The sequence below is a fragment of the Pongo abelii genome, chromosome 20, assembly GCF_028885655.2.
Source record: "Pongo abelii isolate AG06213 chromosome 20, NHGRI_mPonAbe1-v2.0_pri, whole genome shotgun sequence".
NCBI classification, from domain to species: Eukaryota; Metazoa; Chordata; class Mammalia; order Primates; family Hominidae; genus Pongo; species Pongo abelii.
The window spans coordinates 15,337,024-15,407,210 of record NC_072005.2 but is presented as its reverse complement, the minus strand read 5'-3'; the positions used below and the strand labels follow the sequence as shown (position 1 = coordinate 15,407,210).

The following is a 70,187-nucleotide window of genomic DNA, read 5'->3' as shown; positions in this document are numbered from 1 at the left end:
CACCCCCGCCTGCAAAATTATACTGAACAGAGTGGTTTGAGGCCCCTGAAGTGGCTAAGTGGCTTTTTTTTGGGGGGGGACAGGGTGTCACTCTGTCACCAGGCTGGAGTGCAGTGGTGCAATCTTGGGTCACTGCAACCTCCACCTTCCGGGTTCAAGTGATTCTCCTGCCTCAGCCTCCCGAGTAGCTGGGTCTACAGTCGTGTGCCACCACGCCCGGCTAATTTTTTGTATTTTTAGTAGAGACGGGGTTTCACCATGTTAGCCAGGATGGTCTCGATTTCCTGACCTCATGATCCGCCTGCCTTGGCCTCCCAAAGTGCTGGGATTACAGGCGTGAGCCACCTCTCCCGGCCCTGAAGTGGCTCTTCTGGGCTGGGCTTCCCAGCTCCTTCAGCCCCTTCCTGAGTCACCAAACCATCCCATGTCACCTGCTTTGTGCTCACCCCATGCTGGAGGATGCTGGGACCCTCAAGAAGCCTCATCCTCTGTCTAACCCCCAAGGAGCCCTCAGTCTTTTGTATGTTTGTTTGTTTTTTGTTTTTGTTTTGAGACAGGGTCTCAGTCTGTCACCCAGGCTGGAGTGCAGGGGCACAATCTCAGCTCACTGCAACCTCCACCTCCCAGGCTCAAGCGATCCTCCCACCTCAGTCTTCCGAATTGCTGGGACTACAGGTATGCACCAGCATGCCCAGCTAATTTTTGTGTTTTTTGTAGACACAGGGTTTTACCATGTTACCCAGGCTGGTCTGAAATGCCTGTCCTCAGGTGGCCCGCCCGCCTCGTCCTCCTAAAGTGTTGGGATGACAGGCGTGAGCCACTGTGCCCAGCCAGCCCTTAGTCTTTAAATAGGGGACAAACCGGGGTACAGACACCCCCAACCCCTTGTGAACAAGGCTGGGCCATGGAGAAAAAGGGCACCGGGAGAGCGGGGGTGTCGGGGAGAGAGCAGCGCAGACTGAGGGGCAGGGAGGACTTCCCGGAGTGGTATCCCCGAAGAATGGATAGGAGGTAACCAGAAATAGAAATAAGGGGCCAGGCACAGTGGCTCAGGCCTGGAATCCCAGCACTTTGGGAGGCCAAGAGCAGGAGGATCGCTCAAGCTCAGGAGTTTGAGACCAGCCTGGGCAACATAGCGAGACTCTCATCACTACAAAAAATACAAAAATTAGCAGGGTGTGGTGGCGAGCACCTGTAATTCCAACTACTTGGGAGGCCAAGGTGGGACGATCACTTAAGCCTGGGAGGTCAAGGCTGCAATGAGCTGTGATCATGCCACTGCACTCCAGCCTGGACTATAGAACGAGACCCTGTCTCTATTAAAAATAAGTAAATAAAGTAAATAAATAAATAGAAAGAAAGAAAGAAAGAAAGAAAGAGAGCAGGCCAGGCATGGTGGCTCACGCCTGTAATCCCAGCACTTTGGGAGGCCGAGGCAGGCGGATCACTTGAGGTCAGGAGTTCGAGACCAGCCTGGCCAACATGGTGAAACCCCATCTCTACTAAAAATACAAAAATTAGGCGGGCGTGGTGGCCCGCCCCTATAATTCCATGGGAGGCTGAGGCCGGAGAATCACTTGAACCCGGGAGGTGGAGGCTGCAGTGAGCCAAGATCACACCACTGCACTCCAGCCTGAGTGACAAGAGCGAAACTCCGTCTCAAAAAAAAAAAAAAAAAAGAAAAGACAAAAAGAAAGAGAGCGGCATGGGCAAAGGGGTGGCCTGTGTGAGAACTGTGTGAGAAACAGCAGAACATTCCCTCTAGCTGGAAGAAAATGCATTTTTGAAGAGGTCACACTGGCTGTGAGTTCCTGCTTGGGGAGGAAGCAAAAGGATGTTTCTGTGCAGCTGGGTGTCTCAGGCAGAGGGAAGCACCCAGGCAAAGACCATGGCAGAGCAAGGCCTGCTGGGTGCATCTGGGGTTTGACATGGTGTGACGATGGTTTTTTGTTTGTTTTTGCTGGGGGTTTGGTGGGGAGGATTAGGAAGGAGAGGGTCAGTCCCGGCCCAAGGGGCCCGAAAGCAGGACTGAGGGTCTTGGATTTCCTTCCTGGGTGGTGGGCATGACGCAGGACTAGATCTGTGCCTGTCCCCATGGGCCTGTTGACTCAGCACAGTCGCCGTAAGTCAGTGTGTGCCCCTTCTTAGGCAACTTTTGTTATTCCTCTGCCCAACCCCTACCCCGCCCCTGTACTCCATGTGGCCGGAAGTCACTGAGACCCAGGTTCATTTATTTTCTTTCTCTTCCTTTTTTTTTGGAAACAAGGTCACTCTGTTGCCCAGGCTGCAGTGCAGTGGTGCGACCATGACTCCCTGCAGTCTGGAACTCCTAGGCTCAGGTGATCCTCCTGCCTCAGACGCCCACATAGCTGGAACTACAGGTGTACAGGGTCTCACTATGTTACCCAGGCTGGTCTCGAACTCTAGGCTCAGGTGATCCTCCCACCTCAGATGCCCACATAGCTGGAACTACAGGTGTACAGGGTCTCACTATGTTACCCAGGCTGGTCTCGAACTCTAGGCTCAAGTGATCCTCCTGCCTCAGCCTCCTGAGTAGCTGGGACAACAGGTGCACACCACCACACCCAGCTAATTATTTCTTTTCTTTTTTTTTTTTTTTTTGTAGAGACAGAGTCTCACTATGTGGCCCAGTCTGGTCTCAAACTCTGAGCTCAAGTGATCCTTCTGCCTCAGCCTCCCAAAGTTCTGAGATTACAGGTGTGCTACACTGTGCCCAGCCAGTTTTTTTATTTTTCTTTTGAGACAGTCTTGCTCCAAGGCTGGAGTGCAGTGTCATGATCATAGTTCACTGCAGCCTGGAACTCCTGGGCTCAAGCGATGCTCCTGCCTCAGTCTCCCGAGTAGCTGGGACTATAGGCGTGCACCGCTATGCCTGGCTTGAGACTTAGCTTCAAACCTCAACTTTTCTTCCAGAAAGGCTGCAGTGAGTCACTGTCTTTTTTTTTTTGAGACAGAGTTTCACTATTGTTGCCCAGGCTGGAGTGCAGTGGTGCAATCTCGGCTCACTGCAACCTCTGCCTTCCAGGTTCAAGCAATTCTCCTGCATCAGCCTCCTGAGTAGCTGGGATTACAGCCACCCGCCACCATGCCCGGCTAGGTTTTGTATTTTTAGTAGAGACGGGGCTTCACCATGTTAGCCAGGCTGGTCTCAAACTCCTGACCTCAGGTGATCCACCCACCTCAGCCTCCCAAAGTGCTGGAATTCCAGGCGTGAGCCACCGTGCCTGGCCTGTCTTCTCTAAGTTATACAGCTGTACCTATAAGATGGAAATGATCGAACATCTTCACCTCCTGCCCTCTGAGAAGCCAGGGCAAGACCAGGGGTTGTCAGTGATGCTAGCCGCTGGTCCATCATTCAACTTTCTTTCTTATTTTTATTTATTTTTATTTTTTTTGAGACAGAGTCTCGCTTTGTCACCCAGGCTGGAATGCAGTGGCACGATCTTGGCTCACTGCAAGCTGTATCTCCTGGGTTCACACCATTCTCCTGCCTCAACCTCCCGAGTAGCTGGGACTACAGGCGCCCATCACCACGCCTGGCTAATTTTTTGTATTTTTTAATAGAGACAGGGCTTCACCGTGTTAGCCAGGATAGTCTCGATCTCCTGACCTCATGATCCGCCCGCCTCGGCCTCCCAAAGTACTGGGATTACAGATGTGAGCCACCGCGCCCAGCCCCTCAGCCTCTTAAGTAGCTGAGACTACCAGTGTGTGCCCATGCCCAGATAATTTTTGTGTGTGTGTGTGTGACGGAGTCTCACTCTGTCTCCCAGGCTGGAGTGCAGTGGCACAATCTCGGCTCACTGCAACTTCCGCCTCCCGGGTTCAAGCAATTCTCTTGCCTCAGCCTCCGAGTAGCTGGGACTACAGGCACGTGCCACCATGCCTGGCTAATTTTTTGTATTTTTTAGTAGAGACAGGGTTTCACCGTGTTAGCCAGGATGGTCTCGATCTCCTGATCTTGTGATCCTCCCGCCTTGGCCTCCCAAATGGTGGAATTACAGGGGTGAGCCACCGCACCCGGCAATTTTAAAATTTTTTATAGAGATGGGATTTCACTATGTTGCCCAGGCTTATCTGGAACTCCTGAGCTCAAGCAATTCTCCTGCGTCTGCCTCCTAAAGTGTGATTATAGGCGTGAGCCACCATGCCTGGCTGTCTCTCTTTGACAATCCTTCTCTGTCTCCTTTGCTTCCTTCTCTTTCAGCCTTTAAAAATCATCCACCCAGCCGGGCGTGGTGGCTCACGCCTGTAATCCAGCACTTTGGGAGGCTGAGGCGGGCAGATCACAAGGTCAGGAGTTTGAGACCAGCCTGGCCAGTATGGTGAAACCCTGTCCCTACTAAAAATACACAAAGTTATCCGGGAATGGTGGCGCACCTGTAACCCCAGCTATGCAAGAGGCTGAGGGAGGAGAATCTCTTGAACCCGGGAGGCAGAGGTTGCAGTGAGCTGAGATTGCGCCACTGCACTCCAGCCTAGGTGACAGAACAAGAGTCCGTCAAAAAAAAAAAAAAAATCCATCTGGCCAGGCACAGTGGCTCATGCCTGTAATCCCAGCATTTTGGGAGGCCGAGGCGGGTGGGTCACAAGGTCAGGAGGTCGAGACCAGCCTGGCCAAGATGGTGAAACCCTCGTTTCTACTAAAATACAAAAATTAGTCAGGCATGGTGGTGAGCGCCTGTAATCCCAGCTACTTGAGAGCTGAGGCAGAGAATTGCTTGAATCCAGGAGGTGGAGGTTGCAGTGAGCTGAGATCACACCGCTGCACTCCAGCCTGGGTGACAGAGTGCGACTCCGTCTCAAAAAAAAAAAAAAAAAAAATCATCCATCCAAAGTATTAATGGAACACTAGATAAGTAATGTGTGGTATAGCCATTCAATGAAATATTACTTAGTCATAAAAATGAAGGAAGGCCGGGCACAGTGGCTCATGCCTGTAATCCCAGCACTCTGGGAGGCTGAGACCAGCCTGGCCAACATGGTGAGGCTCTATTAAAAACATAAAATTTTTGTATTTTTACAAAATAACTAGAATTATTAACTACTAAAAATACAAAAATTAGCTGGATGTGGTGGCAAGTACCTGTAGTCACAGCTATTCAGGAGGCTGAGGCAGGAGAATCACTTGAACCTGGGAGATGGAGGTTGCAGTCAGCTGAGATCGTGCCACTGCATTCCAGCCTGGGTGCAACAGAGTGAGACCCTGTCTCGAATAATAATAATAATAATAATAATAAATAATAAAATTAAATTAAAAGGAAGGAAGCTCGGATCCATGCTACAACACAGAACAACCCCAAAAACATGATGTTGAGAAGCCAGACACAAAAGGCTACACAGTGTATGATTCCATTGACACGAAATGCCCAGAATGGATAAATTCATAGAGACAGAAAGTGGATTAGTGGGTTCGAGGGCCTGGAGGAGGGAGAATGGGGAGGTTTCCGTTTGCAGGGATGGAAATGATCTGTAACTAGAGGTGATGGTCACACAGTATGAACACACTTTAAAATGGTCAATGTTTAATTTTACGTTATGTGAATTTTACCTCAATTAAAACAAAAAGCACCAGAGAAGGCCAGGAGTTGTGGGGCATGTCTGTAGTCCCAGCTACTCGGGAGGTTGAGGCAGGAGCGTCACTTGGGCCCAGGAGTTCGAGGCTGCAGTGAGCTATGATTGTGCCACTGGAACCCTGCCCGGGAAACAGAGCAAGACACTGCCTCAAAAAAAAAAGAAAACAACAACAACAACAACAACAACAAAAACAAACAAAAAAAGTAAAAAACAATGTTTAGGAGAAATAATCAAAAGATGCTAAAATCTATGGGGGAAAGCTTAATGGGCACTAGGATATTCACACGGTCTCAATGTATCTCCCTATAGGATAACTGTTCTGTGATGCTAGCCCCTGGTCAGTCATTCAACTTTCATCCCCCTTACAAAGGGGGAGGATGGAAAGGGAGGAAAATGGCACCCTTATAGCAGGGAAACTTGACCAACTTTGCCCCGGTGATGACAGCTGAACATCACCAATGCTGGGAACTAACGTCAGGAACCTCCTGATACGATGCACCCAGGAGGACCCAGCATTGCTTCTGTGGTTTCTGCTGAAGATGCACAGCCTGAACCTGATCACGAGGAAATGGCAGGCCAGCCATTCCTGCACAACTGCAGGCCATTCTGCACAACTGACCTCAGCTCTCCAAAAATGTCAGTGTCATGAAAGACAAAGAAAGGCTGAGGAACCAATTCAGATTAAAGGAGACCAAGAGATATAAGGATTAGAATTAGCCAGGTGTGGTGGCTAGCTACTTGGGAGGCTGAGGCAGGAGAATCCTAGCTACTTGGGAGGCTGAGGCAGGAGAATCAGTTGAACCTGGAAGGTGGAGGTTACAGTGAGTCAAGATCATGCCACTGCACTCCAGCCTGGGTGACAGAGCGAGACTCTGTCTCAAAACAAAAAGATTAGATGCAACTCATGATGCAGCATTAGATCCTGGGCCAGCAAAGAAACATTGCAATAAAGGATTTAATTTTTTTTTCTTTACTTTTCTTTTCTTTTTTTTCTTGAGACTGAATCATGCTCTTTCGCCTAGTCTGGAGTGCAGTGTCATGATCTCGGCTCACTGCAACCTCCGCCTCCTGGGTTCAAGCGATTCTCGTGCCTCAGCCTCCCGAGTAGCTGGGATTACAGGCACTCTCCACCACGCCCAGTTAATTTTTGTATTTTTAGTAGAAAAGGGGTTTCACCATGTTGGCCAGGCTGGTCTTGAACTCCTGACCTCAGGTGATCCGCTGGCCTCAGCTTCCCAAAGTGCTGGAATTACAGGTGTGAGCCACCGCGCCCAGCCACTAATTTTTTTTCCCCCTACAGGGTCTTGCTCTGTTATCCAGACTGGAGTGGAGTAGGATGATCACAGCTCACGGCAGCCTCGACCTCCTGGGCTCAAGCAACACTCTCACCTCAGCCTCCTGAGTAGCTGCGACTACAGGTACGCACCACCATATGCTGCTAATTTTTTCTAGTTTTGTAGAGTCAGGGGTCTTACTATGTTGCCCAGGCTAGCCTTGAACTCTTGGCCTCAACCAATCCTCCCTCCTTGGCCCCTCAAAGTGTTGGGATTACAGGTGTGAGCCACTGTACCTGGCCCAATAAAGGATATTATTTGGGCAACTAGCAAACTTTGAATACAGACTGGGGCAAAAACTGTAGTATGTTTATGTAAGAGGATGCCCTTGTTCTCAGGAAACACACAGCAAAGTATTTGAAGGCAAAGGAACATCATATCTACAACTTACTCTCAAATCATTTAGCCAAAAAATGCATATATGCATATGTGTATAACGTATATGTACACATATATGTCAAATGTGGCAAAATGTGGGTGGTTGGTGAATCTGGACAAAGGGCTTATACAAGTTGTTCATGCTATTCTGTAACTCTCAGTTGTTTTTGTTTTTGTTTTGAAGTGGGTTCTTGCTCTGTTGCCCAGGCTGAAGTGCAGTGACATCCAGGCTCAAGTGATCCTCCCACTTCAGCCTCCCAAGTAGCTGGGACTACAGGCGCTCACCACTACACCCTCTTAATTTTCTTTTAATTTTTTATAGAGTTGGAGGTCTTGCTATGTTGCCCAGACTGATTTTGAACTCCTGGCCTCAAACGATCCTCCTGCCTCAGCCTCCCAAAGTGCTGGGATTACAGACATGAGCCACCATGCCCGGCATGCAACTTTGTGTGTTCTAAATTATTTTTGTCTTTTTTTTTTCCTTTTTGTGGAGAACAGGGTCTCGCTATATTGCCCAGGCAGGTCTCGAACTCCTGGGCTCAAGCTATCCTCCCGCCTCTTACCTCCCTGAGAGCTGGGATTACAGGCGTGAGCCACCACGCCCGGCTTAAATTATTTTCAAATAAAAAGTTAAAAAAATTGTGGCCAGGCATGGTGGCTCACGCCTGTAATTCCAGCACTTTGGGAGGCTGAGGTGGGTAGATCACTTGAGGTCAGGAGTTCGAGACCAGCCTGGACAACATGGTGAAACCCTGTCTCTACCAAAAACACAAAAATTAGCTGGGCATGGTGGTGTGGGCCTGTAGTTCCACCTACTTGGGGTGGTGGGGGGAGACAGGCAGGAGAATCGCTTGAACTCAGGAATGGAGGTTCTAGTGAGCCGAGATGGCACCACTGCACTCCAGCCTGGGCCACAGAGCGAGACTTGGTCTTAAAAAAAAAAGTCCGGAAGCGGTGGCTCATGCCTGTAATCCCAGCACTTTGGGAGGCTGAGGCGGGCGGATCACCTGAGGTCGGGAGTTCGAGACCAGCCTGACCAACATGGAGGAACTCTGTCTCTACTGAAAATACAAAATTAGCCAGGCATGGTGGCACATGCCTGTAATCCCAGTTACTCGGGAAGCTGAGGCAGGAGAATCGCTTGAACCCAGGAGGCAGAGGTTGTGGTGAGCCGAGATTGCACCATTATACTCCAGCCTGGGCAACAATTGCAAAACTCTATCTCAAAAAAAAAAAATTGGCCGGGCGTGGTGGCTCATGCCTGTAATCCCAGCACTTTGGGAGGCAGAGGAGGGTAGATCACCTGAGTTCAGGAGTTTGAGACTAGCCTAGCCTAGCCTACATGGTGAAACCCTGTCTCTACTAAAAATACAAAGCCAGGCATGGTGGTGTGTGCCTGTAATCCCAGCTACTTGGGAGGCTGAGGCAGGAGAATCAATTGAACCCGGGAGGCAGAGGTTGCAGTGAGTCGAGATCGCACGCCACTGCACTCCAGTCTGGGTGACAGAGGGAGACTTTGTCTCAAAAAAAAAATTGTCTGAAGATTTCTGGGATACCCATGTGACTATCTCCTACCAGAATGGTTCTCCCATGCTCAGCCCTACCTGCCTTGTAGGTGACCCCCTCAAACCCAGCACCTCTCCTCCACCCAATCCATTCCTTCTTCCAGCATCCTTATCACCAAGCCAGATACCAAGGAGTAAGCATGGCTCCTTTCTCCTCTTAACCTCTGGCCTGTACACGTTCCCTTCCAACTCTGCCCCTTCCTCTTGGCATGGGCCAGTCCCTCTGCTGGGATGACTTCCCTCTAGCTCACCTTTCAGGGCCAAGCCCCACTGCACGTCCTCTTGGACGCCCTCCAGGGTGCACCCCCAGTCCATAGAACAGAGCGTGATATAGGGCTGGAGCCTTAGCCATACTTGCTGAATACATGAATGAACACATAAATAACCCTCCCAGGCAAAGTCCTCACCCACCACCGGTGTACCCCAGGCCCTTCCCAGATTCCATGCCTTTCTCTGGCCCAGCCCTGAGCCCTCCACACTGGGTGTGTGTGCGTCTAGCTTTTTCTTCCCCAGACTGGAAGTTCCTCCAGGGCTGGGCTCCAGGCCTCTCAGGGTCCCCTTTCTTTCCACAGGAACAGAGGGAGCTGCAGGAAGGCTGTGCAGCATGACTGATTTGGGAAAAGGCAATTGATCAAGGCTGGGCGTGGTGGCTCACACCTGTAATCCCAGCACTTTGGGAGGCTGAGGCGGGCGGATCACTTGAAGTCAGGAGTTCGAGACCAGCCTGGCCAACATGCTGAAACCCCGACTCTACTGAAAATACAAAAATTAGCTGAGCGTGGTGGTGCACGCCTGTAGTCCCAGCTATTCGAGAGGAGCCACCGCGCCCGGTCCGACTTTTAGGTTTGTGAATGTTTTAGATCAGAGTCCTGGGGAAGCTTGGTGCATGGGCTTGCATTTGTGCGTCCGTGGCTGTGGGTCCATGAGCCTCTCAGGACGTGACTGGCCTCAGTTTCCAGGGTTTCTGGGAGGCTGTGTTTTTTGTCCCGGCTCCAGAGGTGTCCGGCTCTGGGTGTGTACTGGGGGATGGGGATGGGGTGCGTGGGCGTTCACGAGGTTGGGTGTGCCCGCCACTCCGGGTTCTGCCCGCGTCTCACTGCATGCTCGGCCTGGGTTTCCGAGGGTCCGCGCGTCCCAGGCTGTGCGGGTGGAGGGTGGGCAGGGACCCCGGGAGGTCGGGAGGGGGGCGGGGGCGCGCTGGGCCGGCCCCGGGGCGGGGCGAGCCTTCGAGGGCTGGGGGCGGGGCGGCCCGGCCGCCTCACTTCGGCGAAGTTGGCGGCGCGGAGGCTGGCCCGGGACGCGCCCGGAGCCCAGGGAAGGAGGGAGGAGGGGAGGGTCGCGGCCGGCCGCCATGGGGCCGGGGGCCCGTGGCCGCCGCCGCCGCCGTTGCCCGATGTCGCCGCCACCGCCACCGCCACCCGTGCGGGCGCTGCCCCTGCTGCTGCTGCTAGCGGGGCCGGGGGCTGCAGGTGAGGGGCCGGGACCTGGCGGATGGGACGAGGGCGGCAGAGGGGGAGTGCAAGAACCCCCAAGGCCGGGGCTGGGGGCGGTTCATGGGAGACAGGAACCAGGGTCTGGGAAGGGGCGCAGGAGCTCCGGACTTCATGCCAGTCCTGGAGGACGCAGAGATTCAGAATGGGGAGGACCCCAGAGGCCCAAGGAACAGGGACCCTTGAGCGATCAGAGCTGAAGATGAAGGGACCCAGGAGTCCGAGACTGGGAGCTCGAGGTGCGGGGATCAGGGACTCGAGGTGGGGGGGGCGTACAGAGTTCGGGACTCGTTCCCATCCAACTCACGCCTGGAGTCCTGGGTAGGTTATGACTGGGGGCCCAGGTACTTCTAGGCCGGGGACCTCTCGCACAAAAGCCCCCCCACCCCGCCCCCGACACCCCGGGCGGGCCGGGCCAGGCGGGGGGTGGGGAGGGGGCGCGAAGTTCTGGGAGCTCTGAACTCGGAGAAAACTTCCCAGGCCGGCGCGCAGCAAGACCCGGAGCCGGATTCGGAGCCGGAGCCTCGGCGGCGCGCGCGCCCCCTCCCCCGCCCGCAGCCCCGCTCCCTCCTCTGGTCGCGGGGACCCGGAGGCCCTGGGACCCCGCCCCTGCGCGGGGAGGGGAAGGGGCGAGGGCCCACGTGCTCCCCTTCGGCTCCAGCGCCCCCTCCCCGCGGCCAGAGCCCCTCCCCAGCCGGCCAGGGGCCCCCCGCCCCTCCTCCTCTCTTCCCTCCCCTCCCCCGCTCGGGACAATGGCCGCGCCGTCTAGACACCCCCTCCCCCCGGCCGGCCTCGCGCTTTCTTTGCCAGACAAAGCGGGACCCGCTGCTGGGCCGGGGAGGGGGCTGCGGGGGCACCCCCCTCACCGCTACGGGAGGCCTGGTGGGCGGGGGAGGGGCGCGGGCCAAGGCCCCTCGCCAGGGGTCCCAGACGCCACTGTGGGGCTTGGCGCTGGGCGGGGTGGGGGTTTCGGGAGTGAACGTCTTCCCCAGCCCAGCCCCGGGGCCCGGACGGGGCAGGACCAGGCAGGAGCCGCCGCCTCCGCTGGACCAGCGGCGCACACACATGGCCTGTGACATACTCGCTGGCACACACAGCTCTAGGTCACGTAACAGAGATGCAAACCTGCACACACACAGCACACTCGCAGACATGCACACCTGGCTCAGGAAAGACACACCCAGCTGCACGCACACAGCTCACACATTGACATACATACACACACAAATATGATCACACAGGTGTGGCACACACGCTGCCTGCACACACTCAGACAGCACATAGATGAAGACTCCAGGACATGCTTACACCCAGCTCACACATGCAGATGGACAGACACAGCCAACCCATACACAGACACACCGGTGCACACACAGGTCACACCAACACACAGCTGTACACCCATTTACACGGTTCACATACACAGACGCACAACACACACAACCCGCATACAGACAGCACACACATCTGTGCATTCCCGTATGGGTGTGCAGCTCATACACACACAGGCACACCCACAGATAGACTCACATGTAGCTGCACTGGGACACAATAGATGCATGCCCAAATCCACATACAGACTGACACACAAGCCCGTGCACGCACGCACATGTGGCTCACATTGCCTACAGCTCAGCATGGCCCATAGCCCATGTTATGGGACCCACAGTGTGAGCTCACGAACACCCACAGGTCCTGGTGTGGGTGATAGTGTCCAATCAGCTTGTCCTGTGAGGAAGGGGCCTATATCATGTAGGCGCATGCTAAGGTTCAGCTCGACAGATTCTGTAACTCACCCTCTTGTTTTCCATTTCTTTCTGTCCTTCTCTCTCTCTCTTTTTTTGAGACAGAGTCTCACTCTGTCACCAGGCTGGAGTGCAGTGGCGCAATCTCGGCTCACGGCAACCTCCGCTTCCCGGGTTCAAGCGATTCTCCTGCCTCAGCCTCCCTAGTAGCTGGGACTACAGGCGTGCGCCACCACACCCAGCTAATTTTTTTTTTTTTTTTTTTTGAGAAGGAGTTTGGCTCTTGTTGCCCAGGGTGGAGTGCAATGGCGTGATCTCGGCTCACTGGAATCTCCGGCTCCTGGGTTCAAGCGATTCTCCTGCCTCAGCCTCCTGAGTAGCTAGGATTACAGGCACCCGCCACCATGCCCAGCTAATTTTTGTATTTTTAGTACAGACTGGGTTTCACTATGTTGGCCAGGCTGGTCTCGAACTCCTGACCTCAGGTCATCCACCTGCCTCGACCTCCCAAAGTGCTGGAATTACAGGCATGAGCCACCGTGCCTGGCCGCTTTCTTTTTCTTTCTGTCCTTCTCTGTCTTCTCCTGGTCTATCTGCTTCTAGTTCATTCTTACGTGTCTTTGTGTTTTTCTCGATCTTCCTTCCTCTCTCCATCACCCTCTCTCTGACAAGAGCACGCATGGACACACGCACTGTGTCCCCACACCTGATCACATGCACACAGTTCTCCACTAGCTCAGACCCAGCCACACCCTGGACCCTTCTGGTAGGACAGTTAGACTATGCCACACCCTAGAGGGACACAGCCCTTAGGGATGGCGATGTTGGACAGGGCAGCACATGCCTTATGCCAGTTGCCCCTCCCTTCAACACACACCCTACTCCAGCAACGCCCAGCACTGGCTGCTTCTGGAGATGCTGTGCTCACTCGTGGGTACATGCCTTGGTCCCTCTCCCAAGAGCACCACGCAGGCCTGCCTGGCAGGAGTAGATGCCCATCAGGGAAAGGAAGACCCGTGGCCCTAGGACCCCCTGCCCCTTCCCCTTCTATTACCCCTGAACCTGGGCATGAAGCCCCAGACCTCCCTGTAACACTCAGCACCCTTACTTCCTGTCTCAGCACACCCCATTCTGCACATCTTAGCTCTGGCAGCTTCCCGAGCCCCCACATCTGGCACAAGACAGCCCCTCCTCCTGCCCGCCCCTGCTTTGTGGTTCCCAGGGCTTGAGCTGGCAGGGACAGCTGCAGCCTCAACAGCTGGGGCTGGGGCGGGGGGGCCGTGGGAACTGTGGATGGGGGGACTCCCTGCACCCGCAGAGACGCCCCCAGCCCCATGCAGCTGTTGACTGGTGGAGGGAGGGAGGGGGTTTGTCACTTGGGACCTGGGGTTCCTGGGCACCTGGCTGATCCTCCACCTTCCTTCACCCCCACACAGCCCCTCCTTGCCTGGACGGAAGCCCGTGTGCAAATGGAGGTCGTTGCACCCAGCTGCCCTCCCGGGAGGCTGCCTGCCTGTGAGTGCCTGGCTCAGAGCCACCAGTGGGCCCTGTGTGTGGGGGCGGAGGGGGGGGCGATTTGTCTTCTCCCTCTGCCTCTGTGTTCACCATGGATGTCTCTACCACTTCCTACATGTGTGTGGCTTGGGCAACCTCTCGTGTTTCCCCATTGGAAACTGAGCAGGGGCTCTGCACTCTTCTTGGCATGGGTTCAAGTCCCATATCATGTTGCTGACCGGCTAGGAATTAAACTCTTTACATCTCAGTGTCATGGTCTGCAAAATGGGCCCAGTAATCCCAGCTTCACAGTTCTTGGCCACCTGAGGTCACATGTAAAGCCCCCCATGAGGCAGGTATTATTCAATCCACAAACTATCAGGGACCAATGGCAGTGGCTCACACCCTCCACACCCCTCCCATCTCTCAACATTTAGTGGTGGGGGACATAGGAGGCCTATAATACAGTCCCACACTGCCACTTACTTGCAGTGTGACTTTGGGCTAGTCACTTTCCCTCTCTGATCATCATTGCACCTGTGAAATAGGGAATGCTTCACTCTGGCGACTGTGAAGGGACTTAACAATTTAGTTGTTAGATATCACAAGGAAAGGCAAGGGGTTGCGGGGAGCAGAGCAGAGGCTGGGAAGGAGCTGAGCAGAGACAGAAAGAGCTCAGTTTGAATTCTGGGGTCTGGGACACCTTGAGCATTCAAGCTTTTTGAGCCTCAGTTATTGCATCTGGAAAATGGGGCAATAATAACTCCTGTATGCACGCAACATACATTAAGTGCTCAGAATATAGTATGTGCTCAACATAGACATTATTATAAATAATAATGGTAAGGAGGCAGGAAACAGGTGCTCTAAGGAGAAGTCTCTCAAGGTTATGAGGAAATGCTTGGCTCCTTTCATGCTATCATTAATAACAGCAGTTCACGCAGTAGCCATTAATTGACTCATTAATGTATTCATTTATTCAGCATCATGTGTGCCAAGTACTGGGTCAGGCCCAAGCTGGGTGGGTCTGGGGTGATTTTAGACCAAGAAGAGCCGCTTTGAAGTTACACCTACATTTACTTTGGCTGGATCTCCCACTCGGGCTCACCTTTGTGGAGGGCTGAGCCTGACTGAGAGGGTTTCCTGGGGCTGGGGGGTCTGCGAAGGTGGGGCGGGATGGGCAAGAGTGTGACCTTACCTGGAGCCACACACCTGGGAGGGCGAGCGGTGGGGCCGGGCGCCTGCGCAGTGGAGCTCCGCGCCTGGAATACTGCCGACAGGTGAATGCGCCCGCGGCTGCCCCGCCCTTCGACAGGTGAATCACCGGCGCGCGCGGCACCCGGAGCCCGGATCGCCCGGAGTGGAGCGGGCTCAGTCCTCCGAGCTGGGCTGTGGGAACCACTCCCTACACGCCCTCCACCCCCCACGAGTCTCTTTCATGGTCTCAAATACTCAAGTCCTTTCAAGGATGCCCCAAGCTGTCACCCCACCCATGGATCCCCCAAGACCCCCCCACCGGCCGCAGACGTTTCCACAGACCTCGTCCCCATCTCCTAGTCCTCGCCTCACCCGCCGTGCCCCCCCTAACTAGGTCTGCGCTCCCCCCTCCGTCTCCCCCAAAGCTTAGGCCGTGGGGCGGGGCGCGGGCTGGGGCTGGAACCGGCCCGACCGGTCGGCGGGGGCGCGGGACGCAGAGCGTGGGAACCCGCCCGGGGCGTTGGGAGGGGGCCCGCGCGGGTCGCGCCCTGCCTGGCGGTGGGACCTGCTATCCTCGATGCCCAGAGCAGCGCGCCCCCTCCCGACGCGCGGTCGGGGCCGCAGTGGTCGCCCTGCGGGCCTTGGAGGAGGGGGCGGGAGCTGTGCCCTCCCCTCCCAACGCCACACGCACCCCTGCTTGTTCGGCCGTGCCCCGACCTGTTTCGCTGGGGGCCGGGGTGGGGGGGATCTTGCGGGTGACGCTAAGGACTGAGTCAGCCGCTTGTTGAGTTCAGTCTCAGGCGTCTGGGACAAGCTGGAGGGAGGACAACTGCGCCAGGGGCAGGGGGGAGGGTAGAGAGGGGTGGGGGTTGGCAGCGTCGGGGGGCGGAGCTTGGACTCTCTGGCTTCTCTAAGCCCCTCCCTCTGACGCCGCTAGTGCCCCTTGGAGATTTCCAGTCTTAAGACCAACCCCTCCCAGTTCCAATTCCTCACACTCCTTGGTGGGCTTGGGGAGGGGGCTGCAGGTTGAAGGACCACCCCCCCAAGATGAGGGTACCAACAGTGGTGTCAGTACCCCAACCCTCCACCCTCCCATCCCTTCATAGGAGGCTGTATAAGTCCCAGGGAAGGGACTTGAGGGTTTGTGGGAGCCCTGCTGTCTGTCCCTGTGAGTGAGAGTTGCTCATTTCCGCGTGGGATGCTGTGGGTTGGTATCTTGAGTGCTGGCCAGGCCATGGCGTCCAGTTGGTGTGTCCCTCTGTGTGTGTAGCTGTGGTTTCTGGGCCTGTCTGTGTGTGCCTGGGTGGTTGTGTCCTGGGGTCTGAGACTTCTTTTTTTCCTTTTTCCTCCTTTTTTTTGAGATCGAGTATCGTTCTTGTTGCCCAGGCTGGAGTGCAGTGGCTCGATCTCGGCTCACTGCAGCCTCTACCTCCTGGGTTCAAGCGATTTTCCTGCCTCAGCCTCCCGAGTAGCTGGGATTACAGGCATGCGCCACCACACCCGGCTGATTTTTTGTGTTTTTAGTAGAGAAGGGGTTTCTTCATGTTGGTCAGGCTGGTCTCGAACTCTTGATGTCAGGTGATCCACCTGCCTCGGTCTCCCAAAGTGTTGGGATTACAGGCGTGAGCCACTGCGCCTGGACATGGGTCTGAGACTTTTCATTTGCTGTTCCCTCTGCCTGAAATGCTGTTCCCCAGAAAGCCCCATGGCCCCCTCCTTACCTTCATATGTCTGTGAAAATAGAATTCCACCTCCTCAACCCCATCATTCTATCCCCCTTAACCCAGTGGTTTAGCTTCCGACGGCTGCTCTAGCAAATTACCACAAACTGGATAACTTGAATAATAGTAATTTATTCTCTTGAAGTTCTGGAGGTTGGAAGTCTGAAAAAAAGGTATCGGCAGGGCTGAGCCTCTCCATGGGGACCCAGGGGAGAACTGACTCTTGCAGCTTCTGGTGGCTCCAGACATTTCTCAGCTAGTGGCTGTCTCACTCCAGTCCCTGTCTCTGTCTCCTTCTCTTCCTTCTCCCACCCAAATCTCCTTTTGGCTGCCTCTCTCATTTTTTGAGACAGAGTCTTGCTCTGTCACCCAGACTGGAGTGCAGTGGTGCAATCTCAGTTCACTGCAGCCTTCAACTCCCAGGCTGAAATGATCCTCCCACCTCAGCCTCCCAAGAAGCTGGGACTACAGGTGTGAGCCACCACGGCCAGCTAATCTTTCATTTTTATTTTTTAGATGGAGTCTCTCTCTGTCACCCAGGCTGGAGTGCAGTGGCATGATCTCGGCTTCCTGCAACCTCCGCCTCCCAGGTTCAAGCGATTCTTCTGTCTCAGCCTCCTGAGTAGCGGGGACTACACGCGTGCACCACCACGCACGGCTAATTTTTGTATTTTTAGTAGCGACGAGGTTTCACCATATTGGCCAGGCTGGTCTTGAACTCCTGACCTCGTGATCCACCCGCCTCAGTCTCCCAGAGTGCTGGGATTACAGGCGTGAGCCACTGCGCCCGGCCGGTTTATTTTTATTTTTTTATTTTTTTATTTTTTTGAGATGGAGTCTCCCTCTGTCAACCAGGCTGGAGTGCAGTGGCGCAATTTCGGCTCACTGCAACCTCCGCCTCCTGGGTTCAAGCGATCCTCCTGCCTCAGCCTCCAGAGTAGCTGGGATTACAGGCTCCTGCCACCATGCCCGGTTATAATTTTTAAATTATTTTTGTGGAAAAAAGGTCTCCTTATGTTGCTCAGGCTGATCTTGAACTTCTGGCTTGCAGTGATTATCCTGTCTTGACCTCCCAAACAGCTGGGATTACAGTTGTGAGCCTTTCTCTTGTATGAACACTTGTCACTGAATTTAGGGCCCAGGTGGATAATTCAGAATAATCTCATCTTGACATCTCTCCTTTAATTACATCTACATAGCCAGGCGTGGTGGCATGTGTCTGTACTCCCAGCTACTCAGGAGGCTGAGACAAAGAATTGCTTGGACCCCGGGAGGTGGAGGTCACAGTGAGCCAAGATCGTGCCACTGCACTGCAGCCTGGGTGACAGAGCAAGATTCCGTCTCTTAAAAAAAAAAAAAAAATTACATCTGCAAAGAGCCATTTAAAAAAAAATAAGGTCCTAGTCACAGGTTCTGGGACATGGACGTCATCTTTTCAGGGGCCGCCACCCAACTGACTACATCCTTCATGGTTCTGATGGCTTTCACCACCCGCTGCCAGCATGTTGTATATTAATTTGTTATTTGGATATGTTCTCCTTGCCTGGATCTGGCTGCAAGGATCCAGAGGGGTAGGGACCCCTTTCATTGTGTTTGTTGCTGTATTTCTATTGCTCAGAACATAGTAGGTACTCAGTAAATATTCGTTGCATGAATGAATGTGTGTTTTGTTTTGTTTTGTTTTTTTTGAGACCGAGTCTCACTCTGTCACCCAGGCTGCAGTGCAGTGGCGCGATCTTGGCTCACTGCAACCTCCACCTCCCAAGTTCAAGTGATTCTCCTGCCTCAGCCTCTTGAGTAGCTGGAACTACAGGCATGCACCACCAAGCCCAGCAAAGTTTTGTACTTTTAGTAGAGATGGAGTTACACCATGTTGGCTAGGCTGGTCTTGAACTCCTGACCCCAAGTGATCTGCCCTCCGCAGCCTCCCAAAGTTCTGGGATTACAGGCGTGAGCCACTGCACCCAGCAAATGTGTGTTTGCTGCTCTGTTTCCCTGTGTGTTTCTTGCCTGTCTTGTGTGTATCTTTGTGTCTGGGGCCATCCTGCCCTGTGCTGCCCGACCAAGCCATCTCTGCCCACAGGTGCCCACCCGGCTGGGTGGGTGAGCGGTGTCAACTGGAGGACCCCTGTCACTCAGGCCCCTGTGCTGGCCGTGGTGTCTGCCAGAGTTCAGTGGTGGCTGGCACCGCCCGATTCTCATGCCGGTGCCCCCGTGGCTTCCGAGGTGAGAGGGGAAGAGTCTGGAGGGGAGGCAGGCGGGGGTGTGGTCAGTCCTAAACTCACCCTGTCCCGGCCCCTCCAGGCCCTGACTGCTCCCTGCCAGATCCCTGCCTCAGCAGCCCTTGTGCCCACGGTGCCCGCTGCTCAGTGGGGCCCGATGGACGCTTCCTCTGCTCCTGCCCACCTGGCTACCAGGGCCGCAGCTGCCGAAGCGACGTGGATGAGTGCCGGGTGGGTGAGCCCTGCCGCCATGGTGGCACCTGCCTCAACACGCCTGGCTCCTTCCGCTGCCAGTGTCCAGCTGGCTACACGGGGCCGCTATGCGAGAACCCCGCGGTACCCTGTGCACCCTCGCCATGCCGTAACGGGGGCACCTGCAGGCAGAGTGGCGACCTCACTTATGACTGCGCCTGTCTTCCTGGTGAGTGAGCCCTACTCAGGGGAGGCAGAGGTGTGGGCGTGGGGACAGCAGGCCAGCCCGGCGGTGACCATCCTTGCCCCTTTCCCTGCTAGGGTTTGAGGGTCAGAATTGTGAAGTGAATGTGGACGACTGTCCAGGACACCGATGTCTCAATGGGGGGACATGCGTGGATGGCGTCAACACCTATAACTGCCAGTGCCCTCCTGAGTGGACAGGTGGGCACTGCGGCCAGAGGGAGCGGGGAGGCAGGCCTCTGGTGGACATGAACCAGGTGGCTGGACTGCTGCATCTGTGTGCCACAGGCCAGTTCTGCACGGAGGACGTGGATGAGTGTCAGCTGCAGCCCAACGCCTGCCACAATGGGGGTACCTGCTTCAACACGCTGGGTGGCCACAGCTGCGTGTGTGTCAATGGCTGGACAGGCGAGAGCTGCAGTCAGAATATCGATGACTGTGCCACAGCCGTGTGCTTCCATGGGGCCACCTGCCATGACCGCGTGGCTTCTTTCTACTGTGCCTGCCCCATGGGCAAGACTGGTGAGCGGCCGTTTTCTCTGCAGGGAGCCATGGATGGTTTTTAGTGGGGGCAAATAAGAAGTCTGACTTGAGTGTGTTAGAAAGATTATGCTAGGCTGGGCGCAGTGGCTCATGCCTGTAATCATAGCACTTTGGGAGTCCCAGGCGGGCGGATCATCAGGGTCAGGAGTTTGAGACCAGCCTGGTCAATATGGTGAAACCCTATCTCTCCTAAAAACACAAAAATTAGCTGCGTGTGGTGGCGCGCACCTGTAATCCAAGTTTCTCAGGAGGCTAAGGCACGAGAATAGCTTGAACCCAGGAGGTGGAGATTGCAGTAAGCCAAGATCGCGCCACTGCACTCCAGTCTGGGTGACAGAGTGAGACTCCTTCTCAAATTTAAAAAAAAAATAAAAAGATTATGCTAGGCTGGGCACAGTGGCTCATGCCTGTAATCCCAGCACTTTGGGAGGCCAAGATGGGAGGATCGCTTGGGCCCAGGACTTTGAGACGAGCCTGGACAACATAATGAGACCTCATCTCTACAAAAACTTGGTAGGCTGGGTGTGGTGGCTCACGCCTGTAACCCCAACACATTGGGAGGCCCGGGCAGGTGGATTGCTTGAGCTCAGCAGTTTGAGACCAGCCTGGGCAACATGGCAAAACCCTATCTCTACCAAAAATACAGAAAATTAGCTGGGCATGGTAGCGCATGCCTGTAGTCCCAGCTACTCTGGATGCTAAGGTTGAAGGATGGCTTGAGCCCAGAAGATGGAGGTTGCAGTGAGCTGAGATTGAGCCACTGCATTCCAGCCCGGGAGACAGTGTAAGACCGTGTATAAAAAAACAGAGAGAGGAAAGAAGGATTATGCTGGAGGCAGCTTTAGAGGGGAAGTGTAAGCCTGGGAGAGGCTTGGGAGGAGGCTGACATTGCACTGATGCATGGCTCAGGGCAGAAGCCATTGGGATGGGAAACTCCTGGGAGTTACCTTTGGAAGTGGCAAAGATCAGAGAACATGTTTAGGAGGGGAACGTGGATATAGAAAGAAGGCGTACATGGCAGAGGGTATTACAGAAGCAAAGGCTGGAGTGTAGGACCCTTTTGTAATCAGAAGAGTCAAAAGGTTTTAAAACAATATGTGGATGTTTGCAATTTATTTTATTTTGTTTTTGAGACAGAGTCTCACTTTGTCACCCAGGCTGGAGTACAGTGGCATGATCTCAGCTCACTGCAGCCTCGACTTCCTGGGCTCAAGTGATCCTCCCACCTCAGTCCCCCAAGTAGCTGGGATTACAGGCGTGTGCCACCATGCCCGGCTAAGCTTTGTATTTTTTGTAGAGACGGGTCTTGCTATATTGCCCAGGCTGGTCTTGAACTCTTGAACTCAAGCGATGCACTCACCTTGGCCTCCCAAAGTGCTGGGATTATAGACGTGAGCCACTGTGTCCGGTCTGCAATTTATTTTTAAATGGTTTAGAAAAAAAGATTAGTAGATTAAGCTAACAATAGTTGAATCTAGGTGGTGGGTATATGAATGGTCAACTTTTCTGTATGTTTGATAGTTCTCATAATAAATGGATAAAAAAAAGCAGCTACTAAATACTGTTTAGGTTTAATAAAAACAACAACAGGCCGGGCGCGGTGGCTCACGCCTGTAATCCCAGCACTTTGGGAGGCTGAGGCAGGCAGATCACCTGAGATCAGGAGTTTGAGACCAGCCTGGCTAACTTGGTGAAACCCCATTTCTACTAAAAATACAAAAAATTAGCCGGGCGTGGTGGCACATGCCTGTAATCCCAGTTACTCGGGAGGCTGAGCAGGAGAATCGCTTGAACCCGGGAGGTGGAGGTTGCAGTGAGCCGGGATCGCGCTATTGTACTCCAGCTTGGGCAACAAGAGCGAAACTTCGTCTCAAAAAACAAAACAAAAACAACAACAACAACAAAACAATACTCAAGGGGTGTGGGCCTTTTGGGCAGAGCAGGAAGATCTGCCTATGACTTCTGCTTACCACTTCCCAGGCCTCCTGTGTCACCTGGATGACGCCTGTGTCAGCAACCCCTGCCACGAGGATGCTATCTGTGACACAAATCCGGTGAACGGCCGGGCCATTTGCACCTGTCCTCCCGGCTTCACGGGTGGGGCGTGTGACCAGGATGTGGACGAGTGCTCTATCGGTGAGGAGAGCGCCATCGTCTGTGAATGGGCTGGGAAAGAGGGGAGAGGAGGGGGTCCCGGCCAGCCACGCCCACACCGATCGCACTCCATCCGGCAGGCGCCAACCCCTGCGAGCACTTGGGCAGGTGCGTGAACACGCAGGGCTCCTTCCTGTGCCAGTGCGGCCGTGGCTACACTGGACCTCGCTGTGAGACCGACGTCAACGAGTGTCTGTCGGGGCCCTGCAGAAACCAGGCCACGTGCCTCGACCGCATAGGCCAGTTCACCTGTATCTGTATGGCAGGTGGGTGGTGGGCGTGGCCTGGGCGGGTCCTGAGGCAGGGGGCGGGGCCAGAGAAGCCCGCGGCTGGGGAGCTGAGCAGAATGGGGTGTAAGTGGGTTTGGAGTGGGACCCTTAGAGACTGAAGCCTGGAAGGAGGTGGGGTCAGGGCCAGAAGGGAATCCTGTGTGATTCTGGGGGCTTGGTCAAATGGAGTCAGCAGAACCTCAGGTGGGCTGGGAGTATTCTTGGCCTTAGGACCCACTCGGGAAGGGGTTGGGGATAGAGAGGCAGAGTCGGGGCTGCTGTGAGGTCAAGGTGAAGCCTGCAGACAAGCTTGCAGTAAGCCTGGGCAAAGGCTATGGGGGGCCCTGGGGTTGGGGGCTGGGGACTGGGGAAAGGGCTTAGTCTGAGGGCTGGGGAGAGAAGGAGAGGTTTGAAGGCAAGGCCTCTGCGGACACCCATGAGCCTTGGGCCAGTTGGGACCACGGCTGGGTGACAGTCCAGTCTGTGGCTGAAAATTAAGGTTGGGCTGGGAGTGTGGAGGTGGGGACGAAGGCTCGGGGGATTTGTCGATGAGTAGGAAGGGAAGTACCTCCTTCCTTGCACCCCTTTCACACCATAGGGTAGCCCCCGCTTTCCTAAGCCCTATTCCCTACCCCAGGCTTCACAGGAACCTATTGCGAGGTGGACATTGACGAGTGTCAGAGTAGCCCGTGTGTCAACGGTGGGGTCTGCAAGGACCGAGTCAATGGCTTCAGCTGCACCTGCCCCTCAGGTGAGGACCTCGGGAGAGGGAGCCCGAAAAGACATGTCTGGGAAGGGGCAAAAACTCCAGGGTGGGAACCTATAAAACCACGTTAGCAGATAACTTACAGTAGAAACCATATGTTATGAAACATATTGAAGTTAATTTAAATCTAAGTAAATGGGTTTTTCCACCCAAACAAGGCGGGCCTGGAGAGGGGTGTACTGCTCTCACCCTTTCTGGGCCTCTGCTCATCCCACTCCCCACCCCAGGCTTCAGTGGCTCCACGTGTCAGCTGGACGTGGACGAATGCGCCAGCACGCCCTGCAGGAATGGCGCCAAGTGCGTGGACCAGCCCGATGGCTACGAGTGCCGCTGCGCTGAGGGTGAGGCGGGCCAATGACAGTCCGACAAGAATCAGGAGGCGGGGCTTGTGGGCTACAGGGCCAATAACAGACTTGGGGAGAGCTTGGGGGCGGGGTTGTAGCAAGGCAGGACCCAGTGACAGAGTTGCGGGGTGGAGCCAATAATGCATATAGACTGACATAAGGCTACGTGTGGAGCCAAAGGGTTGGGCTGGGCACAGGGTGCGTGTAACTGAATGGGGAGGGCCCAATACCTTCCCCTACCACCTGCCATGTGCTCCCATCTCCAGTGGAGGGTGGGGCAGAAACAGGGCTGGAAGTGGGGCCACAGCTGGGGGTGGGATTTAACTGTGGGAGAGTCTTGGCTAGGGACGAATTCTGGAGCTTGTAGCGGGGTGGAGTGGAAGTAAGTGGGGGGTGGGGGGTGGGGCCTGTATTGAGCCTGCCTCCTGACAGCTTGATGGGCAGGGCCTCAGATAGTGCTGAACCAGGATTGGTCCGAGGCCTCACCTGTGGGCAGGCCCCTGGCGAGTGGGCAGAGCCTGACCCTTCTGGCCCCGCAGGCTTTGAGGGCACGCTGTGTGAGCGCAACGTGGACGACTGCTCGCCTGACCCATGCCACCATGGTCGCTGCGTGGATGGCATCGCCAGCTTCTCATGTGCCTGTGCCCCTGGCTACACGGGCACACGCTGCGAGAGCCAGGTGGACGAATGCCGCAGCCAGCCCTGCCGCCATGGCGGCAAATGCCTAGACCTGGTGGACAAGTACCTCTGCCGCTGCCCTTCTGGGACCACAGGTGGGACCGGGGGCTGGGGCAGAAACAGCACACCTGGAGGGGCACAGAGGGTTTGGGAATGGTGCATCTAGTGGGACACAGTGGTGGCCACTCCATGCCATGTTCCTGGCCCCCAGGTGTGAACTGCGAAGTGAACATTGACGACTGTGCCAGCAACCCCTGCACCTTTGGAGTCTGCCGTGATGGTATCAACCGCTACGACTGTGTCTGCCAACCTGGCTTCACAGGTGGGCAAGTGGCTGCCATGGAGAGGGGGTCCTTAGATGGAGGGTGAAGTCACTCGTCTCTGTGGGCCTGTTTTTCCCGTATCTTTGCAGACTCTTGTCCAACGAGGTTGTCCATGCTTTGCCCTGAGTCTGTGCTGTCTCACTGTCATAAGGTTGTTTCGAGATTATTCTGGAGGCCGGGCGCGGTGGCTCACGCCTGTAATCCCAGCGCTCTGGGAGGCCAAGGCAGGTGGATCATTTGAGGTCAGGAGTTCGAGACCAGCGTGGCCAACATCGTGAAGCCCCGTCTCTACTAAAAATACAAAAATTAGCCGGGTGTGGTGGTGGGCGCCTGCAGTCCCAGCTATTCCGGAGGCTGAGGCAGGAGAGTTGCTTGAACCCAGGAGGCGGAGGTGGCAGTGAGCCAAGATTGTGCCACTGTACTCCAGTCTGGACGACAGAGGGAGACTTCATTTCAAACACACACACACACACACACACACACACACACACACACACAAAGATTATTCTGGAACATAGATGAAAGTGTCCTAACTCAGTGACTAGATTATTTCTGAATGGGGCTAAAGTAATCCTTAGTGGAAATGAATGTGACTTTGCTAGGTGTGTTGGCTCATGTCTGTAATCCCCCAGCACTTTGGGAGGCTGAGACATGAGGATCACTTGAGCCCAGGAGTGCGAGACTAGCCTGGGCAACATAATGAAACCCTGTCTCCACAAAAAATAAACACACTCCCAAAGCCAGATTAGTCGATAAGTAGATAAACACACACACACACGCACACACAATTAGCCAGACGTGGTGGTGTGCAACTGTAGTCCCAGCTGCTCGGGAGGCTGAGGTGGGAGGATCGCTTGAGCCCAGGAGGTGGAGGCTGTGGTGAGCTATGATCATGCCACTGCAGTCCAGCCTGGGTGACAGAGTGAGACCCTATCTCAAAAAATAATAAGAAGAAAAGAAAAAGAAAGGGACTTCATGGAAGTTTGGGGACCAGAATGATCTGGGGCAAGTCAGCTCTTGGTTGAGGAGGTGGGTGTCCTAATTTGCATAAGAGCTGATGCATTATGAAAAAGAGGTCCTTGCTCGGGGGTGTGGGTGTGCTAAGTGGGATCAGGTTGTCCCTCCCTGGTTGTCCCTGCTGGCTTTGTTTTGAGATGAGATTGCTTGTGTACTCCCCAGGGCCCCTTTGTAACGTGGAGATCAATGAGTGTGCTTCCAGCCCGTGCGGCGAGGGAGGTTCCTGTGTGGATGGGGAAAACGGCTTCCGCTGCCTCTGCCCGCCTGGCTCCTTGCCCCCACTCTGCCTCCCACCGAGCCATCCCTGTGCCCATGAACCCTGCAGTCACGGCATCTGCTATGATGCACCTGGCGGGTGAGGGCCCTTCTCAGCCTCAGACACTGCCCCCTCTCCCTGGCCCACCTCCCTGGCCTGACTACCTTCCCCTGCCAGGTTCCGCTGTGTGTGTGAGCCTGGCTGGAGTGGCCCCCGCTGCAGCCAGAGCCTGGCCCGAGATGCCTGTGAGTCCCAGCCCTGCCGGGCCGGTGGGACATGCAGCAGCGATGGAATGGGTTTCCACTGCACCTGCCCCCCTGGTGTCCAGGGTGTGTACCTCACCTTCCCTCTGCAGCCCCACCAACACCATGGGCCTTCTCATCTCTCTTCTCCTCTACTCTCTCCTCCCCCTATATTAGCTTCTTTTTTGCTTTCAATCATTTCCCTCCAGGAGCTTGGGAGGTGGGTATCGAGGTGGGGACCCTGGGGTTGGGGGAGGTGGGGGGAGATGGGATCAGGGAGTCCCTCAATGCTATCTCTGCTTCCCTCTCTTCCACCCCCCACAGGACGTCAGTGTGAGCTCCTCTCCCCCTGCACCCCGAACCCCTGTGAGCATGGGGGCCGCTGCGAGTCTGCCCCTGGCCAGCTGCCTGTCTGCTCCTGCCCCCAGAGCTGGCAAGGTATGCCACCTGCTTCTCTTCCCTCCTCCTCTCCGTCTCCTCTGCCCCCTACCCTATCAGGGATGATGCTGGGGATCCAGAGGGGGACCCATCCCCAGCCCTGCCTTTGAGAGGGGCTTCCTTCTGGGAAGGACAGAGCTGGACACAGATATGCAGCCTGTGTGGGTCAGCCCTTGGAAGAGGAAGGGCTATGGGGCTGGAGATGCTGGGACTTAGGGCGGGGTTTGGGGTACAGCTTCCTGGAGGAGCAGACCTCATAGTAGGTATTTGCCACCGACTGAGACGGGGAGATGGGCATTCTGAAACTGTATATGCAAAATGCCCAGACGCGAATGACAGCATGGCTTATTTTGCCTTCACCCATCTCGGCCTGCAGGTTCTTCCTGAGCCCCAGGTCCCTGGGACCCTGCTCTGTACCCTGTAATCCTAGGTGTAACCTTGCTCCCCACCCTCAGGCCCACGATGCCAGCAGGATGTGGACGAGTGTGCTGGCCCCGCACCCTGTGGCCCTAATGGTATCTGCACCAACCTGGCAGGGAGTTTCAGCTGCACCTGCCATGGAGGGTACACTGGCCCTTCCTGCGATCAGGACATCAATGACTGTGACCCCAGTGAGTGCAGGGGAGCTCTTGGGGGTGCTGCTCTGGGGAACACAGTCATTAAGCTTGAACTGTGTGCCTGGCACTGTGCTGTCATTTCATCTTCACAGTTATCTTACTTTTCCCATTTTATTTATATGGAAACTGAGGCCCGAGGAGGTTGAGTGACTTCTTGCCCAAGGCCATGGAACGAGTTAGGGAATGAGCTGGGCTTAGAACCTTGGAGTCTGTGCGCTGCCTTTTTTTTTTTTTTTTTTTGAGACAGAGTCTTAGCTCTGTCGCTGGAGTGCAGTGGTGCAATCATGGCTCACTGCAACCTCTGCCTTCTGGGCTCAAGCGCCTCAGCCTCCCCAGTGGCTGGGACTATAGGCGCGCACCACCACGCCCAGCTAATATTTTGTGTTTTTTATAGAGATGGAGTTTCGCCATGTTGCCCACGGTGGTCTCCAATTCCTGGGCTCAAGCAATCTACCTGTCTCCACCTCCCAAAGTGCTGGGATTACAGGCGTGAGCAACCACACCCGGCCTGAGTGCACTGTCTTTGAGAGCAAGCAAGTTAATATCGTGTGCAAAGTATGAGATAAAATACCCCCCAGAGGCCAGGCGAGGTGGCTCACACCTGTAATCCGAGCACTTTGGGAGGCCGAGGTGGGCGGATCACCTGAGGTCAGGAGTTCGAGACCAGCCTGGCCAACATGGAGAAACCCCATCTCTACTAAAAATACAAAATTAGCAGGGCATGGTGGCGCATGCCTGTAATCCCAGCTACTTGGGAGGCTGAGGCAGGAGAATCACTTGAACCTTGGAGGTGGAGGTTGCGGTGAGCCGAGATCGTGTCATTGTACTGCAGCCTGGGCAACAAGGCGAAACTCCATCTCAAAAACAAACAAACAAACAAACAAACAAAAAGGCCCCCCAGAGGGTTCCCCAGGGGCGCTGCTGAACAGATAAATAACACAAGCCACATATGCAATTTAAAATTTCCTAGTAGCCACATTAAAAAATAAACAGAAATGGGAGATATTAAATTTAATATTTTATATTTATTTATTTATTATGTATTCAGAGTGAGGCTCTGTCGTCCAGGCTGGAGTGCAGTGGTGCGATCTTGGCTCAGTGCAGTCTCGAACTCCTGGGCTGAGGCATTCCTCCTGTCTTAACCTCCTGAGTAGCTAGGATTACAGGCACTCACTACGATGCCTAGCTAATATTTTTATTTTAATTTTGTAGAGATGGGGTCTCGCTGTGTTGTCTAGGCTGGTCTCAAACTCCTGGCCTCAAGCCATCCTCCTGCCTTGGCCTCTCAAACTGCTGCCACTGTGCCTGGCCAAATTTAATATATTTAAATTTAATTTATTGAATGTATATAATCGGCTGGGTGCGGTGGCTCACACCTGTAATCCCAGCACTTTGGGAGGCTGAGGCAGGTGGATCACCTGAGGTGAGAAGTTTGAGACCAGCCTGACCAGCATGGAGAAACCCTGTCTCTACTAAAAATACAAAATTAGCTGGGCGTGGTGGCGCATGCCTGTAATCCCAGCTACTCGGGAGGCTGAGGTAGGAGAATCACATGAACCTGGGAGGCAGAGGTTATGGTGAGCTGAGATCGTGCCATTGCACTCCAGCCTGGGCAACAAGAGCGAAACTCCATCTCAAAACCAAAAAATAAAAATAAAAGTAAATAAATAAATAAATAAATAAATAAATATAGTCTATTTTATTTAACCCAATATATTAACATATCATTTCAACATGTAATCAGTATAAAATTGTTAATGAGATATTTTACACTGTTTCCTTTTTTTTTTGAGACGAGGTCTCACTCTGTCACCTAGACTGGAGTGCAGTGGTGCGATCATGACTCACTGTAGCCTTGACCTCCCAGGCTCAAGTAATCCTCCCGTCTCAGCCTCCCCAGTAGCTGGGACTACAGGTGTGCACCTTCACGCCCAGCTAATTTTTGTATTTTTTATAGAAATGGGGTCTTGCCATGTTGCCCAGGTTGTTCTTGAACTCCTGAGCTGAAGTGATCTGCCCACCTCGGCCTCCCAAAGTGCTGGGATTACAAGTGTGTGCCACCACGCCCAGCCTATTTTTTTTTTATACCAAGTCTTCAAAATCTGAAACCCAGTGTGTATTTTACATTTATAGCACATCTCCATTTAGTCACAATTTCAAGGACTCAGTAGCCACATGTGGCTAATGGCCACTGTCCTTGGCCTGTTCCAAGCACAGGAATTAGATCAGGCACAATTAGCAGCGTTTGCTTGGCAGCTTAAAGGGACCTTTTGGTTTTCCCAACATCCTGCCCTTGCCACATAGGTGAGGTTTCCAGATAAAGGAGGGGACGAGGCCACAGAAGGGCATGGATTTAGATTCCTCTGACCAAATGCACCCCATCCCAGTTGAATCTGGTTTCCTCCTGAATTCTTCTCAATCCAAGGCATATCCCAGTCGGACTGGGCTAATTGGGGCAAGGTAGGTGACCAGACCGCCTTCTTCCTGTCCGCAGATCCATGCCTGAACGGTGGCTCGTGCCAAGACGGCGTGGGCTCCTTTTCCTGCTCCTGCCTCGCTGGTTTCGCCGGCCCACGATGCGCCCGCGACGTGGACGAGTGCCTGAGCAACCCCTGCGGCCCAGGCACCTGCACCGACCACGTGGCCTCCTTCACCTGCACCTGCCCGCCGGGCTATGGAGGCTTCCACTGCGAACAGGACCTGCCCGACTGCAGCCCCAGGTGGGCGGGGCCTCTGCTTGGAGCGCAGAGACTCTGGCTTGGGATGGGGCCTGGGACCTGGGACGAAGTGGGGACAGCAAGGACTTGGGGGAGTCCTCAGCTTGGTACCCACTGCGGACTCTGATGACTGATGGGGCAGGGCCAGGAAAGGAGCAGGGCGTCTGTTTGGAGATCACCTTGGAGTCTCTGGCGCCTGAGAGGGCATGGCCTCCAGGTGGCTCTCACCTTAGGGCTGAAGTCCCTGGTGAATTGGAGCTGAGGGACCTGATTGGCTTCTGCTGGGGCTGCAGCTTCTTGCGGAGATACGGCTCAGGGAGTGGGACGTCCCCAGCGATACCAGCGGGACTCAGCGATACCAGCGGGACTCAGGAAGGAGGGCAGAGCCTGTAACGGGGCGGAGCCTGATCCTCTCTCCCACTCCTTCCGCTCCAGCTCCTGCTTCAATGGCGGGACCTGTGTGGACGGCGTGAACTCGTTCAGCTGCCTGTGCCGTCCCGGCTACACAGGAGCCCACTGCCAACATGAGGCAGACCCCTGCCTCTCGCGGCCCTGCCTGCACGGGGGCGTCTGCAGCGCCGCCCACCCTGGCTTCCGCTGCACCTGCCCCGAGAGCTTCACGGGCCCGCAGTGCCAGGTGGGTGGAGTTACTGGGGATCTGGGGGAGGAGCCTGCCTGGGATCCTAGGAGGGAGAAGCCAAGTCGGAGCACAGTTTCTCCCAGACTACCCCTCACCCCTCCCCAGTACTGACTCTGAGCGCTTCCCCTCCAGACGCTGGTGGATTGGTGCAGCCGCCAGCCTTGTCAAAACGGGGGTCGCTGCGTCCAGACTGGGGCCTATTGCCTTTGTCCCCCTGGATGGAGCGGACGCCTCTGTGACATCCGAAGCTTGCCCTGCAGGGAGGCCGCAGCCCAGATCGGTGAGTGGGAGCACGCGGCGGGCGTGTGGGGCCTCGGGAAGGGGCTCATGCACGTCCCTCCTGCTAGTGTGAGCCGAATGGGGGTGCCACAGAGCCTATGGGGCATGTTGGGGTGTGGCTGAGTGGTGTGGGTGTGTGAGCATGTGACAACTGGCCAGGATGGTGTGTGTCTGTCACTGTGAGACAGCAGGGATGGTGTGTGTGCTACAGGGTGTGACCGAGCTGCTGTGAGCATTGAAGGCATGTGTGTGTATGTCAGTGATGAGACCTTGCCTGCTGGGGGGATGTGTGACAACCTGATGGAGTGTGGGTGCGATCCTGGGGACTCATTCCACCAAGGATGTTGAATGATCTGTGTGATGGAGGCAGAAGGGGGATGTATGGGATTACCTCTGTTCCTGTGCCACTCTCCTCTTTGCAGGGGTGCGGCTGGAGCAGCTGTGTCAGGCGGGTGGGCAGTGTGTGGATGAAGACAGCTCCCACTACTGCATGTGCCTAGAGGGCCGTACTGGTAGCCACTGTGAGCAGGAGGTGGACCCCTGCTTGGCCCAGCCCTGCCAGCATGGGGGGACCTGCCGTGGCTATATGGGGGGCTACATGTGTGAGGTAAGGGGGTGCTCCCCAGGAGAGGGAAGAGGGGGTGGGCATGCTTGGGTGTGTCTGGGCACATGTTTCTGTGCATCCGTGACTTGGTATGGGTGTGTCTCTAGATGTGTCTGAGTTTTTGCTTTTGTGACTCTTGGTGTATCTGTGGGTGTCACTCTGGGTAGATCTGGGGTGTTTTTTGTTTGTTTGTTTGTTTGTTTGAGACAGGTTCTCACTCTGTCACCCAGACGAGTGCAGTGGCATGATCTCGGCTCACTGCAACCTTTGCCTCCCGGGTTCAGGTGATTCTTCTGCCTCAGCCTCTCGTTATAGCTGGGAGTACAGGCACCCACCACCACGCCCAGCTAATTTTTGTATTTTTCGTAGAGATGGGGTTTCACCATGTTGGCCAGGCTGGTCTCGAACTCCTGATCGCAGGTGATCTGCCCACCTCGGCCTCCCAAAGTGCTGGGATTACCTACTGGTAGTGTGCTGAACATCTGTGTGTGTCCTTTTGTGCTGGGGTTCTTTGCATCTTCATGGGTATGTCCAGGTGTGTCTGTGTCCCACTAAGCTGAGTGGGTCCCTCTCTTACCCCACTGAAGTGTCTTCCTGGCTACATTGGTGATAACTGTGAGGACGACGTGGACGAATGTGCTTCCCAGCCCTGCCAGCACGGGGGTTCATGCATTGACCTCGTGGCCCGCTATCTCTGCTCCTGTCCCCCAGGAACGCTGGGTATGCCAGGGCCAGGGTTGGGGGGACAGGATGAGAGGCTGTCTTCATTCCCTCTTCACCACCCCTCGTTTCTTCCCCCAGGCGTGCTCTGCGAGATTAATGAGGATGACTGCGGCCCAGGCCCCCCCCTGGACTCAGGGCCCCGGTGCCTACACAATGGCACCTGCGTGGACCTGGTGGGCGGTTTCCGCTGCACCTGTCCCCCAGGATACACTGGTTTGCGTTGCGAGGCAGATATCAATGAGTGTCGCTCAGGTGCCTGCCATGCAGCACACACCCGGGACTGCCTGCAGGACCCAGACGGAGGTTTCCGTTGTCTTTGTCATGCTGGCTTCTCAGGTAAGTGTTGGCGAAGGGGCTGGCCTGGGACCCCGCCTGTCATTCCTCCATTGTGGCTGATCTACATGCTCCCGCTCGCTCAGGTCCTCGCTGTCAGACTGTTCTGTCCCCCTGCGAGTCGCAGCCATGCCAGCATGGAGGCCAGTGCCGTCCTAGCCCGGGTCCTGGGGGGGGGTTGACCTTCACCTGTCACTGTGCCCAGGTAGGTGTGGGTGGCGGCCTTTGGAGGAGGAGTAGGGGCGTGGCCTCTGGAGGAGGTGGTAGGGGCGTGGCCTCTGGAGTAGTAAGGGCGTGGCGTCTAGGAGGAGGATGTGGCTTTAGGGGAGACATCGAAGGGAAGGGAGTTTCTGGAAAATGCTGACATTTCCGCCGGATGTGGTAGCTCACACCTGTAATCCCAGCACATTGGGAGGCCGAGGCGGGAGGATCACTTGAGGCCAGGAGTTCGAGACCAGCCTGGGCAACATTGTGAAACTCCGTCTCTACTAAAAATATAAAAATTAGCCGGGCGTAGTGGCAGCCGCCTGTAATCCCAGCTACTCGGGAGGCTGAGGCAGGAGAATCACTCTAACCCGGGAGGCAGAGGTTGCAGTGAGCCATCGCGCCATTGCACTCCAGCCTGTCAACTGAGTGACACTCCGTCTCAAAAAACAAAGAAACAACCCCCTGCCCCGACATTTCCTGGAGGTTTGAAGGGAAAAGGGGGTGAGGATGGTGATTGGGGGGCGTGGCCTCCTGGGATGGCAGGGCTTATCTGCCAGGTGGGGTCTCCACTGTGGAAAGGGGAGAGGTTGGGTGGGACATGGGGAGGTTGGGGGGGTCTAACCTTCCTTAGTCTTGACCTCTTCTCTCCCCCCTGTCTCCCCTTGACTCTTCTTTTCCCCACTCCTCCATTCTTCTCCTCCTTCCCTCCACTCCCCACCCTCACTTTTTTTCCTCCCTCCCCAAACCCGACCCCCAGCCATTCTGGGGTCCGCGTTGCGAGCGGGTGGCGCGCTCCTGCCGGGAGCTGCAGTGCCCGGTGGGCGTCCCATGCCAGCAGACGCCCCGCGGGCCGCGCTGCACCTGCCCCCCAGGGTTGTCGGGACCCTCCTGCCGCAGCTTCCCGGGGTCGCCGCCGGGAGCCAGCAACGCCAGCTGCGCGGCCGCCCCCTGTCTCCACGGGGGCTCCTGCCGCCCCGCGCCCCTCGCGCCCTTCTATCGCTGCGCTTGCGCGCAGGGCTGGACCGGGCCGCGCTGCGAGGCGCCCGCCGCGGCACCCGAGGTCTCGGAGGAGCCGCGGTGCCCGCGCGCCGCCTGCCAGGCCAAGCGCGGGGACCAGCGCTGCGACCGCGAGTGCAACAGCCCGGGCTGCGGCTGGGACGGCGGCGACTGCTCGCTGAGCGTGGGCGACCCCTGGCGGCAGTGCGAGGCGCTGCAGTGCTGGCGCCTCTTCAACAACAGCCGCTGCGACCCCGCCTGCAGCTCGCCCGCCTGCCTCTACGACAACTTCGACTGCCATGCCGGTGGCCGCGAGCGCACTTGCAAGTGAGCCCATCCACCAGATCGATCCGTCTGTCTATGCATCCATCCCAGTCTGTTTGTCCATGGGCCCTGCCTCTCTTTCCGCCTGCCCATCCACTTGCCCCTCTGTTTCTCTGTGCACCCTATCTGCCCATCAGTGTGTCCCACGTGTCTGTCCGTCTGTCTGTTCATCCATGTGCCCTGCCTATCTTGTTCCTGTTTCTATCTGCCTATGCACTTCTCTGCCCCGTTTGTCTGCCCTTTTCTCCTTCCAATAATTCCTTTTTTTTTTTCTTTTTTTCTTTTTTTCCCGAGATGGAGTCTTGCTCTGTGGCCCAGGCTAGAGTGCAGTGGCGCGATCTCGGCTCACTGCAACCTCCGCCTCCCGGGTTTAAGCAGTTCTCCTGCCTCAGCCTCTGGAGTAGCTGGGATTACAAGAGTGAGCCACCGTGCCCAGCCGAATTCCTTTTTTTTTGTTGTTGTTGAGACAGAGTCTGGATCTCTTGCCCAGGCTGGAGTGCAGTGGCTCCATCTCGGCTCACTGCAACCTCCGCCTCCCGGGTTCAAGCGATTCTCCTGCCTCAGCCTTCCGAGTAGCTGGGACTACAGGTGCCTGCCACCACGCCTGGCTTTTTTTTTTTTTTTGTATTTTTAGTAGAGACAGGGTTTCACCATATTGGCCAGGCTGGTCGCAAACTCCTCACCTTGTGATCCGCCCACCTGGGCCTCCCAAAGTGCTGGGATTACAGGCGTGAGCCACCGCACCTGGCTCCTTTTTTTTTTTTAGACAGGGTCTTGCTCTGTGGCCCAGGCTGGAGTGCAGTGGTGCGATCTTGGCTCACTGCAATCTCTACCTCCTGGGCTCAAGTAACCCTCACACCTCAGCCTCCCTAGGAGCTGGGACCACAGGTGCGAGCCACCATGCCCGAGTAACTTTTGTGCTTTTTTTTAGAGATGGGATTTTGCCATGTTGTCCAGGCTAGTCTTGAACACCTGAGCTCAAAGCGATCCACCCAGCTTAGCCTCTCAAAGTGCTGGGATTATGGGCCTGAGCCACCATATCTGGCCTAAAAATTCCTTTTATTGGCCGGGCACAATGGCTCACGCCTGTAATCCCAGCACTTTGGGAGGCCGAGGAGGGCGGATCACCTGAGGTCAGGAGTTCGAGCTTGGGCAACATGGTGAAACTCCGTCTCTACTAAAAATACAAAATTAGCCGGCTGTGGTGGCACATGGCTGTAATCCCAGCTACTCGGGAGGCTGAGGCAGGAGAATTGCTTGAACCTGGGAGGTGGAGGATGCGGTGAGCTGAGATCATACCATTGCACTCCAGCCTGGACAACAAGAGTAAATCTCTGTCTCACCAAAAAAAAAAAAAAAAAAAAAATTGCTTTTGTTCCTCTGTGTACCCAACTGTCTTCCTCCACCCCTGCTTGTCCATCCTTGGGCGGAATCTGTCCATCCATGCACTCTTTTTGCTTCTCTATATGGCAATCTGTGTGTGCCCCTGACTATCTCTGCCCCTCTCTCTGTCTGTCCTAGGCAGTCCATCTGTCCATCCCTACACCCTGCCCTTTCTGTTCCTCTGCATACCTCTCTGTCCGCTTGGAACCCTCCACCCCCTTAATCTCCACATCCTCGTCTTCTCTGCTTTCCCCTCACTCACTCTGTTCCAGCCACCCTGGCCTCTCTGCTGTTTCCCAGATACCCCAGGCTTGATCCCACATCAGGGCCTTTGCACAAGCTGTTCCTACTGCCTGGCTGTTCCCTTCCCCCACGTGGCTCCTCCCTCACCTCCTTCAAGTCTTTGCTGAAATGGTGCTACCTTCTCAGTGAGCACCTCCCTGGTCACCCCCAGCCCTTCCTCTGCTTTATTTTCCTGCTCAGCATTTAATTCCGTCCAGCACTATGTGTGTGCATGTGTGTGTGTGTGTGTCTGTGTGTGTATATATATATATATATATATATATTTTTTTTTTTTTTTTGAGACAGGATTTCTCTCCCATTGCCCAGGCTGGAGTGCAGTGGTGTGATCTTGGCTCACTGCAACCTCCACCTCCTGGGTTCAAGCTATTCTCCTGCCTCAGCTTCCCGAGTAGCTGGGATTACAGGCGCCCGCCACCACGCCTGACTAATTTTTGTATTTTTAGTAGAGACAGGGGTTTTACCATGTTGGCCAGGCTGGCCTAGAACTCCTGACCTCAGGTGATCCGTACACCTCGGCCTCCCAAAGTGCTGGAATTAGAGGCATGAGCCACCGCACCCAGGCTGTATTTTGATTTTATTGATGAGTGATGGAGATGCTGTATATTTGGCTCATGTATCTCCCTTACTATCTGTCTTCACCCAGTGGAATGCCAGCTGCACATGGACCAGGAATTGTGGCCAGGCCTTATCCTTGTGCCTACAGCAGTGCCCAACACATGGTAGTCAGTTAGTATTTACTGATTAATTAATAGTTAGCCAGTGAGGGCAGGAGTCTGGTGTGGGCTTGTAGTCCTAGCTACTTGGGAGGCTGAAGAGGGAGGATAATTTGAGTCCAGAAGTTTGAGACTGCAGAGAGCTATGATCGCACCACTGCACTCCAGCATGGGCAACAGAGCAAGACCCCATTTCAATCAATCAATTTAAAAAAATATTATCAAGGGCTGGGCGCGGTGACTTATGCCTGTAATCCCAGCACTTTGGGAGGCCGAGGTGGGTGGATCACCTGAGGTCAGGAGTTCAGCAGCAGCCTGGCCAACACGGTAAAACCCTGTCTCTGCTAAAAATACAAAAATTAGATGGGCGTGGTGGTGCATGCCTGTAATCCCAGCTACTTGGGAGGCTGAAGCGGGAAAATTGCTGGAATCGGGGAGGTGGAGGCTGCGGTGAGACGAGAGATCATGCTACTGTATTCCGGCCTGGACGACAGAGCAAGACTCCGTCTCAAAAAAAAAAAAAAAAAAAAAAAATCCAGTGAATAGCAAGATTTGCAGAAAGCCTGACATGGGTCCGTACATTCCAGTCCCTTGTGCAAGCCTTGTCTGGAGTCTCTGTACTCTACGGTATGCGTGCATGGAGGGGGATCGTCTCCTCTGACCCCTGACTCCGCCCCTCTCTGCCTCACCCTTCCCCACCAGCCCAGTGTACGAGAAGTACTGCGCCGACCACTTTGCCGACGGCCGCTGCGACCAGGGCTGCAACACGGAGGAGTGCGGCTGGGATGGGCTAGATTGTGCCAGCGAGGTGCCGGCCCTGCTGGCCCGCGGCGTGCTGGTGCTCACAGTGCTGCTGCCGCCGGAGGAGCTACTGCGTTCCAGCGCCGACTTTCTGCAGCGGCTCAGCGCCATCCTGCGCACCTCGCTGCGCTTCCGCCTGGACGCGCACGGCCAGGCCATGGTCTTCCCTTACCACCGGCCTAGTCCTGGCTCCGAATCCCGGGCCCGTCGGGAGCTGGCCCCCGAGGTGATCGGGTGAGTGACCCCACCTGGAAGAGCCGTGGTGGCCGGGGAGAGGAGAGATGCCGTTGATCCAGGTCTTGTGTGCTTCATTTCACTTAAAGCCTTTACCCACCAGATGTCAGGAGCACCGCCTCCTGGCTGTGACAAGCAAAAAATGCCTCCAGATGGAGCTAGTGCTTCTGGGGTAGAATTGCCGAGGTCTAGCGCTGGCTCCTGGGGAGGCAGATTGCTAAGTGGCTTGGCAGAGTGGTTAAAGATATGCGTAGGGTTTTTTTCTTCGTCTTCTTTTTTTTTTGAGACGGAGTCTGTCTCTGTCGCCCAGCTGGAGTGCAGTGGCGCGATCTCGGCTCACTGCAACCTCTGCCTCCCGGGTTCAAACAATTCTCTGCCTCAGCCTCCAGAGTAGCTGGGATTACAGGCAACCACCACCACGCCGGGCTAATTTTCTTCTTCTTAAAGACATGGAAGATAAAGCCGGGCACAATGTGTATTCTTGTAGTCCCAGCTACTTGCCAGATCACTTGAGCCCAGGAATTAAAATCTAGCCTGGGCAACATAGCAAGACTCCCATCTCTCTCTCTCTCTCTTTTTTTTTTTTTTTCTGAGACGGAGTCTTACTCTGTCGCCCAGGCTAGAGTGCAGTAGTGCGATCTCGGCTTACTGCAAGCTCCGCCTCCTGGGTTCATGCCATTCTCCTGCCTCAGCCTCCCGAGTAGCTGGGACTACAGGCGCCCACCACCACGCCCGGCTAATTTTTTGTATTTTTAGTAGAGACGGGGTTTCACCGTGTTAGCCAGGATGGTCTTGATCTCCTGACCTCGTGATCCACCTGCCTCGGCCTCCCAAAGTGCTGGGATTACAGGCGTGAGCCACCGCGCCCGGCCTCCCATCTCTTTAAAAAAAAAGAAGAAGAAGAAGAAAGAAGAAGAAGAAGAAGAGGAAGAGGAAGAGGAAGAAGAAAGAAATAGGCCGGCGCAGTGGCTCACGCCTGTAATCCCAGCACTTTGGAAGGCCGAGGCAGGCAGATCATTTGACATCGGGAGTTTGAGACCAGCCTGGGCAACATGGCAAAACCCCGTCTCTACTAAAAATACAAAAAATTAGCCAGGCGTGGTGGTGCATGCCTTTAGTCCCAGCTACTCAGGAGGCTGAGGCATGAGAATCACTTGAACTCAGGAAGCGAAGGTTGCAGTGAGCCAAGATTGTGCCACTGCCCTCCAGCCGGGCAACAGAGCAAGACTCTGTCTCAAAAAAAAAAAAAAAAAAAAGAAAAAAGAAACAGAAAAAATATAGAAGTATCCTGCTAGTGGCCTGGTAGAGGTACAAGAAGGGAGGTTTAGCTGTTGTTGAGGAGAGGGCAGAGACCTGAGAGGGGTGGGTCTCTGACACAGAGAGGAGGGTTGGGTTTTACAGATATTGGGATGTGGGTGGTGGAAGGGGAGGGGTAGAGGGATGAAGGAGAGTGGTTGATGTACCAGCCCCTGGCTAAGCTAGCTGAATGATAGGGCCACAAAGTGAAAAACAGGTCATTTTGGAGCTTGCAGAGTCTGAGGGACCTGGGAGTATTGGGAAGGCCTCCAAGGAGGTACCTGGGGGCCAAAGACACAAACAAGAAAGACATAAAAGTGTTGATGATCATTGAAGCTATGAGAGGGACTCAAAGGACTGGGGAGAGAAGGGAACAGAAGAATTAATCTGGGGACATGGAGACCTAAGGATTGGACAAATGGAATTAGCTCAAAAAAGAGAAAGAGGCTGGGTATGATGGCTCACAACTGCGATCCCAGCACTTTGGGAGGTCGAGGCGGGAGGATCACCTGAGGTCGGGAGTTCGAGACCAGCCTGACCAACAGGGAGAAACCCTGTGTATACTAAAAATACAAAATTACCGTGGCGTGGTGGCACATGCCTGTAATCCCAGCTACTCGGGAGGCTGAGGCAGGAGAATTGCCTGAACCCTGGAGATGGAGGTTGTGGTGAGCCAAGATAGCACCATTGCACTCCAGCCTAGGCAACAAGAGTGAAACTCTGTCTCAAAACAAACAAACAAACAAAAACAATGTCCTGGCCAACACGGTGAAACCTCGTTTCTACTAAAAATACAAAAATTACCTGGGCGTGGTGGCGCATGCCTGTAATCCCAGCTACTCGGGAGGCTGAGGCAGAGAATCACTTGAACCAGGGAGTCGGAGGTTGCAGTGAGCTGAGATGGCACCACTGCACTCCAGCCTGTCGACAGAGCGAGACTTCGTCTCAAAAACAAAAAACAAAAAACAAACAATGTCTATTGGCTGGGTGTAGTGGCCCAGGCCTGTAAACTCAGCACATTGGGAGGCTGAGGTGGGAGGATTGCTTGAGCCCGGGAGTTCAAGACTAACCTGGGCAACGTAGTGAGACCTAGTCCCTATCCCCCCACACCCACCCCCCCCACAAAAAAATTAGCCGGGTGTGGTGGCACATGCCTGTGGTCCCAGCTCTTTGGGAGAATGAGGTGGAAAGATTGCTTGAGGCTGGGAGGTCAAGGCTACAGTGAGCTGAGAGTTCGCCACTGTGCTCCAGCCTGGGTGACAGAGTGAGACTGTCTCAAAAAACAAAACAAAACAGAACAAACAAAAAAAGACAGGCTGGGCACAGTGGCGGCTCACGCCTGTAATCCCAGCACTTTGGGAGGCCAAGGCAGGAGTATCACTTGAGGTCAGGAGTAAAAGACCAGCCTGGCCAACGTGGTGAAACCCTGTCTATACTAAAAATACAAAAAAATTAGCTGGGCATGGTGGCGCACGCCTGTAATCCCAGCTACTAGGGAGGCTGAGGCAGGAGAATCACTTGAACCCAGGAGGGGAAGTTGCAGTGAGCCGAGATCGCACCACTGCACTCCAGCCTGGGTGCAAGACCAAAAAACAATATCCATTGGATTCACGGCTCTGAGGGGAGTGCTGACCACAGCAAGACACGTTTTAGGGGTGCAGTGGGGTTGGATGCCAGGTGGATGCAGGTGGGCCACGGAGACCTGTGGGTGGAGATGGCGCTTCAGAGCTAGGCACTGGGGAGGGAAGGTGGGGCTTGGTGCCAGGGGGTGCATCGGGCAATTCTTGAGCCCTCTGGTCCCTCGCTGCTGTCCCTGCAGCTCCGTAGTGATGCTGGAGATTGACAACCGGCTCTGCCTCCAGTCGCCTGAGAATGATCACTGCTTCCCCGATGCCCAGAGCGCCGCTGACTACCTGGGAGCGCTGTCAGCGGTGGAGCGCCTGGACTTCCCGTACCCACTGCGGGACGTGCGGGGTGCGGCCCGGCCTTGGGGAGGGAGTGGCGGGAGCGAAGCTGGGGGCAGCCGAAGCCCCGCCCCGAGGCCAAAGCCCCGCCCTCGACTGAAGCCCCGCCCTCTGCTTGCTGCTCTTAGGGGAGCCGCTGGAGCCTCCAGAACCCAGCGTCCCGCTGCTGCCGCTGCTACTGGCGGGTGCTGTCTTGCTGCTGGTCATCCTCGTCCTGGGTGTCATGGTGGCCCGGCGCAAGCGCGAGCACAGCACCCTCTGGTTCCCCGAGGGCTTCTCACTGCACAAGGACGTGGCCTCTGGTCACAAGGGCCGGCGGGAACCCGTGGGCCAAGACGCGCTGGGCATGAAGTGAGAAACCTGCTCGCTCCCTGTCCCTGACTACGGGGACCTTGTGAACCCTGGACCCCGCCTTGACCTGACTCAGACCTCTGACCCCACCCCAAATCCTCCTTCCCAGCTGGACACCTCTAGTGTCCCCTCTCACATCCCCTCTTCCCATTGTCCGCCAGGAGCATGGCCAAGGGTGAGAGCCTGATGGGGGAGGTGGCCACAGACTGGATGGACACAGAGTGCCCAGAGGCCAAGCGGTTGAAGGTACTGCCCCTTCTCTGACCTTTGCCTCCTCCTCTGACCCCTCCCCTCAGGGTACTGGCTGGGGTCCCCAATGGATGATGGGCGTAATCAGGGGGTGGCACTGCTGTCCCCACCTCCCTAGCTCCAGAGAATAGTCCCAGCTTTGCAACCGTTTCTTCTTGGTGTGGTTCTTGACCTCAGAGGGAGGAAGATTTGCCATTGGGGCCCCAAGGGTCCCTCTGGGCAGGTGGAAAATCCTCCCCTCCATCCTGCCCCTCCCCAGCCAGGATCCTGCTTCCTGGCCAGCCTGCACTCTTCCTGGAGGTGTGCCCCCAGCCCAGAGAATGAGTCTGCCTTATCTGTCAGTTCCTATTTCGTCTAGCATGGGCTTAGCCTGAGAGTGCTCTGAGCCAGTTCTGAGCTCATGGAGTCATGCCCCTGGGTTCAGTATGAGTCAGCTTTGGCTGCCATTAAAAAATCCCACAGAGTTGGATCACCTGAGGTCAGGAGTTCGAGACCAGCCTGACCAACATGGTGAAACCCAGTCTCTACTAAAAATACAAAAGATTAGCTGGGCATGGTGGCGGATGCTTGTAATCCCAGCTACTCGGGAGGCTGAGGCAAGAGAATCCCTTGAACCCGGCACTCCAGACTGGGCAACAAGAGCGAAACTCCGTCTCAAAAAAAAAAAAAAAAGTCCCACAGCATGGGTGACCTAAACAACAGAAATTAATTTTTTCACGGTTCTGGTGGTTGGAAGTCCAAGCCCAAGGTGCCATCAGGGCTGGTTCCTGGTAAGGGCTCTCTTCCTGGCTTGCAGATGGCCACCTTCTCACTGTAGCCTCACATGGCCTTTCCTCCATGTACACAGAGGAGAGAGAGAGAGAGAGACAGAGATTTGGCGTCCCATCCTCTTCTTGTAAGGATACCAGTCCTATCGGATTAGGGTCCCACATTTATAACCTCATATAACCTTGATTACCTCCTTAAAGGCCCTATCTCACCAGGCTTGGTGGCTTGCACCTGTAATTTCAGCTACTTGGGAGGCTGAGGCAGGAGGATCGTTTGAGTCCAGGAGTTGGAGGCTGCAGTGAGCTATGATTGCATCAATTCACTCCAGCCTGGGTAACAGAGCGAGACCCTGTCTGAAAAAAAAGTCCTATCTTCAAATGCAGGCACATGGAAGTTTTATATATGATTTAGGGTTTTAGTGTATGATTTCTATTTATTTATTTATTTGAGACCAGGTCTTACACTGTTGCCCAAGCTGGAGTGCAGTGGCGTGATCTTGGCTCATTGCAGCCTCCACCTCCCAGGTTCAAGTGATTCTCCTGCCTCAGCCTCCCGAGTAGCTGGGATTGATTATTGGCATGTGCTACCATGCCCGGCTAATTTTTGTATTTTTAGCAGAGATGGGGTTTCACCATGTTGGCCAGGCTGGTCTCAAACTGCAGACCTCAAGTGACCCACCCGCCTTGGCATCCCAAAGTGCTGGGATTACAGACGTGAGCCACCGTGCCCGGCCCGTGTATGATTTTTAGAGGGGGCACAATTGAGTCCATACAGACTCCTGCTAGCATTACTGAGGCACCCACTGAATGTCTCTAATGCGCATAAAACATCTTATTTCATCTCTTTGAGGACCCTGTAAAGTAGCTATTGACATATACTTCAATTTACAAACTCCCTTCCTCTGTCCATATTTTGATGTTGTGAAGTGGAGGCATCTATTACAGTGGACAGATAAAAAAATCTGCTCAACCCAGAATTTTCTTTCTGCTTTCCCATCCCAAAGTAGCTATTAGAGGTATTAAACGGGTGGCCCAGTGTAATTGTGGTGGTGTCTTAGCATGGTGGAATGGCTGCATCATCCTGATTTTGCCAATGAGAAGCTCAGAGCTTCAGTGTGATCTGCCCAGAGCCTTCCAGCTACTAAGGGGTGGGGTTGGAACTTGAACCTGGATCAGATGCTATCCTAAGCTGCTTATACTGTGTGCTTATAGTCCCAGCTACTCGGGCTGCTGAGGTGGGAGGATCATTTGAGCCCAGGAAGTTGAGGCTGCAGTGAGGTATGATTGCACCACTGCACTCCAGCTTGAGTGACACAGTGAGACTCATCTCTAAAAAATATATACATAAATAATTAAAGCCATTTATTACTTAAAAAGACCAAAAAAAAAAAAAAAAGAAATCTTGTATCTTCCTTTTATTAGCTCCTTGGGCTGTGGCACACATTGATTTCCTGTTAATCCCAGCACTTTGGGAGGCTGAGAGGGGCGGATCACCTGAGGTCAGGAGTTCGAGACCAGCCTGGCCAACATGGTGAAACCCCTTCTCTACTAAAAATACAAAAAATTAGCTGGACACGGTGCCTGTACTCCCAGCTACTCCAGAGGCTGAGGCAGGAGAATCACTTGAACCCGGGAGGCAGAGGTTGCAGTGAGCTGAGATCATGCCACTGCACTCCAGCCTGGGCGACAGAGAGAGACTCTGTCTCAAAAACAAATAAACAGAAAACCAAGCAGATGGTAAATGATTTTCCAGGGCTCTGTGTGTATCTCCTAAAGAGAAACCTGTAGGAATGCCCAGCCCCATCCCTGGCAGTGGCTCTCCCCAGCGCCAAAGGGTGAGATCTGAGATCCCGGGTGCCTGCCCCTCCAGGTAGAGGAGCCGGGCATGGGGGCTGAGGAGGCTGTGGATTGCCGTCAGTGGACTCAACACCATCTGGTTGCTGCTGACATCCGCGTGGCACCAGCCATGGCACTGACACCACCACAGGGAGACGCAGATGCTGATGGCATGGATGTCAATGTGCGTGGCCCAGGTCAGTGACAGTGCCCCTCCCAAAGGGATGCCCCTCACCCATCCTACCTGTGAGAGGTTATTTCTGACTCTGTGTTTTGGGGAGAACTGGGGGAGTCCCTAAGCTTCTGTGAAGGGTGTGTGTTCAGCAACACTCTTGGTTGGAAGTGACAAAGGTCCAACTCAAACTAGCTTAAGTAAAACAAGGGATTTATCAACTCATTTAACTAAAAGTGGCACATTTGGATCCGGGACTCAGTTTTCCCCTCTCTACCCTTTTACTCCAATCTTACAAAACCTTCTTAATGCTGCAGCAAAAGTCTCAGGATGCATTCTGATTGGACAGACTAGGGTCACGTGCTCATCCTTGAGCCAATCAGTATGACCAGGGGGCTGGAATATGCAAATTGACCAAGCCTGATTCACTTACCTGTCTTTGAGCTGGCGGAGGTCGGGTCTGGGGGCGGAGCCGGGAGGTCGGTCTCTACCCAGGGCTTGAGAATGGAGAACTGGATGCAAGTGGCTCCCTAAGAAAAATGAGGACAAGTGCTTGTGTACAGTGTGTGCAGTGTAGCGGACTATGTTGTTTGATCCTTTTAGATCCATCTTTGTTATGTTTCAGGGCATTCCTGCCTTAGCTTCATTTTGCTTTTGCTCCAAATGGCCTGTACTTATAGCTCTCTTTTGAAGTCCCTCTGGCTACTGGGGCCTGAAGTGCCTGGGATTTTATGTTCCTGGGGGCAGCTCTTTTTTTTTCCCCACCCCTTTTAAAATACTCAAATGAATTGGCAGAAAGGGGCAGCTCCTAACCAGTGGGTGCAGGAGTATGAAGGGGATGGTTTCTTTGCCTTGAGCTGGATTAGAACTCTGGGGTACAACACATGTTCCAGAGTCCCTTTGCAGGATCGGGGTGGAATAACCCTTTGGGAATTTACTGGAGGTTGCACACTTGCTTGATTCCCAGAGTCCCTTGTCCTGTGTTCCCTGTGCCCTAGGAGTTGTTCTGTGATAAATCACATGCCCACGAATCCTCATCCTGGGTGTGGGTGTGCAGATAGGAGGATCTGCTAATCCTCGTTCTTCCATGTGTCCCATTAGCTCCTAATGGGGTGCCCTTAATAACATTTCCTGGAAAAGGCCCTGTGTTTACCTTCCTGCTGACACACTCCTGTCCCTGCAGATGGCTTCACCCCACTAATGCTGGCTTCCTTCTGTGGGGGAGCCCTGGAGCCAATGCCAACTGAAGAGGATGAGGCAGATGACACATCAGCTAGCATCATCTCCGACCTGATCTGCCAGGGGGCTCAGCTTGGGGCACGGACTGACCGTACTGGCGAGACTGCTTTGCACCTGGCTGCCCGTTATGCCCGTGCTGACGCAGCCAAGCGGCTGCTGGATGCTGGGGCAGACACCAATGCCCAGGACCACTCAGGCCGCACTCCTCTGCACACAGCTGTCACAGCTGATGCCCAGGGTGTCTTCCAGGTAAGATAGGCACACACTTTGGACTTCAGAGCTGGGGCAGGCATTAGACTTACCTGGGTTTGAGCCCCAGTTCTGCCTTTCAGACAAATTTTTTCTCATTTGGAAAATGGGGATATATGGGAATACAGTATCTGTCAAGCAGCTGCTCCCTGAACCTCACCAATTTCAGGGGTTGGGGTGTGGGGGTTGGGGACTTCATGAGACTTAGGGGTGCTCCTGATTCCTCTGTTCCTGCCATGACCCCTCCTGCTGCATCCACTCTCTGTCCTAGATTCTCATCCGAAACCGCTCTACAGACTTGGATGCCCGCATGGCAGATGGCTCAACGGCACTGATCCTGGCAGCCCGCCTGGCAGTAGAGGGCATGGTGGAAGAGCTCATCGCCAGCCATGCTGATGTCAATGCTGTGGATGAGCTTGGTAGGTTGGCAGAGGAATCAAGTCTAGGCTGGGTTAGTGTCACCTGGGCCCTGAGGGTCATGTTGGTGCAAATTCATACCCATGTTGAGACCCAATCACTGAAGCTCCCGCACACACAACCAGGCTTCATGAAGCCTGCAGGGTCATGCAGGGTCACCACTAGTCCTTAGGGTGCCTCAGGGATTTAGAAAAAGGTGCCTTTCCCCTAGATACTTCATTTCCACCTGATTTGTTAGATGGACACACTCTACTTCCACCTGCTGGAAGTTATTATAATAAACGTACACATCAGGCCATGTGTGGTGGCTCATGCCTGTGATCCCAACACTTTGGGAGGCCGAGGCAGGAGGATGACTTGAGGCCAGGAGTTTGAGACCAGACTGGGCAACATAGTGGGTTCTACAAAAGTTTTTTGAAAGATTAGCCACGTGCGGTGGTGCATACCTGTGGCCCTAGCTACTTGAGAAACTGAGGTGGGAGGGTCGTTTGATCCCAGGAGGTTGAGTCTGTGAGCCGTGATTGTGCCCCTGCACTCCAGCCTGGGGGACAGACTCCATCTCAAAAAAAAAAAAGTCTCCAGACATTGCCAAATGCCCTGGGGGCAGGGGGCATGGAGTTTCTCCTGGTTGAGAACCACAGTTCTAGGGCAGGGCTGGCCAATAGGACTTTCTGTGATGATGGAATTATTCTCTGCACTGTCCAATATAGTAGCCACTGGCCACATGTGGTGACTTGAAATGTGACTGGGGCAAATGAAGAAGTAAATGTTTTAGTTCATTTAATTTTTTTTCTCCTTATGTTGCCCTTTTTTTTTTTTTTTTTTCTTTGAGACAGAGTCTCGCTCTTGTTGCCCAGGCTGGAGTGCAATGGTGTGATCTTGGCTCACTGCAACCTCCACTACCCAGGTTCCAGTGATTCTCCTGTCTCAGCCTCCCGAGTGTCTGGGACTAGAGATGCCTGCCACCATGCCTGGCTATTTTTTTGTATTTTTAGTAGAGATGGGGTTTTGCAATGTTGGCCAGGCTGGCCTCGAACTCCTGACCTCAGGTGATCCGCCTGCCTTGGCCTCCCAAAGTGCTGGGGTTATAGGCATGAGCCACTGAGTCCATCCTTTTTTTTAAAAACAAAAAACAAAACACAAAAAACTGCTTTATTGAGATATAATTAACATGCCATACAATTCACCCATTTAAAGTGTACAATTCAATGGCTCTTAGTATAATCAGAGTCATACAACTATTACCACAATCAATTTTAGAACATTTCATCACCTGAAAAAGAAATTCTCACCACTTGGCCATCATCTGCCAAACCCCTCATCTGTCCAGCCCTGTGCAACCACTGATTTGCTTTTTGTCTCCATGGATTTGCCTGTTCTGGAAATTTCATATAAATGTAATCACATGATACGTGGTCTTTTTTGTCTGCCTTTTTTTCAGTTAGCATTATGTTCTCAAGGTTCACCCATGTTGTAGCATAGTTCAGCTGAATAATAATCCATTGTATCGATGGACCACTTTTTTTTTCTTTCTTTAATTTTTAGACAGTAGGGTATCACTCTGTCACTCAGGCTGGAGTGCAGTGGCATGATTACAGCTCGCTGCAGCCTCAAACTCCCAGGCTCAAGTGATCCTCCCATCCCACCCTCCTGAATAGCTGGTATTACAGGTGTGTGCCAGCACACCTGGGTAATTCTTAAATTTTTTGTGGAAATGGGGTCTCACTTTGTTGCCCAGGCTGATCTCAAACTCCTGGCCTTAAGCAATGCTCCCACCTTGGCCTCCCAGAGTGTTGAGATTATAGGCGTGAGCCACTGTGCCTGGCCAAAAGTTTCAATTTTGATCATGTCCAATTTATCTGTTTTGTAGTTGTTATTGTTATTTGTGGTTTTGGTGTCACATTTAAGAATCTTGGCCTAATTCAAGGTCATGAAGATTTATGTTTTCTTCTAGATGTTTAGTTCTATAGTTGGAGCTCTTATATTTAGGTTTCTGATCCATTTTGAGTCAATGTTTGTATAAAGTGTGAGGTAGGGGTCCAACTTCATTCTTTGAATGTGAATATTCAGTTGTTCCAGCACCATTAGTTGAGAAGACCATTCTTTCCCCGTTGAATGGTCCTGGCACCTATTTTATTAAATTTAAATCTAAAGAACCGCATGTAGGTTGGGCACGGTGGCTCACGCCTGTAATCCCAACACTTTGGGAGGCCAAGGCTGGTGGATCACTTGAGCTTAGGAGTTTGAGACCAGTTTGGGCAACATAGTGGAACTCTATCTCTATCAAAAATAGAAAAAATCAGCTGGGTGTGGTGGTACATGCCTGTAGTCCCAGCTACTAGGGAGGCTGAGGCAGGAAAATCGCTTGAGCCCAGGAGGTAGAGGTTGCAGTGAACTGAGATTGTGCCAATGGACTCCAGCCTGGGTGACAGAACAAGACACTACCTCAAAAATAAATAAATGGATAAATAAAAACCACATGTGACTGACTACTGTATTGGATGTCACAACCCTAGGTTCAACTGAAGGAGGTCCACACAGCACCTCCTGTGTATAGACAGTCACGCACATGCATGCACACACACACACACAGACACAGAGTGCTTCCCCATTGCACAGAGTCATTTTGCAGATTTGCACACACCTGGATCCAGACACAAGTACTTGGATATTCATGGCAGGACTGCCTCCTCTACCCCTAGGCCACATTCTAGACAATTTCTGCCTCCCTGACATGGGGGCCCCAGGACAGGAGCCTGGTCCTGACCTTTCTCCCCTTCACCCTCCAGGGAAATCAGCCTTACACTGGGCTGCGGCCGTGAACAACGTGGAAGCCACTTTGGCCCTGCTCAAAAATGGAGCCAATAAGGACATGCAAGATACCAAGGTGAGCCCCAGCCCTCGGTCCAGTGGGGGTCAGCAGTGGCACGGCGCCATTGCATTCCAGCCTGGGCAACAGCGTGAGACTCTGTCTCAAAAAACAAAACAAAACAAAACCCCAAACATTGCATTAAAATATAATTTACTTTGGTGACTAAAGTTTTTGGGGGCCCCTTAAATTTTGTGCCTAATGGCTGAGTGTGGTGGTTCACGCCTATAATCCCAGCACTTTGGGAGGTCTAGATGGGTGGATTACTTGAGGTCAGGAGTTGGAGACCAGCCTGGCCAACGTAGTAAAACCCTGTCTCTATTAAAAATACAAAAATTAGCTGGGCGTAGTGGTGCACACCTGTAACCCCAGCTGCTCAGGAGGCTGAGGCGGGAGAATCGCTTGAACCCGGAAGGCTGAGGTTGCAGTGAACTGAGATGGCGCCACTCACTGCACTCCAGCCTGGGTGACACAGCGAGACTCTGTCAAAAAAAAAAAAAAAAGACAAGAAAAAAAAAGTTATGCCTAAGGTGAGTACCTCGCTTAACTCACCCTAGTCCTGGCCTTGACCTCTGGCACTTAGTAGTGATGGATGAATGTGGTTTAGAGGAAAGAACTTGTCCAGGCTCCCCCAGCACAGCTGGGAGTTAACCCAGGTCTGTCAAGCTCCAGTGTACAAACTCATAGCTCTCGGGCTCCCCCAAGAGGCTGGAAGACTTTGCTACTGTTAGCTGGGGTTTCGCTGACCTCTGTGGGTTCTGGCCCCCCAGGAGGAGACCCCCCTGTTCCTGGCCGCCCGCGAGGGCAGCTATGAGGCTGCCAAGCTGCTGTTGGACCACTTTGCCAACCGTGAGATCACCGACCACCTGGACAGGCTGCCGCGGGACGTAGCCCAGGAGAGACTGCACCAGGACATCGTGCGCTTGCTGGATCAACCCAGTGGGCCCCGCAGCCCCCCCGGTCCCCACGGCCTGGGGCCTCTGCTCTGTCCTCCAGGGGCCTTCCTCCCCGGCCTCAAAGCGGCACAGTCGGGGTCCAAGAAGAGCAGGAGGCCCCCCGGGAAGGCGGGGCTGGGGCCGCAGGGGCCCCGGGGGCGGGGCAAGAAGCTGACGCTGGCCTGCCCGGGCCCCCTGGCTGACAGCTCGGTCACGCTGTCGCCCGTGGACTCGCTGGACTCCCCGCGGCCTTTCGGTGGGCCCCCTGCTTCCCCTGGTGGCTTCCCCCTTGAGGGGCCCTATGCAGCTGCCACTGCCACTGCAGTGTCTCTGGCACAGCTTGGTGGCCCAGGCCGGGCGGGTCTAGGGCGCCAGCCCCCTGGAGGATGTGTACTCAGCCTGGGCCTGCTGAACCCTGTGGCTGTCCCCCTCGATTGGGCCCGGCTGCCCCCACCTGCCCCTCCAGGCCCCTCGTTCCTGCTGCCACTGGCACCAGGACCCCAGCTGCTCAACCCAGGGACCCCCGTCTCCCCGCAGGAGCGGCCCCCGCCTTACCTGGCAGTCCCAGGACATGGCGAGGAGTACCCGGCGGCTGGGGCACATAGCAGCCCCCCAAAGGCCCGCTTCCTGCGGGTTCCCAGTGAGCACCCTTACCTGACCCCATCCCCCGAATCCCCTGAGCACTGGGCCAGCCCCTCGCCTCCCTCCCTCTCAGACTGGTCCGAATCCACGCCCAGCCCGGCCACTGCCACCGGGGCCATGGCCACCACCACTGGGGCACTGCCTGCCCAGCCACTTCCCTTGTCTGTTCCCAGCTCCCTTGCTCAGGCCCAGACCCAGCTGGGGCCCCAGCCGGAAGTTACCCCCAAGAGGCAAGTGTTGGCCTGAGATGCTCGTCAGTTCTTAGATCTTGGGGGCCTAAAGAGACCCCCGTCCTGCCTCCTTTCTTTCTCTGTCTCTTCCTTCCTTTTAGTCTTTTTCATCCTCTCCTCTTTCCACCAACCCTCCTGCATCCTTGCCTTGCAGTGTGACCAAGATAGGTCGTCAGCCCAGGGCTTCAGTCTTCCTTTATTTATAATGGGTGGGGGCTACCACCCACCCTCTCAGTCTTGTGAAGAGTCTGGGACCTCCTTCTTCCCCACTTCTCTCTTCCCTCATTCCTTTCTCTCTCCTTCTGGCCTCTCATTTCCTTACACTCTGACATGAATGAATTATTATTATTTTTCTTTTTCTTTTTCTTTTTTTTTTTTTTACATTTTGTATAGAAACAAATTCATTTAAACAAACTTATTATTATTATTTTTTACAAAATATATATATGGAGATGCTCCCTCCCCCGTGAACCCCCCAGTGCCCCCGTGGGGCTGAGTCTGTGGGCCCATTCGGCCAAGCTGGATTCTGTGTACCTAGTACACAGGCATGACTGGGATCCCGTGTACCGAGTACACGACCCAGGTATGTACCAAGTAGGCACCCTTGGGCACACCCACTGGGGCCAGGGGTCGGGGGAGTGTTGGGAGCCTCCTCCCCACCCCACCTCCCTCACTTCACTGCATTCCAGATGGGACATGTTCCATAGCCTTGCTGGGGAAGGGCCCACTGCCAACTCCCTCTGCCCCAGCCCCACCCTTGGCCACCTCCCTTTGGGAACTAGGGGGCTGCTGGTGGGAAATGGGAGCCAGGGAGATGTATGCCTTCCTTTGTGTCCCCGTAAATGCGGGACTACAAGAAGAGGAGCTGCCTGAGTGGTACTTCCTCCTCCTGGTAATCTTCTGGCCCAGCCTCATGGCAGAATAGAGGTATTTTTAGGCTATTTTTGTAATATGGCTTCTGGTCAAAATCCCTGTGTAGCTGAATTCCCAAGCCCTGCATTGTACAGCCCCCCACTCCCCTCACCACCTAATAAAGGAATAGTTAACACTCAGTGTTGTCGGTCTGTGTCTAGGTAAGGTGGGGAGTGGTGGCAGTGGGACATCTATCTCCCCCACCCAGGGCTAACTTGAGCTCCCATCTTGGGGTAAATACATTTGACTTGCCAGTCTACTTATGCTTCCTCTTTTGGCAGATGACTACCGATTGGATTAGTGGTTGTCACCTGGCTTAAGCTGAGCCAATCAGATTCTTTTGCTCGAGAACTTTCTTTAATGGAGAGGCTAAGAAAGTTGTCAGTTGGTGGAGCTCTTAAGGTCACAATCAGATTTAGAAATATCAGTGGCCAATTCGAGGTGGTGGGCAAAGAGATGAGCAAACAGGGCAGAAGAATGAAGCTAATATTCAGAGAGAATCAGAAATGAGAGCTCAAATGGCTCCTTGAGGGCTGGGGAGGGTTATCTCGGCTCCCAGTGCAGTATCAATTCCAATTAATTGAGTGTTCATTCCATTGAGATCAACAGGTATTTATTAATTGCTTTCTAAGTGTTTGATCATGGTTCTGCATGAATTTCACTTTTACCTCATGCTCCTTTGGGTTTTGGACCCATGTAATAAATACTTCTTTACTTGTGCCAGCTTTAGTGGGTTTCTGTTTCTTGCAACAAATCGTGCTCCAAGACAAGGTTCTGTTTACACTGGTGTCTTCAGGAAAGGAGGATAGGATTTAATGTTCGTTGATTCTGTCAGTTGGAGTGCTCCTGGTTGCAAATGACACAAAAGTCTACTGGCTTAAACAAGAAAGGGGTTTATTAGCTCATATAAATTAAAAGGACCAACTTCAGGGGAGAATTGATTTAGTGGCTCAAATGTGGTCATCAATGGCTCAGTTTCTCTTCATCTCTACAGCTTTCTCTGGGCATCAGTTTCATCTACATGCTCCACATGGCACCCAGTACAACCTCTCTTCCCTACCTCACACAGCTCCAGCCTTCTCTCTGTGTTATCAAAATAGGTGCCATATTGCTCTTTCCAGGGAAGAGAGAAATTTCTAGTATTGTGATTGATTTTTCTTTTCTTTACTTTCTTCCTTTTTTGTTTTTTTTTTTAGATAGAGTCTTGTTCTTGTCACCCAGGCTGGAGTGCAATGGCACAATCTCGGCTCACTGCATCCCCCGCCTCCCGGTTCAAGCAATTCTCCTGCCTCAGTCTCCCGAGTAGCTGGGATTACAGGTGTTCACCTCCATGTCTGGCTAATTTTTGTATTTTTAGTAGAGACAGTGTTTCACCATGTTGGCCAGGCTAGTCTCAAACTCCTGACCTCAGGTGATCCATCCACCTTGGCCTCCCAAAGTGCTGGGATTACAGGCATGAGTCATCGCACTCGACCTAGTGGTTGATTTTTCTATTGACTCCAATTCGTTCATGTATCCACCCTCTAACCTAAGGTTTCTTAATTTCAGCATTATTGACATTTGGGGCCAAATCATTCTTTGCTGTGGGGAGCTGTCCTGTGCATTGTAGGATATTTAATAGCATCTCTGGTCCCTACCCATTAACTACCAGCAGCACCCCTTTCCCAGTTGTGACAACCAATATAACATGTCTCCAGACATTGCCAATTGTCATCTGGGAGGCAGAATCACATGTGTTGTTGTCTTAAAGCATGTCTTAAAGTCTTTTCTTTGGAACTACTGGTGTGCTAAATTTAGGGGCAATCAGGTTTGCAGAAGCATGAATTCTGTGGAAGCTTCTAATAAATGTTTACTCCTCTCCCACTCCCTTTAGGCTAAGTCTTTGAAGATGAAACAGTCTCTTTTATGTTTGTCTCAACTTTATTTTATGTTTATTCCCTTACCTTCTAATCTGTATTGGGCACCTACTGTGTGCCAACTCCCGGACAAGTTTTTGAGAATAGAATGATGAATTATATAGGACCAGTCTCTGCTTTTATGGAATTTCAGGCTAGTTGGGGGATGTATGGGGGGTGCACCCCTGTATCCCCTTGGAACTTACCATTCTAGTGCTTGCTGACAGCATCTGACTGAACACCTGAGACTCTCCTCCTGGGAACTTTCTCTTGTGTGGGACAGGAGCAACCCTCAACATATGAGGGATGAATGAGAGATGGTGGATAAATACCCGAGCTTCCTCGCCACTCTCTGTGGGAATTCATGGATGTGATCCACAGAGTCTCCCAAAGGATGCTTTTTGGGATTAAGCCCCAGTTGCCCACAGCAGCGACCTACTCTTCCTCACTCCTACTAGAGCTTTCTGGAATGATCTTGTGAATAAATTCCTTGCACTTGAATCATTGGCCCAAGAGAAGTCCATCTTAGCTTTATGCATGAGTAGATTCTTGGGAATAAAAAATAAAATATCTACTGGGGCTTAAGCAAGTTTGGGTATTCTTCTTCCCAAGTACTGTACAAATGAGGAGAAAGTCATTCTCCCTACCCATTTTGTCCACTCTATCATGCAACCTTGGCTCTATGTCAACAGAATATTGAAGAAGAGTGTCCCACAGTGGGAACCCACTTTCGTACCTGGTGGAGCTGACTTATTTGTAAGCACATGTGAGACTCACCCACACTGGGAGCTCCCTGGAATGATTGCAGAAAGGATGTTAGGTTGAGGACTAGGAAGCCTGCACTGGTGATTGAGGAAAATTAACTAATGAGATTCAAAGATTCATATGTATGTGATTTCATTGGCATGCTGAAGTTGGGAAGGGTTGGGGACTTTGGAATTGACATCCTAGTTGGTTTTTTGACTGAAAGGACAATGATAAAACAGCTGAGTGTCTGCTTTTTGCCTCCAGATCTGCACTCATCTTCCTCGACTCTTCTCTGTGCTCTGGGAGAATGACCCAGGTAGACGGCATCAGTGGGTTTCCTTACTCTCTGGCTTCCACTTGGGTTTGGCCAATGAGAGACACAGGTGAGGGATTAGAGGGTGGAATGTATTTGTCTCCCTGGCTCCCTGCCTGCAGGGTACCTGCAGTGCTCTCCCTCCAGCTACCTACCCTCTGTGGGTCTGGGTTATTGTTTCCTCTGCTTGGCCCTTTTGGCCTAGAAGTGATAAAGGCTCTCCACCATTGTGAGCCCCAAGGTATAGTAACATTCCTTGCCTACATTCTGCGCATGCCTCATCTGTCTAGCATGTCAATCATTTATCTATTATCTATGTCTATCATCTATTGATTATCTTCATCTATATCTATCTTATGCTTCTCTGTCCTCTGTTGTCTATTTATATCTATGAATCTTTCTATTTTTCTATCATCTATCATTTATATATCTTTCTCTCTATCCATCTACCAATCTTTCTTCTTCTTCCTCTTTTTTTTTTTTTTTTTGAGATGGAGTCTTGCTCTATTGCCCAGGCTGGAGTGCAGTGGCGAGATCTCGGCTCACTGCAAACTCTGCCTCCCAGGTTCATGCCATTCTCCTGCCTCAGCCTCCCAAGTGGCTGGGACTACAGGCGTCCACCACTGCGCCTGGCTAATTTTTTGTATTTTTAGTAGAGACGGGGTTTCACCATGTTAGCCAGGATGGTCTCGATCTCCTGACCTTGTGATCCACCCGCCTCGGCCTCCCAAAGTGCTGGGATTACAGGCATGAGCCACTGTGCCCGGCCTCGTCTCTTTTTTTTTTGAGATGGAGTTTCACTCTTGTTGCCCAGGCTGGAGTGCAATGGCGTGATCTCGTCTCACCGCAACCTCTGCTTCCTGGGTTCAAGCGATTCTCCTGCCTTAACCTCCTGAGTAGCTGGGATTACAGGCATGTGCCACCATGCCTGGCTAATTTTTGTATTTTTAGTAGAGATGGGGTTTCTTCATGTTGGTCAGCCTGGTTTCGAACTCCTGACCTCAGGTGATCTGCCTGCCTCAGCCTCCCAAAGTGCTGGGATTACAGGCGTAAGCCACTGCGACTGGCCTAATTTTTGTATTTTTAAGTAGAGACAGGGTCACCATGTTGGCAGGCTGGTCTTGAACTCCTGACCTCGTGATCCACCCTCCTTGGCCTCCCAATGTGCTGGGATTACAGGCATAAGCCACTGCGCCCAGCCTTATCTGAGCTTTTCGAAGCCTCTATAGACAGCTCATTCCCTAGCTTTTGGTTTAGTCGATTTGTCTCAACTGTCACTCACTGCCTCAGGCATCCATGAAGCTAAAATACCTTCCTGTAGCTGTTGTCAGCAAAGGATCCCCAGGGTGAAGGCTTTTTGCATGGTTTATCTCAGAGCCAGGTCAAATACAGAGAGCTTTGCCAGTGGGATCTTGCGGGGAACCATTAGCTTGGTAAATAATGACAATTCTTGGCCGGGTGCGGTGGCTCACACCTGTAATCCCAGCATTTTGGGAGGCCGAGGTGGGCAGATCATTTGAGGTCGGGAGTTTGACACCAGCTTGGCCAACATGGTAAAACCCTGTCTCTACTAAAAATACAAAAATTAGCCAGGCGTGGTGGTGCATGCCTGTAATTCCAGCTACTTGGGAGGCTGAGGCAGGAGAATTGCTTGAACCTGGGAGGCGGAGGTCGCAGTGAGCTGAGATTTCACCACCGTACTCCAGCCTGGGCGACAGAGAGAGAGACTCCATCTCAATAAATAAATAAATAAATAAATAAATGCATAAAATTTAAAAAATAATGACTATTCTTTGGGAATGAGGCTTGAAAGGGCTCTAGCTCTGTTTTGCTCTCTCTGGTGGATGCCAGGCTGCACCAGAGTTTGGACTGGTATTTTTCAAGATGACCATGGAGCTGGAGAGTCGGGGAGAAGACCAGAGATGTTAAAATGCTGAGTATGCTGTTCTCACTGATATTCAGTAATTTTCTGAATACATTTTCTCTGAGTTGCTGCAAGCCTTTAGTTAATTTCTAGAATTCCCAAAAATTTAGTCTAACAATTTTTTCTAGCTTTTTCATTCTTTATGGAGGACATAATTTATGGAGGTCCTTACTCTGACATTTTTTCTGACATTCCACCTCACATTGGTTGATGACTGATTGTTGGATTATGCATCTGGAGCTCAGAGTGGTTGGCTGATCTAAGATGTAGATTTGGGGAATATTGGTAAGGAAGTGGTATTTAAAACCATATGATTGTACTAATCAGTTAGAGAGAAGGGAGTCAAGGTTGAAGCCATGAGCTGCTTCAGTATCAGAACAGTAAAAGTACAGAAAGAGAGTGACAAAGAGTGGTCAGAAATGAAGTGGACAAACCACATGCAGCAGATGGTGTCAGTCCCCTGCCCGCATCCACTTTCTCTGACCACTTCACTGCATATTGGCCTGATTTCCAACACTCCGTGCTTGCATCTATTTATCTGAGGGCTTTCTCAGGACATTAAAGCTTACTCCATCCACATGTACAGCAGGACAGGAGTATTGGATAATTAATGCACTCAGGAGCAACCCTCAACAATTACCAACTGGAGTGGGTGTATACATACCTCAGCTCCCTCACCCCTCCACGGTGAATGTACTATGCTGCCACCCAGAGGTCTCCAGTGGGATTGACCCCAGTTGCTTACAGGGATAACTTACTTGATAGGACATGCTTTATAAACTTCCTTTTGTTCCTACTTTCACTTCTTCAGATCCAGTGTCACCTCCCAAATAAACTTACTTCCACTAGAATCCTTGTCTCAGAGTCTGTGTCTGGGGGAAACCCAAACTATGCAGGCTTTTTGGCATAGATTGGGTACACAGAATCATGAGTCTGTATTCATCAGCCAGGGAGAGATAAGAAGGTCTAGGACTGAGCCCTGGGGAATTATCATATTAGGGGTCAGAAGAGGAGGAGACTAAAGAAGAGTGGCCAGAGAAAAAGCATATACCATGAAAAGAAAGAGAAAGGAGCGTTGTAAGGAACAGATTTATCATCTAAGTTTAACGCTCCTGGAGAAAGGAATAAGATGAGGCCAGCTCACAGGCTAACAGGAGACACAGAGGAACACAGACAATATGAAGAGAAAACCCAGGACCTCTGGTGGCCCAGATACTGCATATAACTAGCTTGGGGGTTCTTACAGAAGGCTTCCTGGAGAAGGGGATGCTGGTGATGTGTTTTTAGGAAAAGTAGGAATGAGTGTTGTTATGAATGGAGCAATGGCTGTATTTAGAAGTAGAGGAGGTGGCAGGGGTCATATCACTACAGTCTTGGATGTGAAGATGGAGGGATTTTAAACTTTGAGAGCAATGGGGAGCCATGGAAGGTGCTTGTGTAGAGGAGGAGCACAGCTTGAGTTTTGTGTCCTGGGGTCAGTGCAGAGGTCAGACTGGAGGGAGTTGACACTGCAGGTTCTTGCAACAGGTAAGAACAATGCAGTCCTGAGTTGGGGTAGAGGTGAGGGGATAGAGAGAATTTTGAGAGGAAGAATGCTGATTTGGTAATTAATCGTCTAGGGAAGGAGGGATGGAGAAGGCTGAGGTCAACAAGAGATGTTAAACCTGGGCAACATTGGTAGAACAACATCAAATGATCCACTCCTTCCTCCCTCTCTTGAGGGCAGGGCCTGGGGGTGCATTTCCTAAGGAAGCAGCCTTGCCTAGCACAGGTGGGTACTAGGAGCATTAATGAATGCTCTGCCATTCATTAATGAATTTCTGCTTGTTATCCACAAAAAGAAATGGTAATTAGTCCTTTTCCTGCTCTGTGCATTCAGGGTCTGTGGGCTTAGGAAGCTGACCCAGCGGTCTTGAGTTTCCTGGAGGGAAAATCCCCTCAGGTTGCCACCTGCCTGAGCTCTGTGGGACTTCTTAGTGTTCAGGGAGCTTGTGGGATGGCAGCTCTGGGGACCCTCAGCATAACAGGAGCTGTGTCCTCAGATCCTCCTTTTTTAGGTGGTGAACAGAGAGATGCCAGCAGGCGCTGCAGGAGCCTCCCTTGGCAATGGTGAGTGTGAATTCAGAGGCTTTTCCTGGCTGAAGGAGCCACCCCGGCCCATCCCTGGCCTTAAGGTTCAGATCTGCAAATAAGTGGGGGGAGAGAGAAACTGTAGAGGGACTATGCTAACCCAGAAAAGGCTGAGCAGTGACACACTTGGATGGAGCTTCCCAGAAAGGTGTTCAATCTGTTTTTTGCCGACTACAAAGCATGGGCTGGAGGAGAATATAAGATTTTCCCAGAAAGGAAAGGAGGCGCATCTAGGGGAACCAAAAGGAGAGCCCTGAAAAGTCACACACATGCAGACACAGCATCATGGTGTGAACAGGTGTGCAAGCAGACAGGGAAGATGTGGGGTGTGGACACGCATGTGCCCTAGTCTCATGAGTGCACACACACACACACACACACACACACACACACACGGAGTCATTTAGGGTGGGGCTGAAAGGGGAGGAGAAGGGCCTTTGGGGGTCTTCCTGATGAGAAGAAAGAGGAAAAGGAAAGACTCCAGACCCCAGTCCCATGCATTCCTCGGCTTCCCGGCTCCAGACAGCTCTCAGGAGTGTCACCTGGTCCCCTCTCCCCTGCACTGTGGAGGTGGCATTGGCTTGGTCCCTGAACTCAGCACTAACTGGTTCCCTGTAACTCTCTCACTAAGCAAGCAACCAGCCTGGGCGCTCTCAATGGGTGCAATTTTCATGGGTTCCAGGTAGGCAAATAAGGAATATTCTACTCCTGTAAATTGACCTCCTTTTTGGTCAGGCCTGGAATCTGGACATACTGCGGCAAACTCAGTCACAGCTCCTCAGCTGTTGCAGAGTTAATGTTCAGCCATATTTGGGATTTTCTCCTTTCTTCTTCCTTCTGTCTGGGGTGGGTGCAGGGGGTTTGGGCAGATGCCACCTCCAAGATGAGAGCGGAGAGGGGCCAAGTTGTCGGTTTGAGAGCTCTAGGCACTGTGGGTCCCCACCCCCAGCAATCCTGAGATGGACAGAGTCCTCGCTGAACTCCAGCTGGGCTGGCCCTGCCCCTATCCCCTGGTGTGACTCTGCCAGCTCCTCCACCAGCTCTTTCTTTGAACCTACTTCTGTTTTTAAAACAATAAATTTTTTTTTTTTTTTGAGACAGAGTCTCACTCTTGTTGCCCAGGCTGGAGTGCAATGGTGCGATCTCAGCCCACTACAAACTCTGCCTCCTGGGTTCAAGTGATTCTCCTGCCTCAGCCTCCCAAGTAGCTGGTATTACAGGTGTGCGCCACCACACCCAGCTAATTTTTGTATTTTTGGTAGAGACGGGGTTTCACTATGATGGCCAGGCTGGTCTTGAACTCCTGACCTCAGGTGATCCACCCACCTTGGCTTCCCAAAGTGCTGGGATTATAGGTGTTAGTCACTGTGCCCAGCCAAAAAAAAATTTTTAATTAAAAGTATTTAAATATGTGTTCAATGAATACATGAATGAATGGAAATTGTTAAGGTTTTTTTTTTTTCCTTTTGAGATAGGATCTGGCTGTGTTGCCCAGGCTGGAGTGTAGTGGCATGATCACAGCTCATTGCAGCCTCAACCTCCTAGGCTCAAGCAATTCTTCCACCTCAGCCTCCAAAGTAGCGGGGACCACAGGAGCACACCACTGCACCTGACTTATTTGTTTATTTATTTAATTTTTTTGAGATGGAGTCTCACTCTCTTGCCCAGGTTGGAGTGCAGTGCCATAATCTCAGCTCACTGCAACCTCCGCCTCCCGGGTTGAAGCGATTCTCCTGCCTCAGCCTCCCAAGTAGCTGGGATTACAGGCATGTGCCACCACACCCAGCTAATTTTTGTATTTTTAGTAGAGACAGGGTTTCACCATGTTGGCCAGGCTGGTCTTGAACACCTGATGTCAAGTGATCTGCCTGCCTTGGCCTCCCAAAGTGCTGGGATTACAGGCATGAGCCACCACGCCCGGCCTGTCTCTAAACTCACTTCTAACCCATCAAAAAATTCATTGGGCTTCACCTTCACAACCCATCCAGATGGGCAACTCCTCACCACCTCCATGTGCCGACCATGGCCAGCCCACTTCCATGGGCCCACGTGGTCCACACTGGTCCCATTATCATCGGTCTGGACCAGCCTAGTCACCTCTTAACCTGGCGTGTCCAATGTCTCACGCACACTGTTTTCCCATAGCCACCAGAGGGCGCCTGGGGACACCTGAGCCTGGGGATGTCCCTCCTCTGCTTAGAACCCTCCACAGTCCCACCTCACTAGGAGTAAATGCCAAGTCCTCCCCTTGACCTACAAGTCCTACACAACATCCCTCTGTCGCCTCCCTGTCCTCACCTGCTCCCTCTCCCTCACTGTCTCTCCCTCACCATTCCTCCTTGCTGCTCCTGTACCAGGCATGGTACAGCCACAGGGCGTTTGCACATACGGTTGCCTCTACGTGGAATGCTCTCCTCCGTCTTGACTCATTCCCTCATTCTTTTTCAGTTGTGAATTTGGGGTCTTTGCCTGGCTGGAGAAGCCACCCTGATCCATCTCTAGCCTACAGCTGAGATCAGAAAATTGGGGCAGTCGAGGAAGGAGAAATTCTGAGCTGATTGTGATTAAACATCAACAAGGACTTTTCTGACCATCCCATTAACAATGGCAACTCTCCCCTGATTTCCCAATTCTCCCTTTAGGTCCTCTTTTCTGTTTCTAGCACTTAGCTCTGATGTAACTCACTTGTTGAGTTATCCTGTTTGTGGCTTACTGCCCGGCTGCCTCCCCTAGTACCTTCTGCTCCTCCAGGGCAGGGGTCTCTGCCCATTTAGTTCCCTGCTGTGTCCTCATGCCCTCAGAAGCGCCTGTCACAGAGGCGCTGTTCATGAAGATATGTGTAATGAAAGGTGAGCCGCTGAAACTCACAGTCTCAAAAGCACAGCCTCCAGAGACAGACTCCTGGGTTCCAATCCTGATGCCAGGACTGAGAATGTGAGCAAATTAAACCTGCTATATACTCTGCCTCTCAAGCAGTGCAGAGCAGAGAATAAGAATCCCAGGTGTCCTCATAAGAAGTTAGAGACTGGCCGGGTGTGGTGGCTTATGCCTGTAATCCCAGCACTTTTGGAGGCCAAGGCAGGCAGATCACCTGAGGTCAGGAGTTCGAGACCAGCCTGGCCCATGGCCAACATGGTGAAACCCCGTGTATACTAAAAATACAAAAAATTAGCCGGGCGTGATGGTGGGCGCCTGTAATCCCAGTTACTTGGGAGGCTGAGGCAGGAGAATTGCTTGAACCCAGAAGCAGAGGTTGCAGTGAGCTGAGACTGCACCACTGAACTCCAGCCTGGGTGACAGAGCGAGACTCAGTCTAAAAAAAAAAAAAAAAAGGTAGTTAGAGACCAAAAGATTCCTAACACTGTCAGGGCATCTTCCTATTACCCTTGACTTCAGAAGATCAATCTCCACTTCCATAGATGAAGCTCAGAGGAGCAAAATTAGCTGACCAAGGTCACCCTGTTCCTGGTAAGGCACCAGCATTCAAATCTAGGCTTGTGAAATTACAGATCTCTACTTGGTATTGCTGCTGGTCACTGAGGGGCTGTCCTTGAGCATGAAATTTCTGCTCTAGGTAATGGGCATTTTTTTACAGGTAGTGATCTTCTCATCACCAGAGGCAAGCAAGTGGAGGCAGGATAATTGTGGTAGAGGACACTCCTACACGGAGCAAATATCAAGGGGAGTTTCCTTTCCAATTTCCTTCCATGTGATGCCCAAGAGGGGGCTGACTTATACCTGAAGGGAGCCTGTGGTAATACCTTAAAGGGTCTCTTCCACAGGCACTTGCTCTTCAGATTATTTCTTAAAACTTTAATTACAAATGATAGCTGGCTTGATGGCAGGTAGATGCCTGTAATTCTACCTACTCGGGAGGCTGAGGCAGGAGAATCATTTGAATCCAGGAGGCAGAGGTTTCAGTGAGGTGAGATTGCGCCACTGCACTCCAGTCCAGCCTGGGCGACAGAGTGAGACTCGATTTCAAACAAAACAAAACAAAACACTTTAGTTACAAATGGCTTTAGCATGCTTTGCATTGTTTATCTCAACCCTTGGCTTCCTCTGTCAAACTAGATTGATTAAACAGGAAAAGAGTTTATCAAGAGAAAAAAATTCCTCTAAGAAATGTTATTTTTCTATTGATACAAATTAGCAATTGATGTAGAAAATTTGGGGAATTCAAAAAAGTGTAAAGAATGTATGCAAATGTCATCACAGAAATTTTACTGTTTCGTATCCCATTCTCACACAACCCGTATATGAGACTTCTTCCCATGTTATTGTCTATTCTCAAATATATGACTTTAATAATGTCTTATTATTTTTGTGCTTTATATCTTTTTCAATTAGAGTGTCAGTATTTTGTTTTACCCTTGTTTGTAAGGGCATTTCGACTATAGAACACTTAGGTCATGTCCTCTTTAAAAATTTAAATAATGCAATTATGAACATTCCTATATATCTAAGTGAGGTTATTTTTCAATGAGAAAAATCTAGAGGTGAAATTATCTAGACAGACACATAATAATTCTATGTATTTATGGAGTACAGTTTGATGTTTCAGTCCATGTATACATTATATCATAATGAAATCAGGGTCATCTGCTGATTTTATACTGGGGTATTAGAGGACCACTGTTAGCTTTGGGCAAGAGGAACTCTGCCCTGGCACTGATGCATCTGAGGACTCTACTCTGACCCTGTTCTGTCCTACCCCATCCCAAGGGGTGAAGAGTTTACAAAGTCAAGAGTATGTGTTTACCTTGAGGTTGCACCTCATTGTAGATGATGCTTTACAAGGCCCTGGAATTCCCTGCCCAGATGGCTCCAAGCCACTAGCAGGGCCAAAAGGTAGGACTTCTTTCTTCTGATATGAACCACACTGCTGGCGTCTATTTCCTTACGTGTGGTTAAACAGTGGTGTAGTTAAGGAGGGTGTTGCTGCATCTTGAATGTGCATGGTTGGGATATCTGTACACATACACACAAGGCCCCTTGCAGTGCTAAGTGGCACCTGGGGTGGGAAGAGAAGGGGATAGGACATGGGCTAGAAACTAGCACACGGTGCTCTCCACAGCATCACATTCTGGAGTGGAACTCTAAAGAGCCCAGAAATCCTAAATTGAATTCTGTTTTTTCATGTCATTATGAAGGCTGTCAGTGTGATGAGTTAGAGCATATTTTACTTAACTGTTTATTAGCTTTACTTTTAACTTTAAATAATCAGTCACATGGTATATGGGTCTTTATTTGAGCTCCATGAATGTTAGGGAGTGGTCCTATACATTTTCCCTTCCCTTCCCTTCCTTCTTTTGTCTTTCTTCCTTCGTCTTTCTTCCTTTCTTTCCCTTTCTTCCTTTCTTTCCCTCCCTCCCTCCCATCTTTCTTTCCTTCCTTCCTTCCTTCCTTCCTTTCTCTCTTTCTTTCTTCTTTCCTTCTCAGGGTCGCTCTCTGTCACCTAGGCTGGAGTGCAGTGGTGCAATCATGGCTTACTGTAGTTTTGTTCTCCTGGTCTCAAGTGATCCTCCCTTCTCAGCCTCCAGAGTAGCTGGGACTACAAGCACATGCTATTGTGGCTGGCTTATATATATATATATAAAAAATATAAAATATATAAAATATATATTGTATAAAATATATATTATATATTATACATATATTATAAATATATATTATATAGTATATTATATACTATATTATATATAGTATATTATATACTATATTATATATAGTATATTATATACTATATTATATATAGTATATTATATACTATATTATATATACTATATTATATAGTATATTATATACTATATTATATATAGTATATTATATACTATATTATATAGTATATTATATACTATATTATATATAGTATATTATATACTATATTATATATAGTATATTATATACTATATTATATATAGTATATTATATACTATATTATATATAGTATATTATATACTATATTATATATAGTATATTATATACTATATTATATATAGTATATTATATACTATATTATATATAGTATATTATATACTATATTATATATAGTATATTATATACTATATTATATATAGTATATTATATACTATATTATATATAGTATATATATTTTATAATATATAATATATAAATATAATATATAAAATAAAATATATATTGTATATTATACATATATTATAAATATATATTATATATTATATTATATACTATATTATATATAGTATATATATTTTATAATATATAATATATAATATATAATATAATATATATATTTATATATTATAAAATATATAATATATTATATATTATAAAATATATAATATATTATATATTATAAAATATATATTATATAATATATATTATAAAATATATATTATATAATATATATTATAAAATATATATTTCTAAAATATATGTTTTATTAAATAAATAAATAAATATATATATATATATATTTTTTTTTTTTGAGATGGAGTCTTGCTCTGTTGCCCAGGCTGAAGTGCAATGGCTTGATTTCAGCTCGCTGCAACCTTTGCCTCCTGGGTTCAAGTAATTCTTCTGTCTCAGCTTCCCGAGTAGCTGGAACTACAGGCGTGCGCCACCACACCTGGCTATTTTTAGTAGACATGGCGTTTCACCATATCGGCCAGGCTGGCCTCAAACTCCTGACCTTGTGATCTGCCTGCCTTGGCCTCCCAAAGTGCTGGGGTTACAGGCATGAGCCATCACGCCGGGCCTAGATCTGGATTTCTTAAGTGGAGTCTGAGTTTCTTGGCTTGGGGTTTCATTTTACTTCAGTTTCTGAAGATTTGAAGTAAGGCTTTTTACTTTTTCATGGCATGAATCCCTCAGGGAATATGTGTTTTATACATTTATGCTTTCCATTGTTAGGTGCATATATATTTACAGTTGTTGTATCCTGTTACTGAATTGATCCCTTATCATTATATAATGTTTTTCTTTGTTTCTTTATAGTTTTTTATTTAAAGTTTATTTTCTTTTCCTGACATAAGGATTGTAATCCCTGCTCTTTTTTGGCTTCCCTTTGAGTGGATTATCTTTTTCTTTCTTTTCTTTTTCTTTTTTTTTTTTTGAGATGGAGTCTTGCTTTGTTGCCCAGCCTGGAGTGAGGTGGCGCGATCTCGACTCACTGCAACCTCCGCCTCTGGGTTCAAGTGATTCTTCTGCCTCAGCCTCCTTAGTAGCTGGGGTTACAGGCACACGCCACCACGTCCGGCTAATTTTTGTACTTTTAGTAAAGGTGGGGTTCCACCATGTTGGCCAGGATGGTCTCAAATGCCTACCTCAAGTGATCTGCTCACCTTGGCCTCCCAAAGCACTGGATTACAGGTGTGAGCCACCATGCCCAGCCCTAGAGTATCTTTTTCCATCCCATCTCTTTCATTCTGTGTTTCTTACAGGTGAATTAAGTCTCTTGTAGGCAGCACATGATTGGGTGCCTCTTTCTAGCTATTCCTTCACCCCATGTTTTTTGATGGAGAATGTAATTCATGTCCATTCAAGGTAATTGTTGACAGGTGAGGACTTACTATTGCCATTTTACTGATTATTTTCTAGTTATTTGATGTATTCTTTTTGTTTCTTCCTCATTTACTTTTTTTTTCTTAGTGCTTAAATGCTTTCTTCTAGTGGTATGTTTTGATTTCTTCCTTTTAAAATAAGTTTTATGTTGGGATGCTTCAAGAATGTGCATGTCATCTTTGTGCAGGGGCCACAATCATCCCTGTATCATTCCAGTTCTAGTAGATGTGCTGCCAAAGCGAACACTGACTCCTTCCTTTTCATTTGTTGTGTATCTGTTATAGGCCTTTGCTTTGTGCTTGCCATGAGGCTTGCAAAATACATCTTATAGTGTTAAAAGATTATTTTAAGATGATAACCACTTAACTTCGATCACAAAAATAAAATATCTCTACACTCTTACTCCTACTTTGTATCAAACTTTTCATTTAGGTTATTATGTTTTTTCTTTCTAGGATTTCTATTTGTGCTTTTAATTGTTTCTACTTCTTTGCCAAACTTCTAATTTTGTTTATGAAGTTTTTTCAAATTTCATTTAATTTTCTATCTGTATTTTCTTTTAGGCTCCTGAACTTTTAGAGAATCATTGTGAATTCATTTTCAGTCATTTTATAGATTACCTTTTCTTCTGGGTCTGTTACTGGAGCTTTATTATTTTTTTCTAGTAGTGTTATGTTTCCTTGTTTTTTTATTTTTTTGTTTGTTTTTTAAAACATAAACCTGTGTCCTATCTAGCTGCTTTTACATTGGAGGAGATAGCCATCCTTTCCAGCCTTTGAAGGTGTAATTTGGTTGTGATAGACCTTTATTATTTAGTTTAGTTTGGAATTCTGGATGGGCTGGCTGGTTGAAACTCCGGACGGGCAGACTTTGCTGTGGGGTTCTCTAACTGGGCTGAGTTGCTTCCTGTTCTCTCAGGCTGAGTGGTATTTCTGAATGTGCTCCATAGTCTGGTAAGGGCACCTGGCTGGACTCTGCCATCATGTGGGGCTGCTGGCTGGGCTCTGCAATTGTCTTTGATCAGGCACGGTTGGATGTTGTTTTCCCCGGCTGGGTGGTAATGTTGTTAGGAACAATAGCATGCACCATGTTTCTTGCACATGATGCTGTTTGCTAATTTCTATGGTGTGGCAAGTGTAGTAAGCCATTCTTGGTATTGCTATAAAGAAATACCTGAGACTGCGTAATTCATGAGGAAAAGAGGTTTAATTGGCTAAGAGTGCTGCAGGCTGTACAGGAAGCATGGTGCCAGCATGCTTCATGGTGTCATCTGCTTTGCTTCTGGGGAGGCCTCAGGAAGCATTACTCATGATGAAAGGCAAAATGGGAGCAGACAATTCACATAACAAAAGCAGGAGCAAGAGAGAGAGGGGTGGAATAGCTCCACACTTTTAAATGACCAGATCTTGCAAGAACTCACTCACTATTGTGAGGACAGCACCAAGCCATGAAGGATCTGCCTCCATGACCCAAACACCTCCCACTAAGCCCCACCTCCAACATTAGGGATTATAATTCAACATGAGATTTGGGTGGGGACAAATATCCTAACCATGTCGGCACTTCTGCTGGTGGGGATGCGGAGCAAGCACCAAAACCCATGAGCTGGTTCCTGTGAGCCCCTTGTCTGCTGTTCTTTGACCCAACTGACCCCTGGTGTCCAGCCATGCCGGCATTCTCAACATTTCAAGTGGGACGAGATAGGAGCAAGCTACCCGCGAAGCATCCCAGAATGATGGAGAAGCTGAATGTTCACTTCCAACTCATCCCTTCTACTGCAAAAACCATGGGTCCAGGAGAACTCTCAGCATATTGTGTCCTGCTGGCCTCAGGGAGGGACAGTGTAGTCAGAGAGAACCATTCCTCTTACTGTTTCACCACAAATTTTTTTTTTTTTTTGATTCTTCAGTCCAAGGGGGCATCTCAGCCTCACTCCTAAGGTCTTGATTGTAATGATAGAACTCTTGACTTTGAACAGTTGCCAGCAATTGCCAGTAGCTGAAGGAAGTAAAGGCAGAAAACTTCTATTCCACAATCTTGCTGACCTCATTCTCCTGAAAGTGTTGTTTGGTTTATTTCGGGTATCAATTTTGCAGTCTTTGCCTTTGCCTTCCTAAGGTTTTTGTTTTTTTTTTTGAGACAGAGTCTTGCTTTGTCGTCCAAGCTGGAGTGTAGTGGCATGATCTTGGCTCACTGCAACATCCACTTCCTGGGTTCAAGCAATACTCTTGCCTCAGCCTCCTGAGTAGCTGGGATTACAGGTGCACACAACCATTCCTGGCTAATTTTTGTATTTTTAGTAGAGACAGGGTTTTACCATGTTGGTCGGGCTGGTCTCGAACTCCTGGCCTCAAGTGATCCACCTTCCTTGGCTTCCCAAAGTGTTGGGATTACAAGCGTGAGCCACTGTGTCTGGCCAGATATTCTTTTTCACATGGACTATAGCAGAACCTGTAAAATTCTCACCTACATCCCCGTTGCTCCTATTTTTCTTGCTCGGCAGCCGGACTTTGAATTTTCTGTACACATGGAAAGCGGCATGTGCTGGCACTTTAATGCCTCCTGAGAGAAACCTTCAACCAGTGGCTAATGGGACTGAGTGGATATATCCCCAAGCTCCCTCATACCTTAGGTAAAAAAACACAGAAGTGTATATTCCTGGACATGTCCCAGGGTTCTGCACATAAGATTAAATTCCAGTGGCCCACGGCAGTACCTTCCTTGGTGATGTGTACATTGTATTGGTTGTCTACCCTCCTTGTTTCACGTCTTACTTCCCTACATATGTCATTTGAAATCATCTTTTATATAAAATATTTCTCTTGAATCCTTATGAAGCATCTGTTTCTAGAGAAATTCAACTTACCATCTTCCTTCCACACACCAAATATCATTTTCTCATACATTCCTCTGATTTTCTTATCTGTGGAATAGTCACTTGCTAGTTGTGTGACTCTTAGGAAAACAAAGGGCTTATTGTTTCTGAGTACCCCTTTCAGTTTTTGCAAAACAAGAATTATTATTATTATTATTATTTTTTTTTTTCTGAGATGGAGTTTCACTCAGTCCCCCAGGCTGGGGCAGTGGCGTGATCTCAGCTCACTACAACCTCCGCCTCCTGGGTTCGAGTTATTCTCCCGCCTCAACCTCCCAAGTAGCTGGGATTACAGATGTGTACCAATACGCCCAGCTACGTTTTTTGTATTTTTAGTAGAGATGGGATTCTGCCATGTTGGCCAGGCTGGTCTCGAACTCCTGACCTCGGGTGATCCACCCACCTTGGCCTCCCAAAGTGCTGGGATTACAGGCGTGTGCCACCGTGCCTGGCCAGAAATGATTTTCTTTCCGCACTGCTACATGATGCATCGCAGACCCTTATTAATCACTCTATTTTACCTATTCTGTTGTCTCCTCTCTGTCTCTTTATAAGCAGCAGGAAAATGGGAACTGTCTGGTGACAGAGTTCCTGATGATGGGGTTCTCTAACCTCCCACACCTGAGGACCACACTCTTCACCCTGTTCTTCCTCACCTACCTGGTCACCCTCGGTGGCAACATCACCATCATCACCATCATCCATGCGGATAGGTACCTCCACACTCCCACGTACCACTTCCTGGCGGTGCTGTCCCTCTCAGAGACCTGCTACACGCTGGTCCACCATCCCCAACGTGCTGGCTCATCTGCTGATGGAGAGCCAGGCCATCTCCATCCCTGGCTGTCGGGCTCAGATGTTTTTCTTCCTGGGTCTGGGATGCAGCCACTGCTTCCTCCTTACCCTGATGGGTTATGACCGCTATGTGGCCATCTGCCACCCCCTGCGCTACTCTATGATCATGAGACCCACCGTTTGCCTCTACCTGGGAGCCCTGGTTTTCTGCTCTGGGTTCTCGGTGGCCTTGATCGAGACCAGCATGATCTTCCCATCACCCTTTTGCCGCGGAGACCACGTGGAGCACTTCTTCTGTGACATCGCCCTGGTGCTGAAGCTCAGCTGCGCCAAGAGCTCCAGCAAGGCGCTGGGCATCTTTTTCCTGAGCGTCCTGGTGGTGCTGATGTCCTTCGTCCTCATCCTCCTCTCCTATGCCTTCATCGTGGCTGCCATCGTGAGGATTCCCTCGGCAGCCGGCCGGCGCAAGGCTTTCTCCACCTGCGCGGCCCACGTCACCGTGGTCGTGGTACATTTTGGCTGCGCCTCCAGCATCTACTTGCATCCGGAGTCCGGGGCCAACCCCAACCAGGACCGCCTGGTGGCCGTGTTCTACAAGGTGGTGACGCCGCTGCTGAACCCTGTGGTGTACACTCTGCGGAACAAGGAGGTGAGAGTGGCTCTGAGGAGGACCCTTGCGTGAAGCCGTGGGGTTTTTAAATAAGAACCTGCTTGGCTGGGCACGGTGGCTCACGCCTGTAATCCCAGCA

General features: G+C 51.6%; 1 protein-coding gene, 1 long non-coding RNA gene and 1 other non-coding gene across 3 annotated transcripts; 1 reads left to right on the top strand and 2 right to left on the bottom strand.

Moving 5' to 3' along the window:
• Window positions 1-10,136: 10,136 nt before the first annotated feature.
• On the top strand, window positions 10,137-50,664 carry NOTCH3 (notch receptor 3). The gene is made up of 33 exons (XM_002828820.6): window positions 10,137-10,344; window positions 13,547-13,625; window positions 18,606-18,748; window positions 18,827-19,165; window positions 19,258-19,380; window positions 19,468-19,701; window positions 21,703-21,858; window positions 21,957-22,142; window positions 22,783-22,896; window positions 23,139-23,252; window positions 23,795-24,028; window positions 24,145-24,255; window positions 25,436-25,628; window positions 25,707-25,858; window positions 26,096-26,209; window positions 26,665-26,820; window positions 29,321-29,546; window positions 29,979-30,180; window positions 30,316-30,463; window positions 30,885-31,069; window positions 31,654-31,786; window positions 31,868-32,125; window positions 32,209-32,327; window positions 33,087-33,652; window positions 36,751-37,083; window positions 40,199-40,353; window positions 40,472-40,694; window positions 40,856-40,940; window positions 43,581-43,743; window positions 44,902-45,206; window positions 45,478-45,625; window positions 48,413-48,510; window positions 49,263-50,664. Exons 1-33 carry the CDS (start codon window positions 10,227-10,229, stop codon window positions 50,313-50,315), a joined length of 6,966 nt encoding a protein of 2,321 aa, XP_002828866.2. The 5' UTR covers window positions 10,137-10,226; the 3' UTR covers window positions 50,316-50,664.
• A 1,140-nt stretch (window positions 50,665-51,804) lies between these two features.
• Window positions 51,805-69,695, bottom strand: LOC129051742 (uncharacterized). The gene is made up of 3 exons (XR_008516183.1): window positions 69,379-69,695; window positions 62,983-63,234; window positions 51,805-52,087 (listed from the first exon to the last, which is right to left on the bottom strand). It is a non-coding gene; the product is annotated as an uncharacterized LOC129051742 (long non-coding RNA).
• Window positions 65,903-66,014, bottom strand: LOC112130274 (U6 spliceosomal RNA). The gene has a single exon (XR_002912545.1). It is a non-coding gene; the product is annotated as a U6 spliceosomal RNA (small nuclear RNA).
• Window positions 69,696-70,187: the final 492 nt, after the last annotated feature.

Bases quoted from the DNA above. Each gene is read 5' to 3' on its own strand.
- NOTCH3 (XM_002828820.6), top strand. From the start codon at position 10,227: ATGGGGCCGGGGGCCCGTGGCCGCCGCCGCCGCCGTTGCCCGATGTCG. The intron at 19,702-21,702 runs GTGAGCGGCCGT...ACCACTTCCCAG, and splicing joins CTGCCCCATGGGCAAGACTG to GCCTCCTGTGTCACCTGGAT. The intron at 29,547-29,978 runs GTGGGCGGGGCC...CTTCCGCTCCAG, and splicing joins CTGCCCGACTGCAGCCCCAG to CTCCTGCTTCAATGGCGGGA.